Source organism: Cherax quadricarinatus, chromosome 7 (assembly GCF_038502225.1).
Source record: "Cherax quadricarinatus isolate ZL_2023a chromosome 7, ASM3850222v1, whole genome shotgun sequence".
Lineage (NCBI taxonomy): Eukaryota > Metazoa > Arthropoda > Malacostraca > Decapoda > Parastacidae > Cherax > Cherax quadricarinatus.
The window spans coordinates 64,585,059-64,645,058 of NC_091298.1; the positions used below are offsets into that span (position 1 = coordinate 64,585,059).

Sequence of the window (60,000 nt, forward strand, 5' to 3'; positions counted from 1 at the left end):
GTGGTGAGGAGAGTGTGGGGTGAGGAGAGTGTGGGGTGAGGGGAGTGTGGGGTGAAGAGAGTGTGTGGTGAAGAGAGTGTGTGGTGAGGAGAGTGTGGGGTGAGGAGAGTGTGGGGTGAGGGGAGTGTGGGGTGAAGAGAGTGTGTGGTGAAGAGAGTGTGGGGTGAAGAGAGTGTGTGGTGAGTAGAGTGTGGGGTGAGGAGAGTGTGGGGTGAGGGGAGTGTGGGGTGAAGAGAGTGTGTGGTGAAGAGAGTGTGTGGTGAAGAGAGTGTGTGGTGAGGAGAGTGTGGGGTGAGGAGAGTGTGGGGTGAGGGGAGTGTGGGGTGAAGAGAGTGTGTGGTGAAGAGAGTGTGTGGTGAGGAGAGTGTGTGGTGAGGAGAGTGTGGGGTGAGGAGAGTGTGGGGTGAGGGGAGTGTGTGGTGAGGAGAGTGTGGGGTGAGGAGAGTGTGGGGTGAGGAGAGTGTGGGGTGAGGAGAGTGTGTGGTGAGGAGAGTGTGTGGTGAGGAGAGTGTGTGGTGAGGAGAGTGTGTGGTGAGGAGAGTGTGTGGTGAGGAGAGTGTGTGGTGAGGAGAGTGTGTGGTGAGGAGAGTGTGTGGTGAGGAGAGTGTGTGGTGAGGAGAGTGTGTGGTGAGGAGAGTGTGTGGTGAGGAGAGTGTGTGGTGAGGAGAGTGTGTGGTGAGGAGAGTGTGTGGTGAGGAGAGTGTGTGGTGAGGAGAGTGTGTGGTGAGGAGAGTGTGTGGTGAGGAGAGTGTGTGGTGAGGAGAGTGTGTGGTGAGGAGAGTGTGTGGTGAGGAGAGTGTGTGGTGAGGAGAGTGTGGGGTGAGGAGAGTGTGGTGAGGAGAGTGTGTGGTGAGGAGAGTGTGTGGTGAGGAGAGTGTGTGGTGAGGAGAGTGTGTGGTGAGGAGAGTGTGTGGTGAGGAGAGTGTGTGGTGAGGAGAGTGTGTGGTGAGGAGAGTGTGTGGTGAGGAGAGTGTGTGGTGAGGAGAGTGTGTGGTGAGGAGAGTGTGTGGTGAGGAGAGTGTGTGGTGAGGAGAGTGTGTGGTGAGGAGAGTGTGTGGTGAGGAGAGTGTGTGGTGAGGAGAGTGTGTGGTGAGGAGAGTGTGTGGTGAGGAGAGTGTGTGGTGAGGAGAGTGTGTGGTGAGGAGAGTGTGTGGTGAGGAGAGTGTGTGGTGAGGAGAGTGTGTGGTGAGGAGAGTGTGTGGTGAGGAGAGTGTGTGGTGAGGAGAGTGTGTGGTGAGGAGAGTGTGTGGTGAGGAGAGTGTGTGGTGAGGAGAGTGTGTGGTGAGGAGAGTGTGTGGTGAGGAGAGTGTGTGGTGAGGAGAGTGTGTGGTGAGGAGAGTGTGTGGTGAGGAGAGTGTGTGGTGAGGAGAGTGTGTGGTGAGGAGAGTGTGTGGTGAGGAGAGTGTGTGGTGAGGAGAGTGTGTGGTGAGGAGAGTGTGTGGTGAGGAGAGTGTGTGGTGAGGAGAGTGTGTGGTGAGGAGAGTGTGTGGTGAGGAGAGTGTGTGGTGAGGAGAGTGTGTGGTGAGGAGAGTGTGTGGTGAGGAGAGTGTGTGGTGAGGAGAGTGAGAGTGTGTGGTGAGGAGAGTGTGTGGTGAGGAGAGTGTGTGGTGAGGAGAGTGTGTGGTGAGGAGAGTGTGTGGTGAGGAGAGTGTGTGGTGAGGAGAGTGTGTGGTGAGGAGAGTGTGTGGTGAGGAGAGTGTGTGGTGAGGAGAGTGTGTGGTGAGGAGAGTGTGTGGTGAGGAGAGTGTGTGGTGAGGAGAGTGTGTGGTGAGGAGAGTGTGTGGTGAGGAGAGTGTGTGGTGAGGAGAGTGTGTGGTGAGGAGAGTGTGTGGTGAGGAGAGTGTGTGGTCTGCAGAGTGAGGAGAGTGTGGTGAGGAGAGTGTGTGGTGAGGAGAGTGTGTGGTGTGGAGTGTGTGTGGTGTGGTGAGTGTGTGGTGTGGTGTGTGTGGTGAGGAGAGTGTGTGGTGAGGAGAGTGTGTGGTGAGGAGAGTGTGTGGTGAGGAGAGTGTGTGGTGAGGAGAGTGTGTGGTGAGGAGAGTGTGTGGTGAGGAGAGTGTGTGGTGAGGAGAGTGTGTGGTGAGGAGAGTGTGTGGTGAGGAGAGTGTGTGGTGAGGAGAGTGTGTGGTGAGGAGAGTGTGTGGTGAGGAGAGTGTGTGGTGAGGAGAGTGTGTGGTGAGGAGAGTGTGTGGTGAGGAGAGTGTGTGGTGAGGAGAGTGTGTGGTGAGGAGTGTGTGGTGAGGAGAGTGTGTGGTGAGGAGAGTGTGTGGTGAGGAGAGTGTGTGGTGAGGAGAGTGTGTGGTGAGGAGAGTGTGTGGTGAGGAGAGTGTGTGGTGAGGAGAGTGTGTGGTGAGGAGAGTGTGTGGTGAGGAGAGTGTGTGGTGAGGAGAGTGTGTGGTGAGGAGAGTGTGTGGTGAGGAGAGTGTGTGGTGAGGAGAGTGTGTGGTGAGGAGAGTGTGTGGTGAGGAGAGTGTGTGGTGAGGAGAGTGTGTGGTGAGGAGAGTGTGTGGTGAGGAGAGTGTGTGGTGAGGAGAGTGTGTGGTGAGGAGAGTGTGTGGTGAGGAGAGTGTGTGGTGAGGAGAGTGTGTGGTGAGGAGAGTGTGTGGTGAGGAGAGTGTGTGGTGAGGAGAGTGTGTGGTGAGGAGAGTGTGTGGTGAGGAGAGTGTGTGGTGAGGAGAGTGTGTGGTGAGGAGAGTGTGTGGTGAGGAGAGTGTGTGGTGAGGAGAGTGTGTGGTGAGGAGAGTGTGTGGTGAGGAGAGTGTGTGGTGAGGAGAGTGTGTGGTGAGGAGAGTGTGTGGTGAGGAGAGTGTGTGGTGAGGAGAGTGTGTGGTGAGGAGAGTGTGTGGTGAGGAGAGTGTGTGGTGAGGAGAGTGTGTGGTGAGGAGAGTGTGTGGTGAGGAGAGTGTGTGGTGAGGAGAGTGTGTGGTGAGGAGAGTGTGTGGTGAGGAGAGTGTGTGGTGAGGAGAGTGTGTGGTGAGGAGAGTGTGTGGTGAGGAGAGTGTGTGGTGAGGAGAGTGTGTGGTGAGGAGAGTGTGTGGTGAGGAGAGTGTGTGGTGAGGAGAGTGTGTGGTGAGGAGAGTGTGTGGTGAGGAGAGTGTGTGGTGAGGAGAGTGTGTGGTGAGGAGAGTGTGTGGTGAGGAGGAGAGTGTGTGGTGAGGAGAGTGTGTGGTGAGGAGAGTGTGTGGTGAGGAGAGTGTGTGGTGAGGAGAGTGTGTGGTGAGGAGAGTGTGTGGTGAGGAGAGTGTGTGGTGAGGAGAGTGTGTGGTGAGGAGAGTGTGTGGTGAGGAGAGTGTGTGGTGAGGAGAGTGTGTGGTGAGGAGAGTGTGTGGTGAGGAGAGTGTGTGGTGAGGAGAGTGTGTGGTGAGGTGAGTGTGTGGTGAGGTGAGTGTGTGGTGAGGAGAGTGTGTGGTGAGGAGAGTGTGTGGTGAGGAGAGTGTGTGGTGAGGAGAGTGTGTGGTGAGGAGAGTGTGTGGTGAGGAGAGTGTGTGGTGAGGAGAGTGTGTGGTGAGGAGAGTGTGTGGTGAGGAGAGTGTGTGGTGAGGAGAGTGTGTGGTGAGGAGAGTGTGTGGTGAGGAGAGTGTGTGGTGAGGAGAGTGTGTGGTGAGGAGAGTGTGTGGTGAGGAGAGTGTGAGGTGAGGAGAGTGTGTGGTGAGGAGAGTGAGAGTGTGTGGTGAGGATCGTGTGTGGTGAGGAGAGTGTGTGGTGAGGAGAGTGTGTGGTGAGGAGAGTGTGTGGTGAGGAGAGTGTGTGGTGAGGAGAGTGTGTGGTGAGGAGAGTGTGTGGTGAGGAGAGTGTGTGGTGAGGAGAGTGTGTGGTGAGGAGAGTGTGTGGTGAGGAGAGTGTGTGGTGAGGAGAGTGTGTGGTGAGGAGAGTGTGTGGTGAGGAGAGTGTGTGGTGAGGAGAGTGTGTGAGTGTGTGGTGAGGAGAGTGTGTGGTGAGGAGAGTGTGTGGTGAGGAGAGTGTGTGGTGAGGAGAGTGTGTGGTGAGGAGAGTGTGTGGTGAGGAGAGTGTGTGGTGAGGAGAGTGTGTGGTGAGGAGAGTGTGTGGTGAGGAGAGTGTGTGGTGAGGAGAGTGTGTGGTGAGGAGAGTGTGTGGTGAGGAGAGTGTGTGGTGAGGAGAGTGTGTGGTGAGGAGAGTGTGTGGTGAGGAGAGTGTGTGGTGAGGAGAGTGTGTGGTGAGGAGAGTGTGTGGTGAGGAGAGTGTGTGGTGAGGAGAGTGTGTGGTGAGGAGAGTGTGTGGTGAGGAGAGTGTGTGGTGAGGAGAGTGTGTGGTGAGGAGTGTGTGGTGAGGAGAGTGTGTGGTGAGGAGAGTGTGTGGTGAGGAGAGTGTGTGGTGAGGAGAGTGTGTGGTGAGGAGAGTGTGTGGTGAGGAGAGTGTGTGGTGAGGAGAGTGTGTGGTGAGGAGAGTGTGTGGTGAGGAGAGTGTGTGGTGAGGAGAGTGTGTGGTGAGGAGAGTGTGTGGTGAGGAGAGTGTGTGGTGAGGAGAGTGTGTGGTGAGGAGAGTGTGTGGTGAGGAGAGTGTGTGGTGAGGAGAGTGTGTGGTGAGGAGAGTGTGTGGTGAGGAGAGTGTGTGGTGAGGAGAGTGTGTGGTGAGGAGAGTGTGTGGTGAGGAGAGTGTGTGGTGAGGAGAGTGTGTGGTGAGGAGAGTGTGTGGTGAGGAGAGTGTGTGGTGAGGAGAGTGTGTGGTGAGGAGAGTGTGTGGTGAGGAGAGTGTGTGGTGAGGAGAGTGTGTGTGAGGAGAGTGAGGAGAGTGTGGGTGAGGAGAGTGTGTGTGAGGAGAGTGTGTGGTGAGGAGAGTGTGTGGTGAGGAGAGTGTGTGGTGAGGAGAGTGTGTGGTGAGGAGAGTGTGTGGTGAGGAGAGTGTGTGGTGAGGAGAGTGTGTGGTGCGGAGAGTGGTGAGGAGAGTGTGTGGTGAGGAGAGTGTGTGGTGAGGAGAGTGTGTGGTGAGGAGAGTGTGTGGTGAGGAGAGTGTGGGGTGAGGAGAGTGTGTGGTGAGGAGAGTGTGTGGTGAGGAGAGTGTGTGGTGAGGAGAGTGTGTGGTGAGGAGAGTGTGTGGTGAGGAGAGTGTGTGGTGAGGAGAGTGTGTGGTGAGGAGAGTGTGTGGTGAGGAGAGTGTGGGGTGAGGAGAGTGTGTGGTGAGGAGAGTGTGTGGTGAGGAGAGTGTGTGGTGAGGAGAGTGTGTGGTGAGGAGAGTGTGTGGTGAGGAGAGTGTGTGGTGAGGAGAGTGTGTGGTGAGGAGAGTGTGTGGTGAGGAGAGTGTGTGGTGAGGAGAGTGTGTGGTGAGGAGAGTGTGTGGTGAGGAGAGTGTGTGGTGAGGAGAGTGTGTGGTGAGGAGAGTGTGTGGTGAGGAGAGTGTATGGTGAGGAGAGTGTGTGGTGAGGAGAGTGTGTGGTGAGGAGAGTGTGTGGTGAGGAGAGTGTGGGGTGGGGAAGGACAGTGTAGAGTTGTTAAGTAAACAACGTGACACAGTAAACAACGTGACACAGTAAACAACATGACACAGTAAACAACGTGACACAGTAAACAACGTGACACAGTAAACAACGTGACACAGTAAACAACGTGACACAGTAAACAACGTGACACAGTAAACAACGTGACACAGTAAACAACGTGACACAGTAAACAACATGACACAGTAAACAACGTGACACAGTAAACAACGTGACACAGTAAACAACGTGACACAGTAAACAACATGACACAGTAAACAACGTGACACAGTAAACAACGTGACACAGTAAACAACATGACACAGTAAACAACGTGACACAGTAAACAACGTGACACAGTAAACAACGTGACACAGTAAACAACGTGACACAGTAAACAACATGACACAGTAAACAACGTGACACAGTAAACAACGTGACACAGTAAACAACGTGACACAGTAAACAACGTGACACAGTAAACAACGTGACACAGTAAACAACGTGACACAGTAAACAACGTGACACAGTAAACAACGTGACACAGTAAACAACATGACACAGTAAACAACGTGACACAGTAAACAACGTGACACAGTAAACAACGTGACACAGTAAACAACGTGACACAGTAAACAACGTGACACAGTAAACAACGTGCCACAGTAAACAACGTGACACAGCAAACAACGTGACACAGTAAACAACGTGACACAGTAAACAACGTGACACAGTAAACAACGTGCCACAGTAAACAACGTGACACAGCAAACAACGTGACACAGTAAACAACATGACACAGTAAACAACGTGACACAGTAAACAACGTGACACAGTAAACAACGTGCCACAGTAAACAACGTGACACAGCAAACAACGTGACACAGGCGGCAACGATATACTCTACAGAACATGACAAATCACTTTGAAACTCCACTAACTAATAAACGAAAAAAAACTATCACAAAAATAAAAACCCCTGAATGAGTCACCAACAAATCTATCCAGGATGATGACTCGCGTTCCCGTGACTATCCCCACCACAAGCAGCTAAAGTCGTGCCTTTGCTAGAGAACAACCAGCTTACCACTGAATTGCCTTATCCTTCACGTCACAGGATACACACTTAGAGGTGTATATCTCTCAGTGTATATACCCTGAGAGGTGTATGCCTCTCAGTGTATATATGCCTGAGTTTAATCCCTCTTTTAGGAATGAAAGTATCTGGTCTGGTGGTGTAAAGGTTACCGCGAAGCCTTAATGACTCTCGTGTAGTCGATAGGCTTAAAACTCCATTAAAAAACAATCATCCATCATGCTTTAAATATATAGCGGCACTCGACAACCCCTGTCCATCAGAAGCTATATAAACAGCAGCCCCAGCGGGCGGTGCCGCAGAGCAGCGGTAGACGCCAGGACGAGTGTGTCACCAAGCTGTCACTTCAAAAGGTATGTAAAAAAAAAATAGAAACCGCAAGTGGTCTTCATTTTTTGACGGGTAAGCCAGTGAGGAGGTCTCAGTCACATGACCAAAAGCTCCAGTTTAACGGGTTATCACATAACTAAGACCAGTGTTAGGAAAGATATTTTTTTAACGGCCACGAGTACCACCAATACCAGAGTTTATAATATACATATAAATAACAGAAGTGATGTTATATATGAGGGGAAAAATGGACGCGGTGCTGTTTTTGGCTGACAAAAAAAAATCTACTATACAGAAATACATCGACATAGAAGATAACCACATACATACATGTGCCTAAATCATCACCTTGTCTACACTATATACAAAACTCAAAAATAAAGTCGAAAATCGTAACCATATAGCTACTCAATGTCTTTTTTTTTATTGAGACACCAATCTGGTCTTGCAAACTTGTGAACTGACATCATAGATTTATTTATCTGATAGATTACGCCCTATAAATGTGAAATAAAAATCTGTGAGCCAATCTTTCATTGATGGATACATTAGGTCAGGTTACGTTACGTTACGTTAGGTCACTTTACGTTATAATTGTCATATAAATAATACTAAAATGATGAATATATAATAATTCTCTCTCTCTCTCTCTCTCTCTCTCTCTCTCTCTCTCTCTCTCTCTCTCTCTCTCTCTCTCTCTCTCTCTCTCAATAATCCTCAATGACTAGCCAGTTTTAAAATTGCCAGTCACAAACACACGCAAATTACTTGTGAAAATATACAAAGGTAATCCTAAACATCCAACGTAATCCCGAGCATCCAAAGTAATCTCCCCCGAGCGTCATCGTTGCCATGGTAACATCTCACACGATCAGAGGAATCCCATTTTTCTTCTCCGGCTGATTCTTGTTTGTTTATCTTTGAGTTACGGTGGTAGACACGTGTAGCGTCACTCTCCTGGTCACTGCTGAGGTGGAGGTGATGAGTTACGGTGGTAGACACGTGTAACGTCACTCTCCTGGTCACTGCTGAGGTGGAGGTGATGAGTTACGGTGGTAGACACGTGTAGCGTCACTCTCCTGGTCACTGCTGAGGTGGAGATCATGACTAGAATGATGCTGGGGGAGGGGGTGGGGGGGGAAAATCATCAGGCAAGGTGGTGATAGTGGTTAGAAGGGTTGTAACAGGAGTAGTGAGGGATGGTGGTGATAGTGGTGACGGGTAGTAGTGATAGTAGTGGTGGTGACAGTGGTGGTGAAAGTGGTGGTGACAGTGGTGGTGACAGTGGTGGTGACAGTGGTGGTGACAGTGGTGGTGACAGTGGTGGTGACAGCTTTCACAAGCTTTACTTCATTATCGCCTAAACCTTTCGCCTGCCCAGCAGGCTTTTTCTCTGGAACACAGGTGAATATAACACTGAAGGCAGCAGAAGAAGTAATTTGTAGGTGGTCAGTCCCTCAGCCTGGATACTAGTTGGTCAGTCCCTCAGCCTGGATACTAGGTGGTCAGTCCCTCAGCCTGGATACTAGTTGGTCAGTCCCTCAGCCTGGATACTAGGTGGTCAGTCCCTCAGCCTGGATACTAGTTGGTCAGTCCCTCAGCCTGGATACTAGGTGGTCAGTCCCTCAGCCTGGATACTAGGTGGTCAGTCCTCAGCCTGGATACTAGGTGGTCAGTCCCTCAGCCTGGATACTAGGTGGTCAGTCCCTCAGCCTGGATACTAGGTGGTCAGTCCCTCAGCCTGGATACTAGGTGGTCAGTCCCTCAGCCTGGATACTAGGTGGTCAGTCTCTCAGCCTGGATACTAGGTGGTCAGTCCCTCAGCCTGGATACTAGGTGGTCAGTCCCTCAGCCTAGATACTAGGTGATCAGTCCCTCAGCCTAGTCAGGAAGTGGTCAGTCCCTCACGGTGTTAAGTACCGACCCTTGCAAACACATGTAGGTAAGTACACACACACACACACACACACACACACACACACACACACACACACACACACACACCATCTCTAACCGTCTTTAATAATTTTTTCCCCTCAGCCACGAAGAGAATGGCACCCAAGGAATCTTTCGACGGCACCAGTGCCACACCGGCCTTCCTGGCCCGGGTGATGGCACTCCCGGCCTTCAACGAAGCACTGACCTTAGCCAGCCAGGTCTACGACTCCACCAAGGTCAGCCTTAAACTTGCAAGGTCCTCGACCCTTATTCAAGCGTTCTCACAACTTAGTTTTGTGTTATTATACCTTATTTTTCTTACAAATTTCACAATTTTCCCCTCACAACTTTCACAATTTTCCCCTCACAACTTTCACAATTTTCCCCTCACAACTTTCACAGTTTTCCCCTCACAACTTTCACAGTTTTCCCCTCACAACTTTCACAGTTTTTCTCCACAACTTTTCCCTCCTACACTTTCACAATTTTCCCCTCTACAATTTCTCACAATTTTCCCTCACAACTTTCACAACTTTTCCCCTCACAACTCTCTAAAGCTTCCCTCACAACTTTCTCTTTTCTCACATTTCCGCTTTACTCATTTCTTTCACAATTTCCCCTCACACTTTCCCTGTTTCAATTTTCCTCAACTTTCTACACCTTTTCCTCACAACTTTCTCAATCCCCCTGACTTTCCCCTCACACTTCTGCACTTTCTCACAACTTTCTCATTTTCCCCTCACAATTTCTCACAATTTTCCCCTCACAACTCTCCCCACAATTTCTCATCACAACTTTCTCAACTTCCCTCACAACTTTCACAATTTTCCCCTCACAACTTTCACAATTTTCCCCTCACAACTTTCACAATTTTCCCCTCACAACTTTCACAATTTTCCCCTCACAACTTTCACAATTTTCCCCTCACAACTTTCACAATTTTCCCCTCACAACTTTCACAATTTTCCCAGTCCATCCTTCTAGCCTCCCTTAACCTTACTCTCCCCATAACAACCCACCAATATGACTATCCAACCTATCCTCCCCTCCTATCCGCAGAGGAACGAGTTGATGGGGGCGGCTATCCTAGCCTCAGAGGCTAGCATAAGGGTAGCAGCCACGGGAGCTATCCCTCTAGCCGCCCCTATCCTGGAGAGAGTGGGCGGCTGGGAGAAAGTGGATGAGTGGGCGTGTCGTGGGCTAGACAGCGTCGAGAGGGTCGCCCCTATCATCAAACAACCCACTCAAGAGGTGGGTTATTACTGCCTATTTATTTTTGACACTAGGGGGCTATTAACGTTCAGTTTTGAACGTTTTCTGGGTTTGGGCTGTTTAGTTGTTGCCAGACGTACGAGTTAAATGTTTTTTCCGGCTCTGGGCTGTTTCCTTGTTGCCAGACGTACAAGAGATGTGTCTTAATTACGTGGTTGGTAGTTAAATATACGTTTTATATATATACACTGAGAGATATAACACATCAATGTGTGTCACTGATATCTAGGTATTAATATTATTATTATTATTATTATTATTATTGTTATTATTTATTATTGCTATTGTTTCGTACGTCTGGCAGATCGTCAAAACAACACGTCAAAGGGTTCTTGGTGCCGTGGCTGGTGACCACGTTATTGTACCGGACACTCTCAATGAGGCCATCATTGCCAGAGCCAACAGTGTGGTGAGTATTATTATTATTGCCATTATTATTATTATTATTATTATTATTATTATTATTATTATTATTATTATTATTATTATTATTATTATTATTGCTATTATTATCATTATTATTATTAGACGTCCCCGTTTTTTTCCTTCCTCCAGACTTTCGTTTATAACTTGAGAATGGCTCTTCCGTTCGGATTCAAACTTTTAATACTGGTTTACCATAATAAGAGGACGTCTGGTGGTGCTCCTGGCACGTGTGGTTGCCCTCTGCTCAGTGTTACACAACCCGTTCCTGAAAATTTGATTCGATACCTTGAGAAAGCCTCTTCAGACCGGCTTCAAATTAGAAAAAAAGTATATTTTTAATTAGAAGAAGATTAGAACTGCCTCTGGCAAGACAGTGATGGACTGAAAGATGATGTATGTGTTTTTTCTTCTTTTTGGGTCACCCTTCTTCAGTAATTCGTGACTGAGGTTTCTTACAGACATGTTACTCATAATTTGTGGGTCCTAATTTGTCTATATAATTATATAGTTGAAAATGGTGTTCCGCAGCTCGACTGGTAGTGCACTCAGCTCACACACTGAGGTCCGTGGTTCGATCCCCTGTACGGGTGGAAACATTACGACGTGTTTCTCTAAGACACCTGCTGTCCAGTAAGTAGGTACCTGGATGTTAGTCACATTATACCTGCTGTCCCTGTTCACCTAGTAGTAAGTAGGTACCTGGGTGTTAGTGGACTGGTGTGGGTCGCATCCTGGGACAAAACTGACCTAATTTGCGGGAAATACTCAGCATAAAAAGGGTCTTTCTATATAGTAGTATGTCACTGATGTCAACTATGGTCTGTATAAGTTGTATCATGTATTTGTAGAAATAAAGATTATTATTATTATTATTATTATTATTATTATTATTATTATTTTTATTATTATTATTATTATTATTATTATTATTATTATTATTATTATTATTATTATTATAAGTCGGAATCTGTGAAATCCGAGCCATAACTTATAAATGCTTCTTGGGATCGAACTCAAACTTTCATCACTGGTGTGTTTTGTTGACCACAAGATTCACGTGATGTCGATTTCTATTCAGTAGCTCAAGAACGCCTCTTCTGATCGGATTGAAATTTTTAGTGCTGATGAGCACTTGGAAATGTTCGATTCTCTGTGGTAACTAAAAAATGCTTCTTGTGCTCGGCTTCAAACTATGAACAAAAGTTGGACTATCAAAATATAAAGTTAGACAAATTTTTTTTAAAACATTTGTGATTAAAATATATAATTATATATACACATACGTATATATATGCACACATACACATGGATACATACTCAAATTTCTATGAACATTACAAGCTCCTGATGATGTGTTGATTACAACACGAAAGGCCCAGAGATATCATTCAACTCCTCCATTGTTGTTTTGTATATATATATATATATATATATATATATATATATATATATATATATATATATATATATATATATATATATATATATATATATATATATATGTTTGTGTGTGTGTGTTTGCACAGGTGGAGGCGCTGACGGAGAGAATGGGCGTGCGGGCGGTTACAGAAGGGATGGAGAGGGTTCTTGACACCGCCCACGCCCTCGTCAACACCCACCTTCCTCCCCTCCAGGGTGATCAGCAACACTCAGGTAACTAACACAGGTGAGGTGAAACATCTGGCCTCTTTATACCCATCAGCTCACACTCCAACAGCACTTCAAATCACCGCCAAACCCATCGTCTACGCTCACTCATTTTGGGCATTCGAAGTACTCCCGTTGGGACTTAGTGCCTAAGGTTTGTTTCTCATATCTATATGTGCTTGTACTGCTCACACATGTCTACTGGTTCCTCAATCCAATATCTCTCAAAACTTCCCTCATACTCTCTTTTTAGGCCTCTATGGGACGACCCTAGGCCTCCTTCCGTGCATCAAAGATTCACATAACCTTCTGGTCCACTTTTCTTTGTTCCCATCAGCACCCATACACCACCCATACACCAACTATACATCACTCAGATCCTCGTCACTATCTAAACCAGAGTCTCCCTTCCCATCACCACCCTCACTTTATTTTTGAGTTATCCTACGTTAGTTGGCTGGTTAATTGGGTTTAAATCCAATCGACTGCACGAGGGTGCATGTCGCTGGTACATCATCCCTCAAGAATTCTATTAATTAAATACTCAGTGTATATACACCGAGAGACATACGCCTTCCTGACTATATAACCTTGTTATCCCAAGTTAAATCTACATAATTTACATAATTATCGTGGGAATAAGTTAAAATATATATATATGTCTACGCAGACTTGGCTGGCGCTGGAGTGACAGGAAGGTCGATGATCCTCGTACGTAAGATTGGGCATCGACTCTACAGCAGGGTCTTCAGGACGCTGCAACCAGGTCTCCCTTACCACCCAGATGCTGTTATAACTTTGAATATGATGGTAGGTCTCAGTCTTGCATATTTTTGTCTTGTCTGGGTTTAACTTTGAAGCACAATGAAATGGTTGAGTTATCCCTTAGATATGGTATGCGTGCCGTTTTCTGTTAGAGCTTTGAGTTTGTTTTCTGTGTCTTTTGATGGGTAGCTAAGCTATTTCTCCCGGTGGATCAGACGGTCGCTGTGACCTTGTCGTCTTCAATACATTTAACTTTAACATGCATCACTTGTTAAAGATATTGTCTTCAGGATAACCACAGTGGTTAGCTAGCAGTGATTCTAACAATGGTTATAATCATAACCATGATTTTTAAGGGGGTGGAGCCAGTAATAGGCTCAAGGACACCAATTGTGAAAATTTGTGTGGACTGCCTCCAAGTGAGTCGCCTACCCTAGCAAACTCTGTTGACACCGAGCTCTGAGGTCGGTACCTCAGCCTCACAAGTGGCTTATAGGACAGATTTTCACAAATGATTGTTGTTACAAGAAAACCTCGCCTGCATGCATGTATAAAGGACTAACATACTTGGTGTTGCAGCATATATCCTGATCTTCACTTCTCTAAGCTTAGCCTTAGCCCCTTTGGACTTCCCCTCAGAAACCACGTGCAACCGGGAGCCTTAATTCCTGCAATATTCAATCGTAATTAGTGTCCTGCCTGCACCTCAGAAATTCCTATATCCAAGAGGGTATGTATCCCCTAGTATAACTATGCAGACTCAGACACTAGCTTCCAGATTGCTCTGAGACACTGGTACTTACTGGGCATGCACCGCCTGTTGCAACCGGGCCCACAGTAAACTCACTCACTCACAATCTCCCAAGACACTGGCCAGAAATCTACGAGATAAAGGTGGAGGTCTTGTCTTACTGTATGGGCCTGACGGAGGAGGTCATCTACGGTACATCGAGGTGCCTCTACCAGATTTCCCCAGGTCTCAGATGTGAAGACACGTGGGGGGCGCCGTCTGCTGATCACGGCACGTGTTGTCCAGGTGGTGTCTGTCTTAAGCAAGACGCTATTCTGTCTTTGTGACCCGCGCCTCGTCATTCAAGCTAGGGCTGCCAGTTCTCCCTAGCTAACTTATCCTAATGTTTGCCTACATTTTCGGCCTATTACTACCTATGTTAAGGTCTTAGGTCTACATTATTATTATCTACAGTTGCCTTAGTAACATAATATTAATATACTAACAGTAAAACTACCTACTCCTTCCCTGAAGAATAAATCTATAAATTAAATACATGCCTACCAAGAATCCATCGCCGACCAGAGAGAATGCTTTCATGTTTGGGTGGGGTATAAGGGCCATCCAGCTCAGCCGTCCCGTACGGCCATGCTGGATCTGTCCTGTGGAACTTTAGGGACCAAATAAATTTCCACACCAATCAAATCAAATCAAATCAAATCAAGTTTATTCTCTATAAGGGTTACAATGTGGGGTTTACAGGATTTGGATATTGTGTGGTTTACATGTTATAAAATAGTAATTACAGAGGGGGGCCACTAGGACACCTAGCATGGCTAGGCATTTCGGGCAGACTTAGATTAATTCTTAACACTAAATCCTTACAGATTATGGTATTAAGGCTAAGTGACTACATCATAATTTGTGAGTTTAGCAATGTGAATGCGTTTGTTTTAGCACAATACAAAGTGTCTATATTGGAGTATCATAGGCAAACTTATGACTAGTTAGGATTCATTATTTTAAGATTAAGATTAGTATTTCTGTGTTTATAGTCAGTGGGTGAGTGAGTGTAATTGTGAACCATCAGGTGGTTATCATGTAGTTAGTTGTCGGGGTGTATCAGGGAGATAATATGTTTTCTAACTGTAGTTTTGAAAGTGATGAGTGTGTCTGCAGTTCTAGAGTTTTCAGGTAGTGTGTTCCAGATTATAGTTCCTTTGAAATACATTGAATTTTTATAAAGGTTTAGTCGGACACGGGAAATGTCATAGAGATGTTTGTGTCTGGTGTTATGCCTGTGGGTTCTGTCACAACTATCAAGAAAGCGTTTTAGGTCAAGGTTAATATTGGAATTTAAGGTCCTGCAGATATAGACTGCACAGTAGTAAGTGTGGATGTTCTGAACAGGGAGTAAGTTTAGATCTATGAAGAGTGGGGGGGGGGGGGTGTTGGCAGGGATGGATTTAGATTTAGTGATTATTCATACTGCGGCTTTTTGTTGGGTTATTATTGGCTTTAGGTGTGTTGCTGCAGTTGAACCCCAAGCACAGATAGCATAGGTGAGGTATGGATATATAAGTGAATGGTATAGTGTGAGAAGGGCAGTTTGCGGCATGTAGTATGGTATCTTGGAGAGGATCCCCACCGTTTTGGATACTTTTTTTGTTATGTGTTGGATATGGGTGCTGAAATTTAGGTTGTTGTCGAGGTATAGGCCAAGGAATTTGCCCTCATTATGTCTGGCAATTAGAGTGTTGTCGATCTTAATGTTAAGTTGCGCAACACCTGCTCTGCTACCAAACATAATATAGTAGGTTTTGTCAGTGTTAAGTGTAACTTTATTGGCTGTCATCCAAGTCGATATTTTGAGCAGCTCCTCGTTAACAATGGTGTTGAGGGTGGCAAGATTAGGGTGGGAGATGACATAAGTCGTGTCGTCAGCAAAGAGAATGGGTTTCAGGTGTTGGGATATGTTTGGAAGATCATTGATGTAAATGAGGAAGAGCAGGGGTCCAAGGACACTTCCCTGCGGAACTCCAATATCAAGTGGCCGTATTGATGAGGCTGTGTCTTTAATGGTGACATACTGATACCTATTAGAAAGGTAGGATTTGAAATATGCAAGCGCATGGCCTCTTATACCATAGTGGTCAAGTTTGTGGAGTAGGATGCCGTGGTCTACTGTGTCAAACGCTTTTCTTAGGTCAATAAAAATTCCTAGCGGATATTCCTTATTTTCCAATGGAAATAAGTCACTTTGTCTGACTTTGTGGGGGGGGGGTTATCCTAGGTAATATACACATATGTTACTATGTATGATAATTGTACTTATGTGTACCTGTGACTATATATACTTACAGGTAGATTTTGGGCGAGTGACGTTGATGAATTCTTACAAGGAACTGGTGCGAGAGTCCAGACCTGGCGAGGAGGTGGGCCTGGCCATGGACCTGACTCGTAAGTCAGCCAGGCTCACGCTGGATACCTTTACACGACTCAACGCTCTGCTCAAGGACATCTCCCTCAGGAAACTCCTGCAGGATGCATCTGCCAACTTTCCCACGGACACTCAAACACTTGTGGAGAGAGTAAGGAGTGTGTATACATATATCCTCACCCGTTTGACACCTGCCATCCAGGCGTCTGTTGACAGATTGAGGAGTGTGTATACAGATGTCCTCACCCGTTTGACACCTGCCATCCAGGCGTCTGTTGACAGGCTGAGGAGTATGTATACAGATGCTATTGCCGGTTTGACACCTCTCTTGCAGACGTCTATTGACAGAGTGAGGAGTGTGTCTCGGGATACCTTCGACCGCCTCTTTCCCATCATCCAGGCATCAGCCGAGAGACTGAGAATTGCTTACACTGATACAGTCTCCCGTCTCCCGCCCGAGGTTCAAGCACCGATAGAGAGACTAGTCAGTACCTTGAAGAATGCCATCCAGAGGATTCCCCCTACCATAGAGGCATCAGTGAACAGTGTGAGTGGCATGTATGTAGCAGTCGTTGCACGCATCACTCCCATAATACAAGAAACTCTCAAAACCACCGGGGAAATTGCTATGGATCCAGTCACACGTTTGCCACCCGCCCTCCAGCAATTACAGCTGATCATCAGAACTACGACTTCTGACGCTGTTGCACGACTAGGCCCCATGATCCAGGCGGGTTTCGACGCCTTCAGGAGGTCCCTCAATGAGGAGAGGGCCAGAGAGATAGCAGCGGTGATTCTTGACTATGGAAAGTATGTGTTTGAGGAGGCCAGATTGTGGAGCAAGGTGGCGCTAGTGCTGGTCCAACTCACCCCAACCATCGCTATCAGGATCTCCCAGACTACAAGGGTCAGTACAAACACCAAGAATCTACCCCTCTTACCTTCTAATCTCCCCCTTGTGTTGTTGACGAGTCATTGGTTTAACTTGGTGACCCCGACACTCTTCTAATTTCTACACCCCGAATTCTTTGCATAATATTCACACCACACATGGCTCTCAAACTTGACATCACCTCCTCCTCGTTGCAACGACTGATACTGCCACTCTAGTTCTGTTATAATCAAAATAGTAATAATCTTTATTTCTACAAGTACATGTACAAGGTATACAGATCATAGCTGACATCAGTGACATACTACTAGATAGAAACCCCCTTATTATACACAGCATTTCGGGCACTTGGCCTACCTTCATGTACCAATGCCTACAACACATACTTAAGTGCTCTCTATGTGAATCTAAGAGACAAACAGATCACTATTTTGCCTTCCCATAATCCTTATCCTCTTCCATTGCCTCATAACTCACCAAAATCACTTCTTAAGCCTAGAAAACTCACCGTTAATATGTCTGAGACAAAAAACACAAACATGTTGGTAGACAAATGTTTTTTTTAATACACATTTTTTAATACACATTTTTAATACACATTTTTAATACACATTTACTAAAAACTATTATATATTGAAAATTGTGATGTATCGGAGTAAGATGCGCGAACTGGTAATCTATCATTTTGTATTTCATACAGTAATGTATTTTGCAGATCAAGAGGGAGTAATATGAAGGATCAGATCACTCCTGGGGACTCACGTTCTCACCACTTTCATAAGAGGAAGAGTATAATAAAGTCACAATACCATGATTGGAACACTGCAGAAAGAACTTGCACATTTCGGTTCTGACGTTTCGGTCTGACCTGGACCATAAACTGGTCACACGTGTGTCTAGTTAATGGTAAAAGACGGGCCGAAACGTTGTGGTAAGCTGTATTCTCTTATGTGCAGGTGTTAGTGTATATTATTTTATGACTCACAAAATCGTAATGACACGATTGTAAACAAACTACGGAACGGGTGGGAGTTGAACCCACGGCGAGTGAATCTTGGAACTCCAGGCCGGTTCGTTAACCACGAGAGAGTGGGATAGATACCTAAAGTCAGTACCGGATCAGCCGAGTTGTGGTTCGTACTTTGGACTATGTGCGGCCAGCAGTAACAGCCTGGTTGGTCAGGCCCTGATCCACCAGGAGGCCTGGTCGTGGACCGGGGCCGCGGTGGCGTTGATCACCGGAATGCCCTCCAGGTAGACTAGGCTTACGCAGTGACCTGGAGTCTTACGATTCAACTGCCACGGCTCCAAATGCCACCCGTTCCCTGGTTTATACAATTTTATTTATTGTGTTAACGAGGCCTGGTCTCAGACCGAGCCGCAGGGGCGCTGACCCCCTGAAAGCCTCTCCAGGTACACTCCAGGTAAGTATATCAAGGTATCTTTCCCAGATAGCATGTAGACTCCCTCCTCCCTTCCTACAAACACACTTCCCCCTCTTCCACACTTTTATGGCCAGGTGATGGCAGATACATGAGCACTAAGCTACCAACCCTTTCACAGGTATTTGCAGCAGAGTGGCTGAGGAGAGTCATCACCTCACTAGAGGTGAGTACGAAGCCGCCACCTCATCTCTACAGAAAAGGCTTCGTCCCTGTCAAAGTGACAATGATGGCTCACAGGGACGCACTCTAGCGCCTCAAAGAGGGCAGCAAAGAGCAGGTGGAGAGAGAAAAGAATAGAGTGTTAACATGAACCAGAAAAAATGACAAGACATGAAAGAGTACACAGAGGAAGAAATAATGAAAGGTGCACAAAATAAGTAACAATAATATAAGGAAAAAGATAAAAATACGGAGTGTAAGAGAGGAGAAATGAGATAAATAACCAAGCTTAAATTACACACACACACACACACACACACACACACACACACACACACACACACACACACACACACACACACACACACACACACACACACATATATATATATATATATATATATATATATATATATATATATATATATATATATATATATATATATATATATATATATATATATATATATATATATATATATGACCCATGCATGTTTAGCGCATGTTATTGAATTTACTACTAATCTGCATATATCAGTTCTATATATCTGCATTAGTATATGTATATATTTTAATTTTTAAAGTTCCAGGGTATATACACTGAGTGGTGTTTAACTCTGTATATACCCTAAGTTTGTATTAATCTGCAGCTTCTGTCTTCTATGGCTCTTGTGTGGCAGATAGTCTTCAAACCTAATAGAATAATTAAAAATATATACTCGTGTATGTTGTTTTGATTTACTCACCTCAGTAGAAATATTCGTGTAAATTTGGTAAACTAATTTACACTCCTGAGTATATACGATTGTAAATTAGGGTTTAATTCATTGAGTATATTCAGTAATCGCGAACAAGTAGTTCAAGATACAAAAACAACCATGGAGGAGTTAAATGATAGCTCTAGGCCTTTCATGTTGCATTTAACAAGTCTTCAGGAGCTTGCAATGTTGAAGAAATGAGTTGGAAGCAAGAACATCGTCATGGACTGGCCTAGAACCTCTGTACTGACGAACCTTAACGTCAATGTTGACAGTATAGTTGTAACCAGCGAGGTTCACACTAGGTTCAATTAATTGTGAAAGGGATTGTAAATTGTGACGTTCAAATAGAACCTGGAGAACGAGACGCATTCAGGTTCAGTTCAAGGAAGGGGAGGATAGCTCTCATTCCTTGAATCAAGAGCCCTACACCGGCATCAAGGCATCCCATTTAAATGAACCAACATGGGAAGGGCGGGGAAGAGGAGGGGTAGGGGAGGGAAGAGGTAGGGAAGTAAGGTAGGGGAGAAGAGAGGTAGGGGAGAGTAAGGTAGGGAAGAAGAGAGGTAGGGGAGAGTAAAGTAGGGGAGAAGAGAGGTAGGGGAGAGTAAAGTAGGGGAGAGGAAAGGTAGGGGAGAGTAAAGTAGGGGAAAGGGTAGGTAGGGGAGAAGAATGATAGAGGTAATTTCCACTTACACACTAAAGTTGGCGAACACTTATTTTGACACTTACAAAAATACACTTCACCCGTCAAGTGGCCTTTGTTATCCCTCCCCGCTAACGAGCAGTACCCTACAACAAGCCTCGTAACACCGTAGTCACCCCTGCTATTCCATTAGCCTCAACAACGTCGTTATTACCACTAATTACCGCCACCGAGCAGTGCTGGGTAGCCTAATTACCCTGACTAATCACAATTACCCATAATTATAAAATCGTCAGTCTGGAAAGATAAGCAATAAATGCACGAAGCATAGATCAAATTTATATACCGTATTTCGCGGCTTATAAGACGCATTTTCCCCATAAAATTCTCCAAAAAACGAGCCTGCGCCCTATAAACTGAAGGTCAGTGACGGGAGCTATAAATTTGGGGTGTGTGGTGGGCTGTACCTCTCACAGTTACGTCCGATACCGACCCATTGCAACCAAAACAAGTCCAATGATTCAAAATTACAGTAGATTAATAACGTTTTGAGACAAACTATTAATGATGGATGGATAATGTACTGGAATATTGACAGAAAACGAAATTCCTCCCTAAGTAACACAAGGAGCAAGTCACAATGTAGCGTTATTAATGGCGCTTTGCAATAATGCTAGGGTATATTACGCTATCGTTAGCACATGCTGGGTATTTTCTCTTTATTATTGGGTACTGGTAATCATATTTACCGTATTTTATCGTATTTATAGTGTCAAATATTGCCAAGGAAATACGGTGGGCCAACAACAGCTGAAGCAGGCATTTTTACTTACACGGTCAGTGAGAAAGCTGCATCAGTGTGCACTCTGGGAGCCTGACTATATAGTTGTGCACACAGCAGTGTGCACTCTGGGAGCCTCACTGTATAGTTGTGCACACAGCATTGTGCACTCTGGGAGCCTGACTATATAATTGTGCACACAGTAGTGTGCACTCTGGGAGCCTGACTATATAGTTGTGCACACAGCAGTGTCCACTCTGGGAGCCTGACTATATAGTTGTGCACACAGCAGTGTGCACTCTGGGAGCCTGACTATATAATTGTGCACACAGCAGTGTGCACTCTGGGAGCCTCACTGCATAGTTGTGCACACAGCATTGTGCACTCTGGGAGCCTCACTATATAGTTGTGCACACAGCAGTGTGCACTCTGGGAGCCTCACTATACAGAGTTGTGCACACAGCAGTGTACACTCTGGGAGCCTGACTATATAGTTATGCACACAACAGTGTGCACTCTGGGAGCCTGACTATATAGTTGTGCACACAGCAGTGTGCACTCTGGGATCCTCACTATATAGTTGTGCACACAGCAGTGTGCACTCTGGGAGCCTCAGTGTATAGTTGTGCACACAGCATTGTGCACTCTGGGAGCCTCACTATATAGTTGTGCACACAGCAGTGTGCACTCTGGGAGCCTCACTATACAGAGTTGTGCACACAGCGGTATGCACTCTGGGAGCCTCACTATACAGAGTTGTGCACACAGCAGTATGCACTCTGGGAGCCTCACTATACAGAGTTGTGCACACAGCGGTATGCACTCTGGGAGCCTCACTATAGAGTTGTGCACACAGCAGTATGCACTCTGGGAGCCTCACTATCCAGAGTTGTGCACACAGCAGTAACTCAGCCACCAGGGACTGTTTCAACACTTCCGACTGAGAGATTATCAGGGTGTTGAGGTGAGCACTAGGCCTATCCTGTTTTAACCTACCCAGAAATCAAAAGTAACCTTATTTATGCATGCAAAAATCACCATAGATTATAACCCAATACAACCCTGTTAAAGCCGATATAACCCTGTTAAAGCCGATATATTATTATTATAATCAAAAAGAAGCGCTAAGCCACAATAAAGCCGATATAACCCTGTTAAAGCCGATATAACCCAGCATAACCTAAAGCCAGTATAACGCAGGAGAGCCTAGTTTGACCCAATATAAGTTAGGTTAACCCAGGATAAGTTAGGTTAACCCAGGATAAGTTAGGTTAACCCAGGATAAGCCAGGTTAACCCAGGATAAGCCAGGTTAACCTACTTTGACCCAGAATAATTGTCACAATTATCCTACGCATTGGAGAACAATCCCAACAGAATAAACCCAGACAGTTATATCCTAGCGGTGTTTAAAATAAAAGAGAATGAATAAGAAAGGCATAAAACGAAAAAAAAACGATATACAATAGGCCCAAAGAGAGAGAGAGAGGAAACATCCTCCCATGACCATTACCAGATGTCAACTGATGTAAACACTGGAGAGTGGTGCCACCTGTCGGCGACTCCCTCAAGTAGTGGTACCAGTCCTACCACGGCTCAGTGTTTACTCAGAGATGAGGGGAGGTAGACGTATCTTCTCTCCTAATTATTTTTTAATAAAATTTGTATATATTTTTAAAGACTAAGGTTTATAAGAATAAATTAAAATGAAATAAAATATCTGTGTTGTATATTTGAAATTATCCTGATAGTTATTCTATACATCAGTCAAAAGTTACATTAATAAATTTCCCAATCATCCAGAATATAACAATTATACCTAGTATACCAAGCATATATTTACTCCTAATATGCTCTTCTCCCCCCCCGGGTTTCCCTCCTCCCCTTCCCTTTCTTCCCTTCCCAAAGGGGAGGGTATCTCTTGATGCTAGTACGGGGTTTTGGTCCAAGGTATTGGAGCTAAGCTCCCTTTCGAATCAAATCTCACTTCAAGTTATGGAGGTATCTAATCAAGTTACAGAGGTATCTAATCAAGTTACAGAGGTATCTAATCAAGTTACAGAGGTATCTAATAAAGTTACAGAGTTATTTAAGCAAGTTACAGAGGTATCTAATAAAGTTACAGAGTTATTTAAGCAAGTTACAGAGGTATCTAATCAAGTTACAGAGTTATCTAAGAAAGTTACAGAGGTATCTAATAAAGTTACAGAGTTATTTAAGCAAGTTACAGAGGTATCTAATCAAGTTACAGAGTTATCTAAGAAAGTTACAGAGGTATCTAATCAAGTTACAGAGTTATTTAAGCAAGTTACAGAGGTATCTAATCAAGTTACAGAGTTATATAAGCAAGTTACAGAGGTATCTAATCAAGTTACAGAGTTATATAAGCAAGTTACAGAGGTATCTAAGCAAGTTACAGAGTTGAAGATTGAGACACTTATGCAGCATATGGAAATCTTTATTCAGGAAACGTTTCGCCACACAGTGGCTTCATCAGTCCAATACAAAGAGGAAGGCGTAAGGAGAGGAGGAGAATGAGGTAATCAGTCCCTCAACCTGGAGTCGACTCCAGGTTGAGGGACTGATTACCTCATTCTCCTCCTCTCCTTACGCCTTCCTCTTTGTATTGGACTGATGAAGCCACTGTGTGGCGAAACGTTTCCTGAATAAAGATTTCCATATGCTGCATAAGTGTCTCAATCTTCAACTTGTCGGTTTTTCAAACCATTCATCACAAGTTACAGAGTTATCTAAGCAAGTTACAGAGGTATCTAATCAAGTTACAGAGGTATCTAATCAAGTTACAGAGTTATCTAAGAAAGTTACAGAGGTATCTAATCAAGTTACAGAGTTATCTAAGCAAGTTACAGAGGTATCTAAGCAAGTTACAGAGGTATCTAAGCAAGTTACAGATGTGTCTAAGCAAGTTACAGAGGTATCTAAGCAAGTTACAGATGTGTCTAAGCAAGTTACAGAGGTACCTAATCAAGTTACAGAGGTATCTAAGCAAGTTACAGAGGTATCTAAGCAAGTTACAGAGGTATCTAAGCAAGTTACAGATGTGTCTAAGCAAGTTACAGAGGTATCTAAGCAAGTTACAGAGGTACCTAAGCAAGTTACAGATGTGTTTAAGCAAGTTACAGAGGTATCTAAGCAAGTTACAGAGTTATCTAATCAAGTTACAGAGGTATCTAATCAAGTTACAGAGTTATCTAATCAAGTTACAGAGGTATCTAAGCAAGTTACAGATGTGTCTAAGCAAGTTACAGAGGTATCTAAGCAAGTTACATAGATATCTAAGCAAGTTACAGAGGTATCTAAGAAAGTTACAGAGGTATCTAAGAAAGTTACAGATGTGTCTAAGCAAATTTAAGAGCTATCTAAGCAAGTTACAGAAGTATCTAATCAAGTTACAAAGGTATCCAAGCAAGTTATGGAGTATCTAAGCAAGTTGCAGAGACATCTAAGCAAGTTACAGATGTGTCTAAGCAAGTTACAGAGGTAACTAAGCAAGTTACAGAGGTATCTAACCAAGTTACAGAGGTATCTAATCAAGTTACAGAGATATCTAATCAAGTTTCAGAGGTATCTAAGAAAATTACAGATGTGTCTAAGCAAATTTAAGAGCTATCTAAGCAAGTTACAGAGGTATCTAATCAAGTTACAGAGGTATCTAATCAAGTTACAGAGATATCTAATCAAGTTAAAGAGGTATCTAAGTAAGTTGCAGATGTAACTAATCAAGTTACAGAGGTATCTAAGAAAGTTACAGATGTGTCTAAGCAAATTTAAGAGCTATCTAAGCAAGTTACAGAAGTATCTAATCAAGTTACAAAGGTATCCAAGCAAGTTATGGAGTATCTAAGCAAGTTGCAGAGACATCTAAGCAAGTTACAGACGTATCTAAGCAAGTTGCAGAGGCATCTAAGCAAGTTACAAAGGTATCTAAGCAAGTTGCAGAGGTATCTAAGCAAGTTACAAAGGTATCTAACCAAGTTACAGAGGTATCTAAGCAAGTTGCAGAGGCATCTAAGCAAGTTACAGAGGTATCTAAGCAAGTAACAGAAGTATCTAAGCAAGTTGCAGAAGTATCTAAGCAAGTTACAGAGGTATCTAAGCAAGTTACTGAGGTATCTAAGCAAGTTGCAGAGGTATCTAAGCAAGTTGCAGAGGTATCTAAGCAAGTTACAGAGGTATCTAAGCAAGTTACAGAGGTATCTAAGCAAGTTGCAGAGGCATCTAACCAAGTTACAGAGGTATCTAAGCAAGTTACAGAGGTATTTAAGCAAGTTACAGAGGTATCTAAGCAAGTTACAGAGGTATCTAAGCAAGTAACAGAGGTATCTAATCAAGTTACAGAGGTATCTAATCAAGTTACAGAGGTATCTAATCAAGTCACAGAGGTATCTAATCAAGTTACAGAGATATCTAATCAAGTTACAGAGGTATCTAAGTAAGTTGCAGGTGTAACTAATCAAGTTACAGAGGTATCTAATCAAGTTATGGAGTTATCTAATCAAGTTAAAGAGATATCCAAGCAAGTTATGGAGTATCTAAGCAAGTTGCAGAGACATCTAAGCAAGTTACAGAGGTATCTAAGCAAGTTGCAGAGGTATCTAATCAAGTTACAGAGGTATCTAATCAAGTTACAGAGGTATCTAATCAAGTTACAGAGGTATCTAATCAAGTTACAGAGGTATCTAATCAAGTTACAGAGGTATCTAATCAAGTCACAGAGGTATCTAATCAAGTTACAGAGATATCTAATCAAGTTACGGAGGTATCTAAGTAAGTTGCAGATGTAACTAATCAAGTTACAGAGGTATCTAATCAAGTTATGGAGTTATCTAATCAAGTTACAGAGGTATCCAAGCAAGTTATGGAGTATCTAAGCAAGTTGCAGAGACATCTAAGCAAGTTTCAGAGGTATCTAAGCAAGTTGCAGAGGTATCTAAGCAAGTTACAGAGGTATCTAAGCAAGTTGCAGAGGTATCTAAGCATGTTGCAGAGACATCTAAGCAAGTTATAGAGGTATCTAAGCAAGTTGCAGAGGCATCTAAGCAAGTTACAGAGGTATCTAAGCAAGTAACAGAGGTATCTAAGCAAGTTGCAGAGGTATCTAAGCAAGTTTCAGAGGTATCTAAGCAAGTTACAGAGGTATCTAAGCAAGTTGCAGAGGTATCTAAGCACGTTGCAGAGGTATCTAAGCAAGTTACAGAGGTATCTAAGCAAGTTACAGAGGTATCTAAGCAAGTTGCAGAGGCATCTAAGCAAGTTACAGAGGCATCTAAGCAAGTTACAGAGGTATCTAAGCAAGTTCCAGAGGTATCTGAGGAAGTTACAGAGGTATCTAAGCAAGTTACAGAGGTATCTAAGCAAGTTACAGATGTGTCTAAGCAAGTTACAGAGGTATTTAAGCAAGTTACAGATGTGTCTAAGCAAGTTACAGAGGTATCTAAGCAAGCTACAGAGGTATCTAAGCAAGTTACAGAGGTATCTAAGCAAGTTACAGAGGTATCTAAGCAAGTTACAGAGGTATCTAAGAAAGTTACAGAGGTATCTAAGAAAGTTACAGATATGTCTAAGCAAATTACAGAGGTATCTAAGCAAGTTACAGAGGTATCTAAGCAAGTTACATAGGTATCTAAGCAAGTTACAGAGGTATCTAAGAAAGTTACAGAGGTATCTAAGAAAGTTACAGAGGTATCTAAGCAAGCTACAGAGGTATCTAAGCAAGTTACATAGGTATCTAAGCAAGTTACAGAGGTATCTAAGAAAGTTACAGAGGTATCTAAGAAAGTTACAGATGTGTCTAAGCAAATTACAGAGGTATCTAAGCAAATTACAGAGGTATCTAAGCAAGTTACAGAGGTATCTAAGCAAGTTACAGAGGTATCTAAGCAAGTTACAGAGGTATCTAAGCAAGTTACAGAGGTGTCTAAGCAAGTTACAGAGGTATTTAAGCAAGTTACAAAGGCTATAACCTATATACAATAGCCAGGTTGTGGGACCACCAGGCCTCCCCCTGGTTGATCACCCGTTAACAGATACATAACAGACGTGAGGGAACACGGCGACCGTTGGCTTACCGTTGGTGAAGACAATGCTCTGAGAGATCCTGTTATCTCCCAACAGTCTCCCTTACGTCTTTCCTTCTTACGTCTCTCCCTTCCATCTCTCCGTCATCTCTGTCCTGCCGCAGAGCAGCTGGGGGAGGGAGGTCCAGCAGGTGGTGCCAGCTGGTTCTCTGTTGGAAGCCTACTGTTACTCTCACGCTGGGAGAGGCACTACCAGGAAAAGAAATATAAGAGAGGAAGGGAGAGAGAGAGAGGCAGGGAGGAAGGGAAGGGAAGGGAGGAAGGAAAGGGAAGGGAAGGGATGAAGGGAAGGGAAGAAGGGAAGGGAAGAAGGGAAGGGAGGAAGGGAAGGGAAGAAGGGAAGGGAGGAAGGGAAGGGAGGAAGGGAAGGGAGGAAGGGAAGGGAGGAAGGGAATGGAAGGGAGGAAGGGAAGGGAAGAAGGGAAGGGAGGAAGGGAAGGGAAGGGAGGAAGGGAAGGGAAGAAGGGAAGGGAGGAAGGGAAGGGAAGAAGGGAAGGGAGGAAGGGAAGGGGAAGGGGAGAAGGAAAGGGAAGGGAAGGGAGGAAGGCAAGGGAAGAAGGGAAGGGAGGAAGGGAAGGGAAGGGAAGGGAAGAAGGAAAGGGAAGGGAGGAAGGGAAGGGAGGAAGGGAAGGGAGGAAGGGAAGGGAAGGGAAGGGAAGAAGGAAAGGGAAGGGAGGAAGGGAAGGGAGGAAGGGAAGGGAGGAAGGGAAGGGAGGAAGGGAAGGGAGGAAGGGAAGGGAGGAAGGGAAGGGAAGGGAAGAAGGAAAGGGAAGGGAGGAAGGGAAGGGAGGAAGGGAAGGGAGGAAGGGAAGGGAGGAAGGGAAGGGAGGAAGGGAAGGGAAGGGAAGAAGGAAAGGGAAGGGAGGAAGGGAAGGGAGGAAGGGAAGGGAGGAAGGGAAGGGAGGAAGGGAAGGGAAACAGAGAACAGAAACTCAAGATAATTAATGTAAGAAAGTTTTGAAATATCTTAATAAGATGTTAAATCTATTTAACACAGACTCCCGTTATTTAAATGTAAAAAGTGTAAAAAAAAGTGTAAACAAAGCCACAAAAAATGTAAAAAATGTAAAAAATGGGAAAAATGAAAAGGTATAAAAAGGCAAAAAGTTGCAAAAAGTGTAAAAAAAATATTTTTAAGGAGTAAAACAATATTTTTAAAGTGTAAAAAAATATTTATAAAAGTGTAAAAAAATATTTATAAAAGTGTAAAAAAAATATTTATAAAAGTGTAAAAAAAATATTTATAAAAGTGTAAAAAAAAATATTTATAAAAGTGTAAAAAAATATTTATAAAAGTGTAAAAAAAATATTTATAAAAGTGTAAAAAAAATATTTATAAAAGTGTAAAAAAAAATATTTATAAAAGTGTAAAAAAAATATTTATAAAAGTGTAAAAAAATATTTATAAGTGTAAAAAAAATATTTATAACAGTGTAAAAAAATATTTATAAGTGTAAAAATATAAAAAAGCTGTAAACAAGAGCAAAAAAAAAAGCTGAAAGTGTAAACAACTTGGTGGGTGAGGGAGGCGGCTGGTGTAAACAAGTCGCTTATTTACATTTACCGTGAACTCATTTACAGAGGTAAAATTGTGTAAATTTTTTTGTTTGTTAGATAAAACCACATCAAAGAAGGGAAGGGGAGGGGGATAGGGGGGAGGGGGGAGGGGGGAGGGGGGAGGGGGGAGGGGGAGGTAGATGGAGAGGGGAGATGGTGAAGGTAGATGGAGAGGGGAGGTGGTGAAGGTAGATGGAGAGGGGAGATAGTGAAGGTAGATGGAGAGGGGAGATAGTGAAGGTAGATGGAGAAGGGAGATGGTGAAGGTAGATGGAGAGGGGAGATGGTGAAGGTAGATGGAGAGGGGAGATAGTGAAGGTAGATGGAGAAGGGAGATGGTGAAGGTAGATGGAGAGGGGAGATGGTGAAGGTAGATGGAGAGGGGAGATAGTGAAGGTAGATGGAGAGGGGAGATGGTGAAGGTAGATGGAGAGGGGAGATGGTGAAGGTAGATGGAGAGGGGAGATGGTGAAGGTAGATGGAGAAGGGAGATGGTGAAGGTAGATGGAGAAGGGAGATGGTGAAGGTAGATGGAGAGGGGAGATGGTGAAGGTAGATGGAGAGGGGAGATGGTGAAGGTAGATGGAGAGGGGAGATGGTGAAGGTAGATGGAGAGGGGAGATGGTGAAGGTAGATGGAGAGGGGAGATGGTGAAGGTAGATGGAGAGGGGAGATGGTGAAGGTAGATGGAGAGGGGAGATGGTGAAGGTAGATGGAGAAGGGAGATGGTGAAGGTAGATGGAGAAGGGAGATGGTGAAGGTAGATGGAGAGGGGAGATGGTGAAGGTAGATGGAGAGGGGAGATGGTGAAGGTAGATGGAGAGGGGAGATGGTGAAGGTAGATGGAGAGGGGAGATGGTGAAGGTAGATGGAGAGGGGAGATGGTGAAGGTAGATGGAGAAGGGAGATGGTGAAGGTAGATGGAGAAGGGAGATGGTGAAGGTAGATGGAGAGGGGAGATAGTGAAGGTAGATGGAGAGGGGAGATGGTGAAGGTAGATGGAGAGGGGAGATGGTGAAGGTAGATGGAGAGGGGAGATGGTGAAGGTAGATGGAGAGGGGAGATGGTGAAGGTAGATGGAGAGGGGAGATAGTGAAGGTAGATGGAGAAGGGAGATGGTGAAGGTAGATGGAGAGGGGAGATGGTGAAGGTAGATGGAGAGGGGAGATGGTGAAGGTAGATGGAGAGGGGAGATGGTGAAGGCAGATGGAGAGGGGAGATGGTGAAGGTAGATGGAGAGGGGAGATAGTGAAGGTAGATGGAGAAGGGAGATGGTGAAGGTAGATGGAGAGGGGAGATGGTGAAGGTAGATGGAGAGGGGAGATGGTGAAGGTAGATGGAGAGGGGAGATGGTGAAGGTAGATGGAGAGGGGAGATGGTGAAGGTAGATGGAGAGGGGAGATGGTGAAGGTAGATGGAGAAGGGAGATGGTGAAGGTAGATGGAGAAGGGAGATGGTGAAGGTAGATGGAGAGGGGAGATAGTGAAGGTAGATGGAGAAGGGAGATGGTGAAGGTAGATGGAGAGGGGAGATGGTGAAGGTAGATGGAGAGGGGAGATGGTGAAGGTAGATGGAGAGGGGAGATGGTGAAGGTAGATGGAGAGGGGAGATGGTGAATGTAGATGGAGAGGGGAGATGGTGAAGGTAGATGGAGAGGGGAGATAGTGAAGGTAGATGGAGAAGGGAGATGGTGAAGGTAGATGGAGAGGGGAGATGGTGAAGGTAGATGGAGAGGGGAGATAGTGAAGGTAGATGGAGAAGGGAGATGGTGAAGGTAGATGGAGAGGGGAGATAGTGAAGGTAGATGGAGAAGGGAGATGGTGAAGGTAGATGGAGAGGGGAGATAGTGAAGGTAGATGGAGAGGGGAGATAGTGAAGGTAGATGGAGAGGGGAGATGGTGAAGATAGATGGAGAGGGGAGATGGTGAAGGTAGATGGAGAAGGGAGATGGTGAAGGTAGATGGAGAGGGGAGATGGTGAATGTAGATGGAGAGGGGAGATGGTGAAGGTAGATGGAGAGGGGAGATAGTGAAGGTAGATTGAGAGGGGAGATGGTGAAGGTAGATGGAGAGGGGAGATGGTGAAGGTAGATGGAGAGGGGAGATAGTGAAGGTAGATGGAGAGGGGAGATAGTGAAGGTAGATTGAGAGGGGAGATGGTGAAGATAGATGGAGAGGGGAGATGGTGAAGGTAGATGGAGAAGGGAGATGGTGAAGGTAGATGGAGAGGGGAGATGGTGAATGTAGATGGAGAGGGGAGATGGTGAAGGTAGATGGAGAGGGGAGATAGTGAAGGTAGATGGAGAGGGGAGATGGTGAAGGTAGATGGAGAGGGGAGATGGTGAAGGTAGATCAAGAGGGGAGATAGTGAAGGTAGATGGAGAGGGGAGATGGTGAAGGTAGATGGAGAGGGGAGATGGTGAAGGTAGATCAAGAGGGGAGATAGTGAAGGTAGATGGAGAGGGGAGATAGTGATGATAGATGGAAAGGGATGATGGTGGAGGTAGATGGAGAGGGAAGATGGTGAAGGTAGATGGAGAGGGGAGTTAGTGAAGATAGATGGAGAGGGGAGATGGTGAAGGTAGATGGAGAGGGGAGACAGTGAAGGTAGATGGAGAGGGGAGATGGTGAAGGTAAATGGAGAGGAGAGATGAGGAAGGGAAATGGGGAAGGGTGAGATAGGGAGTATAGATGGGGAGGGGAGATGAGGTTAATTGATAGTCTCCCCACCTATAATTATCCATAATTAACCTCAGCAAGGTCACTGATGCTGATTAGAGAGAGAGAGAGAGAGAGAGAGAGAGAGAGAGAGAGAGAGAGAGAGAGAGAGAGAGAGAGAGAGAGAGAGAGAGAGAGAGAGAGAGAGAGACATAGACCGACATTTCTTTAGCTCACCAACAGTACAGTACTTATGTACCTACTTACCCACTTACGTACCTACTTACCCACTTACGCATCTAATTACCTACTAATGTACCTACTTACTTACCCACTTACGTACCTACTTACTTACCTTCTTACCCATTTACATACCTACTTACCCAATTACGTACCTACGTACCCCCCATACGTACCTAGTTATCCACTTACCTATGTACCTACTTACCCACTTACGTACCTACTTACCCAATTACATACCTACTTACCCACTTACTAACGTACCTACTTACTTATCCACTTACGTACCTACTTACCTACTTACCCACTTACGTCCCTACTTTCCCACTTACGTACCTACTTAGCTAGTTACCCACTTACGTACTTAGGTACCTACTTACTTACCTACTTACCCACGTACGCATCTGCATACGTACCTACCTACTTACGTACCTACTAACTTACCTACTTACTCACTTCTCTACTTACGTACATACTAACTTACCCACTTACTCACTTATCTACTTACATACCTACTAACTTACCTACTTACTTATCTACTTACGTACCTACTAACTTACCCACTTACTTATCTACTTACATACCTACTAACTTACCTACCTACTAACTTACCTACCTACTAACTTACCTACTTACTCACTCACCTACTTACCTACCTACTAACTTACCTACCTACACACTCACCTACTTACCTACCTACTAACTTACCCACTTACTCACTTATCTACTTACATACCTACTAACTTACGTACTTACTCACTTATGTACTTACGTACCTACTTACTGGCTCAGCAGCTGAGAAAACAGACATGAGTAGTGCTTGAGTGAGACTCTGATGGGCTGAAGAAGAGAGTAACAGTGAGGAGGAGGTTATCTGATGGGCGACGGAGAGTAACGAGGGGTTGTACCTTGCCAGACAGATCTCGGACTTAATCTGATGGGCGAGATAAAGTAACGAGTGGTTGTACCTTGCCAGACAGATCTCGGACTTAATCTGATGGGCGAGGGAGAGTAACGAGGGGTTGTACCTTGCCAGACAGATTTCGGACTTAATCTGATGGGCGAGAGAAAGTAACGAGTGGTTGTACCTTGCCAGACAGATCTCGGACTTAATCTGATGGGCGAGGGAGAGTAACGAGTGGTTGTACCTTGCCAGACAGATCTCGGACTTAATCTGATGGGCGAGATAAAGTAACGAGTGGTTGTACCTTGCCAGACAGATCTCGGACTTAATCTGATGGGCGAGGGAGAGTAACGAGGGGTTGTACCTTGCCAGACAGATTTCGGACTTAATCTGATGGGCGAGATAAAGTAACGAGTGGTTGTACCTTGCCAGACAGATCTCGGACTTAATCTGATGGGCGAGGGAGAGTAACGAGTGGTTGTACCTTGCCAGACAGATCTCGGACTTAATCTGATGGGTGAGATAAAGTAACGAGTGGTTGTACCTTGCCAGACAGATCTCGGACTTAATCTGATGGGCGAGGGAGAGTAACGAGGGGTTGTACCTTGCCAGACAGATTTCGGACTTAATCTGATGGGCGAGAGAAAGTAACGAGTGGTTGTACCTTGCCAGACAGATCTCGGACTTAATCTGATGGGCGAGGGAGAGTAACGAGGGGTTGTACCTTGCCAGACAGATCTCGGACTTAATCTGATGGGCGAGAGAAAGTAACGAGTGGTTGTACCTTGCCAGACAGATCTCGGACTTAATCTGATGGGCGAGAGAAAGTATCGAGTGGTTGTACCTTGCCAGACAGATCTCGGACTTAATCTGATGGGCGAGGGAGAGTAACGAGGGGTTGTACCTTGCCAGACAGATCTCGGACTTAATCTGATGGGCGAGAGAAAGTATCGAGTGGTTGTACCTTGCCAGACAGATCTCGGACTTAATCTGATGGGCGAGAGAGAGTAACGAGGGGTTGTACCTTGCCAGACAGATCTCGGACTTAATCTGATGGGCGAGAGAAAGTAACGAGTGGTTGTACCTTGCCAGACAGATCTCGGACTTAATCTGATGGGCGAGGGAGAGTAACGAGGGGTTGTACCTTGCCAGACAGATCTCGGACTTAATCTGATGGGCGAGAGAAAGTAACGAGTGGTTGTACCTTGCCAGACAGATCTCGGACTTAATCTGATGGGCGAGGGAGAGTAACGAGGGGTTGTACCTTGCCAGACAGATTTCGGACTTAATCTGATGGGCGAGAGAAAGTAACGAGTGGTTGTACCTTGCCAGACAGATCTCGGACTTAATCTGATGGGCGAGGGAGAGTAACGAGGGGTTGTACCTTGCCAGACAGATTTCGGACTTAATCTGATGGGCGAGAGAAAGTAACGAGTGGTTGTACCTTGCCAGACAGATCTCGGACTTCATCTGATGGGCGAGAGAAAGTAACGAGTGGTTGTACCTTGCCAGACAGATCTCGGACTTAATCTGATGGGCGAGGGAGAGTAACGAGGGGTTGTACCTTGCCAGACAGATCTCGGACTTAATCTGATGGGCGAGATAAAGTAACGAGTGGTTGTACCTTGCCAGACAGATCTCGGACTTAATCTGATGGGCGAGAGAAAGTATCGAGTGGTTGTACCTTGCCAGACAGATCTCGGACTTAATCTGATGGGCGAGGGAGAGTAACGAGGGGTTGTACCTTGCCAGACAGATCCCAGATTGTTGATCAGAGTGGCTTTGTTGGGTTTCCTGGGTTACTAACACTCAGATGTAGTATACATTAAGCTATAAATAATAATAATAATAATAATAATAATAATAATAATAATAATAATAATAATAATAAAAATAATAATAATAATAATTATTATTATTATTATTATTAGTATTATTGTTATTGCTTTTATAATTACGTTAATATAAGTATTATTATTAATATTATTATTATTATTATTATTATTATTATTATTATTATTATTATTATTATTATTATTATTATTATTATTGTTATTGGTTTTATAATTATGTTAATATAAGTATTATTATTAATAATCTCGTTATGTAATCTCGTTACCCACCCGGGGCCAGGAGCTGTGTATCGACCCCTGCAACCGAATATAGGTGAGTACTCACACATGAACACGTAGCGGCGGGGCCAGGAAAAGGCTTCTCACACAAGCCATTTTTCCCGTATCCGGGACAAACAGAAAGGGAGCCTCATCCCTGAACCCTTGGGAACGCCTTCTTCCCTTTGCTGGTCCTCCTCAACTCACCATCCCTTAAACCCCTTTTCCATCCTCTTCCTATCCGCCTCCATTCCTTTGTTTACATCCTTCCATCCCTTCCCCTGCAGTACACCACTGATGTGACACAAGGTCGTGGAGGCTGGTCGTCTATCTACGACTCAGGGAGTAGTTACTGGTCGTTGTAGGATGGTTGTTACCTCACTAACGAGGTTTGGGGGGGTTGGGGTAGGTAGGGGGTAGTCTCAAACAAGGAGAGGGAGAGAGAGGGCACTGAGTGGGGTGTCGACCCTAGCACTACTGGAAAGATGGTCTGTGGGTACAGTAAATCTTCTGTTCCACTTTTATTCCTCTTCCTACCTAGCTACCACCTCTTACACCAGCCCACACACACAAACACACAAGCCAGGGCCAAGAGCTGTGAATCGACCACATATAGGTGAGGTACGCAGGTACGATAAGACTTTTGGAGCAGGGAGAGAGTGGACCTAGTAGCGACCAGCGAAGAGACGGGGCCAGGAGCTGTGAATCGATACCTGCAATCACATATAGGTGAGTACACACACACGCACACAGCTTTAAGAAGCGGTATGATAAAGCTCATGGAACAAGGAGAGGGTGACATAGAATCGACCAATGAAGGGGGCAGTGCCAGGAGCTGTGAATCGACCCCTGTAACCACAATTAGGTGAGTACACACATGGCTGCATGCCGTGTGTAACAGTACACGCCATCAACATCAACCAACACACTTATGAATGGACATCAGCAAATGCGAGGGTAAACATATACCAAACACGGCCAGTGGCAACATTGTGGCAAGGAACAGGAGGGGGAGAAGGAAGAGGGAAGGGGGAGGAGAGAGAGGGGAGCAGAGGGGATGCTTGGAAAGGTGAGGGAAATCAAAGAGAGATATTTGGAGAATAGACACCATAGAGCAGAAGCTGTTGGTCTTCAGAAAACAAAAAGGAGAAGAGTTGATGACACTGTCATCAGTGTGACTAATGGACAGTGTCATCAATGGCCAGACTGAAGTGTCATCAATGGCCAGGATGGACAGTGTTATCAGTGCCCAGATTGAAGTGCCATCAATGGCCAGGATGAACAGTGCCATCAATGGCCAGAATGGACAGTGTTATCAACACTCGTAGATTATACAAACAAACGCACACGCCTCGTAGCAGCGGCCGACACCATCGAGCAGAACAAGAGGAGCTACTCGCTAGCAGAGAGAGAGAGAGAGAGAGAGAGAGAGAGAGACTACTACTAATTAAACTGACGGTATTTACGAGGAACGACAGGCACACAGACAGCAGGGTGAGAACACACACACACACACACACACACGCAGTGTACGGCGTGTGCTACACGAGCCTCTGGTTACTGCCAAAGAAAGGAGAGGAAGGGGTAGGGGAAGTGGTAGGGGAAGAGGTAGAGGAAGGGGTGGGGGAAGAGGAAAGAGGAAGGGGGGTCCTCACAATTTTTTTAAATGAACCTAAATAATAATAATAATAATAATAATAATAATAATAATAATAATAATAAAATTATTATTATTATTATTATTACATCGAGAAAGGTATCCCTGTATCCCATTATTAGCAGGGTGTTGAGGCATAGCCCCTGGCCCTGCTTCTGAGAGAGTGACAGAGAGAGAGAGAGAGAGAGAGAGAGAGAGAGAGAGAGAGAGAGAGAGAGAGAGAGAGAGAGAGAGAGAGAGAGAGAGAGAGAGAGAGAGAGAGAGAGTGGCAGAGAGGCACCTCAGGGATCACTTAACAAGATGCTGGCGAGTGTCTATGAGAGAGAGAGAGAAGAGGTGCCAGCAACAGTGCCTGACCTTGTGGGGTGCCTGAGAGAGCCACTCATGCTCCTCCACACACTGCCACTCTCCCCCCCCCTAAAAATCCCGGGGAAAAATATATATATTCACAGAAAGGAACTTTGAGAGAGACAAAAATCTCAAATACCCGAAAAAAAGTCCATATGAAGGTGTTCGCAACTGACCTAACTTAACGTAACTTGAAGTTGCGTAATGTTGTGTCGTTATGCTCTGATAACTTGACTTAGGGTTAACTAAGGCTAAGATAACTTAATATAACCTGGTTTAATTTATCCCGAATTAATCTAGCTTGGTTCAACTTATCCTAAGTTAACTTAGTCCAATTTGATCTAATTTATCCTAACTTTATTTAATCTAACTTGACCTAACTTATCCTAAGCTTAATCTAACTTGACCTAACCTAACTTATCCTAAACTTAATCTAACTTGACCTAACTTATCCTAAGCTTAATCTAACTTGACCTAACTTATCCTAAACTTAATCTAACTTGACCTAACTTATCCTAACTTTAATCTAACTTGTCCTAACCTAACCTAACCTGACCTAACTTATCCTAACCTAACTTATTATAACCTAACTTATCCTAACCTAACTTATCCTAACCTAAACTAACTTACAGCAAGAAAACCCCTAACGTTCCTTATCTATCTATCTATCTATATCTAGCTATATATCTATCTACCTATATAGATAACAGGTTACAGTAAGGCAGGGGTACAGTCAGGATGGGTACAAAGGGTACAGTCAGACAGAGGTACAGTCAAGAGGGGTACAATCAGGATGGGTACAAGGGGTACAATCAGACAGAGGTACAGTCAAGAGGGGTACAGTCAGGATGGGTACAAGGGGTACAGTCAGACAGAGGTACAGTCAAGAGGGGTACAATCAGGATGGGTACAAGTGGTACAGTCAGACAGAGGTACAGTCAAGAGGGGTACAATCAGGATGGGTACAAGGGGTACAGTCAGACAGAGGTACAGTCAAGAGGGGTACAATCAGGATGGGTACAAGGGGTACAGTCAGACAGAGGTACAGTCAAGAGGGGTACAATCAGGATGGGTACAAGGGGTACAGTCAGACAGAGGTACAGTCAAGAGGGGTACAATCAGGATGGGTACAAGGGGTACAGTCAGACAGAGGTACAGTCAAGAGGGGTACAATCAGGATGGGTACAAGGGGTACAGTCAGACAGAGGTACAGTCAAGAGGGGCACAATCAGGATGGGTACAAGGGGTACAGTCAGACAGAGGTACAGTCAAGAGGGGTACAATCAGGATGGGTACAAGGGGTACAGTCAGACAGAGGTACAGTCAAGAGGAGTACAATCAGGATGGGTACAAGGGGTACAGTCAGACAGAGGTACAGTCAAGAGGGGTACAATCAGGATGGGTACAAGGGGTACAGTCAGACAGAGGTACAGTCAAGAGGGGCACAATCAGGATGGGTACAAGGGGTACAGTCAGACAGAGGTACAGTCAAGAGGGGTACAATCAGGATGGGTACAAGGGGTACAGTCAGGCAGAGGTACAGTCAAGAGGGGTACAATCAGGATGGGTACAATGGGTACAGTCAGACAGAGGTACAGTCAGACAGAGGTACAGTCAGACAGAGGTACAGTCAGACAGAGGTACAGTCAGACAGAGGTACAGTCAGACAGAGGTACAGTCAGACAGAGGTACAGTCAAGAGGGGTACAGTCAGGATGGGTACAAGGGGTACAGTCAGACAGAGGTACAGTCAAGAGGGGTACAGTCAGGATGGGTACAAGGGGTACAGTCAGACAGAGGTACAGTCAAGAGGGGTACAGTCAGGATGGGTACAAGTGGTACAGTCAGACAGGTACAGTCAGACAGGTACAGTCAGACAGGTACAGTCAGAGGTACAGGGACACACACTCCCTAATCCGCCTTAAACAATGATAATCTATTAAAAAATCCCGACCAAATAATTAATTCCCATGAGGGAGGCACCGTTAGGGTGGTCCCAACTCTATACACCTCTCACGCCCATCCACACCCACTCACCCACACCCACGCCCACCCACTCTCACCTCAACATCAACAAATAAAATAGTTAACCCTCGACTTCAGTAAGTATGGGTCTTGAATGGGAGACTCAAACAATTTTTTTTAATTATCACTTCTCAAAAAGATTAAAATTAATTCATTTAAAATCAATTTCAAATTCTCTACTATCAATATACAAATATTATTTTACATTTAATTCATTTAAAAAGTAATTAATTTACTTAAAATTGTAAGTGTATTTACATAAATTTCTTCAATATTGACAAGAGCACTTCTAACCTCCCAAGAGGCCCATTACTATTGATTTTTTTTTCTTTATTTATTTTTTTTTTTTTTATTTTTTTTTATTTTTTTTTTATTTTTTTTTATTTTTTTTTTATTTTTTTTTTTATTTTTTTTTTTTATTTATTTTTTATTTTTTTTATCGGATCGATACCATGCCTAACCCTTCTAGGGTAGGGTAGGTGCCTGAGCCCGAGCCTATAGCTCATAAGACTGTCATTCCCATTTGCCCCCTTGGGGCGGGGATGGCAGACCAGAGAGGCCTAGCTTGTGGCTAGGCCTGGGGACAGTTGGTCCCAAAGATGAGGAGGTCCTTGTACCTCCTCCCATGGGAGACTTAGGTCTCAGACACTCCCTAAAGAGGGAGCCAAGGCCGGGCCACCACTTGGAAAAGGCCCGGGCCGGGAGAATACCAGCTAATCTTTAACTAACTAACTAATTTTTTTTATCAGCCGTTTCCCACCGAGGGAGGGTGACCCGAGAAAGAAGAAATACTTTCATCATGATTCACTCCATCACTGTCTTGCAGAGACGTGCTGACACTACAATGATAAAACTGAATCACTTGCTAAAGGCAACTGCTCAAGAAGAAATTTCTGGCTTAATTATTAGCGATAATACAGTATCAAAAATTATATACGCTAATGGATCTAAAAAGGAGTCTACTAGCAGGGCTACATCTGTTGTTGCTACCTCCAGCAGGAGTCTACTAGCAGGGCTACATCTGTTGTTGCTACCTCCAGCAGGAGTCTACATGCAGGGCTACATCTGTTGTTGCTACCTCCAGCAGGAGTCTACATGCAGGGCTACATCTGTTGTTGCTACCTCCAGCAGGAGTCTACTAGCAGGGCTACATCTGTTGTTGCTACCTCCAGCAGGAGTCTACTAGCAGGGCTACATCTGTTGTTGCTACCTCCAGCAGGAGTCTACTAGCAGGGCTACATCTGTTGTTGCTACCTCCAGCAGGAGTCTACTAGCAAGGCTACATCTGTTGTTGCTACCTCCAGCAGGAGTCTACATGCAGGGCTACATCTGTTGTTGCTACCTCCAGCAGGAGTCTACTAGCAGGGCTACATCTGTTGTTGCTACCTCCAGCAGGAGTCTACTAGCAGGGCTACATCTGTTGTTGCTACCTCCAGCAGGAGTCTACATGCAGGGCTACATCTGTTGTTGCTACCTCCAGCAGGAGCCTACTAGCAGGGCTACATCTGTTGTTGCTACCTCCAGCAGGAGTCTACTAGCAGGGCTACATCTGTTGTTGCTACCTCCAGCAGGAGTCTACTAGCAGGGATACATCTGTTACTGTTGCTATCTCCAGCAGGAGTCTACTAGCAGTGCTACATCTGTTACTGTTGCTATCTCCAGCAGGAGTCTACTAGCAGGGCTACATCTGTTACTGTTGCTACCTCCAGCAGGAGTCTACTAGCAGGGCTACATCCGTTACTGTTGCTACCTCCAGCAGGAGTCTACTAGCAGTGCTACATCTGTTACTGTTGCTATCTCCAGCAGGAGTCTACTAGCAGGGCTACATCTGTTACTGTTGCTACCTCCAGCAGGAGTCTACTAGCAGGGCTACATCCGTTACTGTTGCTACCTCCAGCAGGAGTCTACTAGCAGTGCTACATCCGTTACTGTTGCTACCTCCAGCAGGAGTCTACTAGCAGGGCAACATCTGTTACTGTTGCTACCTCCAGCAGGAGTCTACTAGCACGGCTACATCTGTTACTGTTGCTACCTCCAGCAGGAGTCAACTAGCAGTGCTACATCTGTTACTGTTGCTATCTCCAGCAGGAGTCTACTAGCAGGGCTACATCTGTTACTGTTGCTACCTCCAGCAGGAGTCTACTAGCAGGGCTACATCCGTTACTGTTGCTACCTCCAGCAGGAGTCTACTAGCAGGGCTACATCCGTTACTGTTGCTACCTCCAGCAGGAGTCTACTAGCAGGGCTACATCTGTTACTGTTGCTACCTCCAGCAGGAGTCTACTAGCAGGGTTACATCCGTTACTGTTGCTACCTCCAGCAGGAGTCTATTAGCAGGGCTACATCCGTTACTGTTGCTACCTCCAGCAGGAGTCTACTAGCAGTGCTACATCCGTTACTGTTGCTACCTCCAGCAGGAGTCTACTAGCAGGGCTACATCCGTTACTGTTGCTACCTCCAGCAAGAGTCTACTAGCAGGGCTACATCTGTTACTGTTGCTACCTCCAGCAGGAGTCTACTAGCAGGGCTACATCCGTTACTGTTGCTACCTCCAGCAGGAGTCTACTAGCAGGGTTACATCCGTTACTGTTGCTACCTCCAGCAGGAGTCTACTAGCAGGGCTACATCTGTTACTGTTGCTACCTCCAGCAGGAGTCTACTAGCAGGGCTACATCTGTTACTGTTGCTACCTCCAGCAGGAGTTTACTAGCAGGGCTACATCTGTTGTTGTTGCTACCTCCAGCAGGAGCCTACTAGCAGGGCTACATCCATTACTGTTGCTACCTCCAGTAGGAGTCTACTAGCAGTGCTACATCCGTTACTGTTGCTATCTCCAGCAGGAGTCTACTAGCAGGGCTACATCTGTTGTTGTTGCTACCTCCAGCAGTAGCCTACTAGTAGGGCTACATCCATTACTGTTGCTACCTCCAGTAGGAGTCTACTAGCAGTGCTACATCCGTTACTGTTGCTATCTCCAGCAGGAGTCTACTAGCAGGGCTACATCTGTTACTGTTGTTACCTCCAGCAGGAGTCTACTAGCAGGGCTACATCCATTACTGTTGCTACCTCCAGTAGGAGTCTACTAGCAATGCTACATCCGTTACTGTTGCTACCTCCAGCAGGAGTCTACTAGCAGTGCTACATCCGTTACTGTTGCTATCTCCAGCAGGAGTCTACTAGCAGTGCTACATCCGTTACTGTTGCTATCTCCAGCAGGAGTCTACTAGCAGTGCTACATCCGTTACTGTTGCTACCTCCAGCAGGAGTCTACTAGCAGTGCTACATCCGTTACTGTTGCTACCTCCAGCAGGAGTTTACTAGCAGGGCTACATCTGTTGTTGTTGCTACCTCCAGCAGGAGCCTACTAGCAGGGCTACATCCATTACTGTTGCTACCTCCAGTAGGAGTCTACTAGCAGTGCTACATCCGTTACTGTTGCTACCTCCAGCAGGAGTCTACTAGCAGGGTTACATCCGTTACTGTTGCTACCTCCAGCAGGAGTCTACTAGCAGGGCTACATCTGTTACTGTTGCTACCTCCAGCAGGAGTCTACTAGCAGGGCTACATCTGTTACTGTTGCTACCTCCAGCAGGAGTTTACTAGCAGGGCTACATCTGTTGTTGTTGCTACCTCCAGCAGGAGCCTACTAGCAGGGCTACATCCATTACTGTTGCTACCTCCAGTAGGAGTCTACTAGCAGTGCTACATCCGTTACTGTTGCTATCTCCAGCAGGAGTCTACTAGCAGGGCTACATCTGTTACTGTTGTTACCTCCAGCAGGAGTCTACTAGCAGGGCTACATCCATTACTGTTGCTACCTCCAGTAGGAGTCTACTAGCAATGCTACATCCGTTACTGTTGCTACCTCCAGCAGGAGTCTACTAGCAGTGCTACATCCGTTACTGTTGCTATCTCCAGCAGGAGTCTACTAGCAGTGCTACATCCGTTACTGTTGCTATCTCCAGCAGGAGTCTACTAGCAGTGCTACATCCGTTACTGTTGCTACCTCCAGCAGGAGTCTACTAGCAGTGCTACATCCGTTACTGTTGCTACATCCAGCAGGAGTCTACTAGCAGTGCTACATCCGTTACTTTTGCTACCTCCAGCAGGAGTCTACTAGCAGTGCTACATCCGTTACTGTTGCTATCTCCAGCAGGAGTCTACTAGCAGGGCTACATCTGTTACTGTTGCTACCTCCAGCAGGAGTCTACTAGCAGGGCTACATCCATTACTGTTGCTACCTCCAGCAGGAGTCTACTAGCAGTGCTACATTCGTTACTGTTGCTACCTCCAGCAGGAGTCTACTAGCAGGGCTACATCCGTTACTGTTGCTATCTCCAGCAGGAGTCTACTAGCAGAGCTACATCCGTTACTGTTGCTACCTCCAGCAGGAGTTTACTAGCAGGGCTACATCTGTTGTTGTTGCTACCTCCAGCAGGAGCCTACTAGCAGGGCTACATCCATTACTGTTGCTACCTCCAGTAGGAGTCTACTAGCAGTGCTACATCCGTTACTGTTGCTATCTCCAGCAGGAGTCTACTAGCAGGGCTACATCTGTTGCTGTTGCTACCTCCAGCAGGAGCCTACTAGCAGGGCTACATCCATTACTGTTGCTACCTCCAGTAGGAGTCTACTAGCAGTGCTACATCCGTTACTGTTGCTATCTCCAGCAGGAGTCTACTAGCAGGGCTACATCTGTTACTGTTGTTACCTCCAGCAGGAGTCTACTAGCAGGGCTACATCCATTACTGTTGCTACCTCCAGTAGGAGTCTACTAGCAGTGCTACATCCGTTACTGTTGCTACCTCCAGCAGGAGTCTACTAGCAGTGCTACATCCGTTAATGTTGCTATCTCCAGCAGGAGTCTACAAGCAGTGCTACATCCGTTACTGTTGCTATCTCCAGCAGGAGTCTACTAGCAGTGCTACATCCGTTACTGTTGCTATCTCCAGCAGGAGTCTACTAGCAGTGCTACATCCGTTACTGTTGCTACCTCCAGCAGGAGTCTACTAGCAGTGCTACATCCGTTACTGTTGCTACCTCCAGCAGGAGTCTACTAGCAGTGCTACATCCGTTACTGTTGCTACCTCCAGCAGGAGTCTACTAGCAGGGCTACATCTGTTACTGTTGCTACCTCCAGCAGGAGTCTACTAGCAGGGCTACATCCATTACTGTTGCTACCTCCAGCAGGAGTCTACTAGCAGTGTTACATCCGTTACTGTTGCTACCTCCAGCAGGAGTCTACTAGCAGGGCTACATCCATTACTGTTGCTATCTCCAGCAGGAGTCTACTAGCAGAGCTACATCCGTTACTGTTGCAACCTCCAGCAGGAGTTTACTAGCAGGGCTACATCTGTTGTTGTTGCTGCCTCCAGCAGGAGTCTACTAGCAGGGCTACATTCGTTACTGTTGCTACCTCCAGCAGGAGTCTACTAGCAGGGCTACATCCGTTGCTGTTGCTACCTCCAGCAGGAGTCTACTAGCAGGGCTACATCTGTTGTTGTTGCTACCTCCAGCAGGAGTCTACTAGCAGGGCTACATCCGTTACTGTTGCTACCTCCAGCAGGAGTCTACTAGCAGGGCTACATCCGTTACTGTTGCTATCTCCAGCAGGAGTCTACTAGCAGTGCTACATCCGTTACTGTTGCTATCTCCAGCAGGAGTCTACTAGCAGGGCTACATCCGTTACTGTTGCTACCTCCAGCAGGAGTCTACTAGCAGTGCTACATCCGTTACTGTTGCTATCTCCAGCAGGAGTCTACTAGCAGGGCTACATCCATTACTGTTGCTACCTCCAGTAGGAGTCTACTAGCAGTGCTACATCCGTTACTGTTGCTATCTCCAGCAGGAGTCTACTAGCAGGGCTACATCCGTTACTGTTGCTACCTCCAGCAGGAGTTTACTAGCAGGGCTACATCTGTTGTTGTTGCTACCTCCAGCAGGAGCCTACTAGCAGGGCTACATCCATTACTGTTGCTACCTCCAGTAGGAGTCTACTAGCAGTGCTACATCCGTTACTGTTGCTATCTCCAGCAGGAGTCTACTAGCAGGGCTACATCTGTTGTTGTTGCTACCTCCAGCAGGAGCCTACTAGCAGGGCTACATCCATTACTGTTGCTACCTCCAGTAGGAGTCTACTAGCAGTGCTACATCCGTTACTGTTGCTATCTCCAGCAGGAGTCTACTAGCAGGGCTACATCTGTTACTGTTGTTACCTCCAGCAGGAGTCTACTAGCAGGGCTACATCCATTACTGTTGCTACCTCCAGTAGGAGTCTACTAGCAGTGCTACATCCGTTACTGTTGCTACCTCCAGCAGGAGTCTACTAGCAGTGCTACATCCGTTACTGTTGCTATCTCCAGCAGGAGTCTACTAGCAGTGCTACATCTGTTACTGTTGCTATCTCCAGCAGGAGTCTACTAGCAGTGCTACATCCGTTACTGTTGCTACCTCCAGCAGGAGTCTACTAGCAGTGCTACATCCGTTACTGTTGCTACCTCCAGCGGGAGTCTACTAGCAGTGCTACATCCGTTACTGTTGCTACCTCCAGCAGGAGTCTACTAGCAGTGCTACATCCGTTACTGTTGCTATCTTCAGCAGGAGTCTACTAGCAGGGCTACATCTGTTACTGTTGCTACCTCCAGCAGGAGTCTACTAGCAGGGCTACATCTGTTGTTGTTGCTACCTCCAGCAGGAGTCTACTAGCAGTGCTATATCCGTTACTGTTGCTACCTCCAGCAGGAGTCTACTAGCAGGGCTACATCCGTTACTGTTGCTATCTCCAGCAGGAGTCTACTAGCAGAGCTACATCCGTTACTGTTGCTACCTCCAGCAGGAGTTTACTAGCAGGGCTACATCTGTTGTTGTTGCTGCCTCCAGCAGGAGTCTACTAGCAGGGCTACATTCGTTACTGTTGTTACCTCCAGCAGGAGTCTACTAGCAGGGCTACATCCGTTGCTGTTGCTACCTCCAGCAGGAGTCTACTAGCAGGGCTACATCTGTTGTTGTTGCTACCTCCAGCAGGAGCCTACTAGCAGGGCTACATCCATTACTGTTGCTACCTCCAGTAGGAGTCTACTAGCAGTGCTACATCCGTTACTGTTGCTATCTCCAGCAGGAGTCTACTAGCAGGGCTACATCCGTTACTGTTGCTACCTCCAGCAGGAGTTTACTAGCAGGGCTACATCTGTTGTTGTTGCTACCTCCAGCAGGAGCCTACTAGCAGGGCTACATCCATTACTGTTGCTACCTCCAGTAGGAGTCTACTAGCAGTGCTACATCCGTTACTGTTGCTATCTCCAGCAGGAGTCTACTAGCAGGGCTACATCTGTTGTTGTTGCTACCTCCAGCAGGAGCCTACTAGCAGGGCTACATCCATTACTGTTGCTACCTCCAGTAGGAGTCTACTAGCAGTGCTACATCCGTTACTGTTGCTATCTCCAGCAGGAGTCTACTAGCAGGGCTACATCTGTTACTGTTGTTACCTCCAGCAGGAGTCTACTAGCAGGGCTACATCCATTACTGTTGCTACCTCCAGTAGGAGTGTACTAGCAGTGCTACATCCGTTACTGTTGCTACCTCCAGCAGGAGTCTACTAGCAGTGCTACATCCGTTACTGTTGCTATCTCCAGCAGGAGTCTACTAGCAGTGCTACATCTGTTACTGTTGCTATCTCCAGCAGGAGTCTACTAGCAGTGCTACATCCGTTACTGTTGCTACCTCCAGCAGGAGTCTACTAGCAGTGCTACATCCGTTACTGTTGCTACCTCCAGCGGGAGTCTACTAGCAGTGCTACATCCGTTACTGTTGCTACCTCCAGCAGGAGTCTACTAGCAGTGCTACATCCGTTACTGTTGCTATCTTCAGCAGGAGTCTACTAGCAGGGCTACATCTGTTACTGTTGCTACCTCCAGCAGGAGTCTACTAGCAGGGCTACATCTGTTGTTGTTGCTACCTCCAGCAGGAGTCTACTAGCAGTGCTATATCCGTTACTGTTGCTACCTCCAGCAGGAGTCTACTAGCAGGGCTACATCCGTTACTGTTGCTATCTCCAGCAGGAGTCTACTAGCAGAGCTACATCCGTTACTGTTGCTACCTCCAGCAGGAGTTTACTAGCAGGGCTACATCTGTTGTTGTTGCTGCCTCCAGCAGGAGTCTACTAGCAGGGCTACATTCGTTACTGTTGTTACCTCCAGCAGGAGTCTACTAGCAGGGCTACATCCGTTGCTGTTGCTACCTCCAGCAGGAGTCTACTAGCAGGGCTACATCTGTTGTTGTTGCTACCTCCAGCAGGAGTCTACTAGCAGGGCTACATCCGTTACTGTTGCTACCTCCAGCAGGAGTCTACTAGCAGGGCTACATCCGTTACTGTTGCTATCTCCAGCAGGAGTCTACTAGCAGTGCTACATCCGTTACTGTTGCTATCTCCAGCAGGAGTCTACTAGCAGTGCTACATCCGTTACTGTTGCTATCTCCAGCAGGAGTCTACTAGCAGGGCTACATCCATTACTGTTGCTACCTCCAGTAGGAGTCTACTAGCAGTGCTACATCCGTTACTGTTGCTATCTCCAGCAGGAGTCTACTAGCAGGGCTACATCCGTTACTGTTGCTACCTCCAGCAGGAGTCTACTAGCAGGGCTACATCTGTTACTGTTGCTACCTCCAGCAGGAGTCTACTAGCAGGGCTACATCCGTTACTGTTGCTACCTCCAGCAGGAGTCTACTAGCAGGGCTACATCCGTTACTGTTGCTACCTCCAGCAGGAGTCTACTAGCAGGGCTACATCCGTTACTCTTGTTACCTCCAGCAGAATACTACTAGCAGGGCTACATCCGTTACTCTTGTTACCTCCAGCAGAATACTACTAGCAGTCCTACACCTACTATTGTTGCTACCTCCCTATATATAACCTATAACAACCACGCTTACTTAGTCATAAGAATTAATACCTCGACCTCTATACTGCAAACTGAATCATTTGCCATGCTACTAGCACTACCAGCTCATGGCACTGAGCCTGACTGATTACCACTGATTCCGTGGCATCACTGAAGATTTTTGACTCACATAATGACTAACAGTATGCTCGTAGAAGCCAAATTCTATCCCATGCTTAAGTAATCTTAAATGATACTACACACACACACACACACACACACACACACACACACACACACATACAGTATGTATTTGCCTAAGGATAATCAAAACATCTGGGCGGTCACGGGGCTAGCAGTGGTCGAAACATCTGAGTAACCACGGGGTTACAAACTGACAGCTTTGGTGTCAAAGGTAAACACTGCCACGTGCTTCTGAATGTAAACAAAGTCACGTTCTTCTGAATGTAAACAAAGTCACGTGCTTCTGAATGTAAACAAAGTCACGTGCTTCTGAATGTAAACAAAGTCACGTGCTTCTGAATGTAAACAAAGTCACGTGCTTCTGAATGTAAACAAAGTCACGTGCTTCTGAATGTAAACAAAGTCACGTGCTTCTGAATGTAAACAAAGTCACGTGCTTCTGAATGTAAGCACAGTCTTCGGATGCCACACACAAGACGGGTGTCACACGTAAGACGGGTGTCACACACAAGACGGGTGTCACACACAAGACGGGTGCAACACACAAGACGGGTGCAACACACAAGACGGGTGTCACACACAAGACGGGTGCAACACACAAGACGGGTGCAACACACAAGACAGGTGCAACACACAAGACGGGTGCCACACACAAGACGGGTGCAACACACAAGACGGGTGCCACACACAAGACGGGTGCCACACACAAGACGGGTGTCACACACAAGACGGGTGCAACACACAAGACGGGTGCAACACACAAGACGGGTGCAACACAAGACGGGTGCAACACACAAGACGGGTGTCACACACAAGACGGGTGCAACACACAAGACGGGTGCAACACACAAGACGGGTGCAACACACAAGACGGGTGCCACACACAAGACTGGTGCAACACACAAGACGGGTGCCACACACAAGACGGGTGCCACACACAAGACGGGTGTCACACACAAGACGGGTGCAACACACAAGACGAGTGCAACACACAAGACGGGTGCAAAACACAAGACGGGTGCAACACACAAGACGGGTGCAACACACAAGACGGGTGTCACACACATGACGGGTGCAACACACAAGACGGGTGCAACACACAAGACGGGTGCAACACACAAGACGGGTGCCACACACAAGACGGGTGCAACACACAAGACGGGTGCCACACACAAGACGGGTGTCACACACAAGACGGGTGCAACACACAAGACGGGTGCAACACACAAGACGGGTGCCACACACAAGACGGGTGCCACACACAAGACGGGTGTCACACACAAGACGGGTGCCACACACAAGACGGGTGTCACACACAAGACGGGTGTCACACACAAGACGGGTGCCACACACAAGACGGGTGTCACACACAAGACGGGTGCCACACACAAGACGGGTGTCACACACAAGACGGGTGTCACACACAAGACGGGTGCCACACACAAGACGGGTGCCACACACAAGACGGGTGTCACACACAAGACGGGTGCCACACACAAGACGGGTGTCACACACAAGACGGGTGTCACACACAAGACGGGTGCAACACACAAGACGGGTGCTACACACAAGACGGGTGCCACACACAAGACGGGTGCCACACACAAGACGGGTGCCACACACAAGACGGGACGGGTGTCACACACAAGACGGGTGCCACACACAAGATGGGTGCCACACACAAGACGGGTGTCACACACAAGACGGGTGTCACACACAAGACGGGTGCAACACACAAGACGGGTGTCACACACAAGACGGGTGCAACACACAAGAAGGGTGCAACACACAAGACGGGTGCAACATACAAGATGGGTGTCACACACAAGAAGGGTGCAACACATAAGACGGGTGCAACACACAAGACGGATGTCACACACAAGACGGGTGCAACACACAAGACGGGTGCAAAACACAAGACGGGTGCAACACACAAGACGGGTGCCACACACAAGACGGGTCCCACACATAAGACGGGTGCTACACATAAGACGGGTGCCACACATAAGACGGGTGCAACACACAAGACGGGTGCCACACATAAGACGGGTACCACACACAAGACGGGTGTCACACATAAGACGGGTGTTACACACAAGACGGGTGTTACACATAAGACGGGTGCCACACACAAGACGGGTGACACACATAAGACGGGTGCCACACACAAGACGGGTGCAACACACAAGACGGGTTCTACACACAAGACGGGTGCCACACACAAGACGGGTGTCACACATAAGACGGGTGTCACACATAAGACGGGTGCCACACATAAGACGGGTGCCACACACAAGACGGGTGCAACACACAAGAAGGGTGCCACACACATGACGGGTGCAACACACAAGACGGGTGCCACACACAAGACGGGTGCCACACACAAGACGGGTGCCACACACAAGACGGGTGTCACACATAAGGCGGGTGTCACACATAAGACGGGTGCCACACATAAGACGGGTGTCACACACAAGACGGGTGTCACACACAAGACGGGTGTCACACACAAGACGGGTGCCACACACAAGACGGGTGTCACACACAAGACGGGTGTCACACATAAGACGGGTGTCACACACAAGTCGGGTGTCACACATAAGACGGGTGCCACACACAAGACGGGTGCAACACACAAGACGGGTGTCACACATAAGACGGGTGTCACACACAAGACGGGTGCCACACACAAGACGGGTGCAACACACAAGACGGGTGTCACACATAAGACGGGTGTCACACACAAGACGGGTGCCACACACAAGACGGGTGCAACACACAAGACGGGTGCAACACACAAGACGGGTGTCACAAATAAGACGGGTGTCACACACAAGACGGGTGTCACACACAAGACGGGTGCCACACACAAGACGGGTGTCACACACAAGACGGGTGCAACACACAAGACGGGTGTCACACACAAGACGGGTGCAACACACAAGACGGGTGTCACACATAAGACGGGTGTCACACACAAGACGGGTGCCACACACAAGACGGGTGCAACACACAAGACGGGTGTCACACATAAGTCGGGTGTCACACACAAGACGGGTGTCACACATAAGACGGGTGCAAAACACAAGACGGGTGTCACACATAAGACGGGTGTCACACACAAGACGGGTGTCACACACAAGACGGGTGCAACACACAAGACGGGTGCAACACACAAGACGGGTGTCACACACAAGACGGGTGTCACACACAAGACGGGTGTCACACACAAGACGGGTGCCACACACAAGACGGGTGTCACACACAAGACGGGTGTCACACATAAGACGGGTGCAACATACAAGACGGGTGTCACACACAAGACGGGTGCAACACACAAGACGGGTGCCACACACAAGACGGGTGTCACACACAAGACGGGTGCCACACACAAGACGGGTGTCACACACAAGACGGGTGCCACACACAAGACGGGTGTCACACATAAGACGGGTGCCACACACAAGACGGGTGTCACACACAAGACGGGTGCCACACACAAGACGGGTGTCACACATAAGACGGGTGTCACAAACAAGACGGGTGCCACACATAAAACGGGTGTCACACACAAGACGGGTGCAACACACAAGACGGGTGCAACAAACAAGACGGGTGTCACCCACAAGACGGTTGTCACAGACAAGACGGGTGTCACACATAAGACGGGTGCCACACACAAGACGGGTGTCACACACAAGACGGGTGCCACACACAAGACGGGTGTCACACACAAGACGGGTGCCACACACAAGACGGGTGTCACACATAAGACGGGTGTCACACACAAGACGGGTGTCACACATAAGACAGGTGCAACACACAAGACGGGTGTCACACATAAGACGGGTGTCACACACAAGACGGGTGTCACACACAAGACGGGTGCAACACACACGACGGGTGCAACACACAAGACGGGTGTCACACATAAGACGGGTGTCACACACAAGACGGGTGCCACACACAAGACGGGTGCCACACACAAGACGGGTGTCACACACAAGACGGGTGTCACACATAAGACGGGTGCAACACACAAGACGGGTGTCACACACAAGACGGGTGCAACACACAAGACGGGTGCCACACACAAGACGGGTGTCACACACAAGACGGGTGCCACACACAAGACGGGTGTCACACATAAAAAGGGTGTCACACATAAGACGGGTGTCACACACAAGACGGGTGCAACACACAAGACGGGTGCAACACACAAGACGGGTGTCACACACAAGACGGGTGTCACACACAAGACGGGTGTCACACATAAGACGGGTGCCACACACAAGACGGGTGTCACACACAAGACGGGTGCCACACACAAGACGGGTGTCACACATAAGACGGGTGCCACACACAAGACGGGTGCCACACACAAGACGGGTGCAACACACAAGACGGGTGCCACACACAAGACGGGTGCCACACATAAGACGGGTGCAACACACAAGACGGGTGCCACACACAAGACGGGTGCAACACACAAGACGGGTGCAACACACAAGACGGGTGCAACACACAAGACGGGTGCAACACATAAGACGGGTGCCACACATAAGACGGGTGTAACACACAAGACGGGTGCAACACATAAGACGGGTGCAACACACGAGACGGGTGCAACACACAAGACGGGTGCAACACACAAGACGGGTGCAACACACAAGACGGGTGCAACACACAAGACGGGTGCAACACACAAGACGGGTGCCACACATAAGACGGGTGTCACACACAAGACGGGTGTCACACATAAGACGGGTGCAACACACAAGACGGGTGTCACACACAAGACGGGTGCAACACACAAGACGGGTGCCACACACAAGACGGGTGTCACACACAAGACGGGTGCCACACACAAGACGGGTGTCACACACAAGACGGGTGCCACACACAAGACGGGTGTCACACATAAGACGGGTGTCACACATAAGACGGGTGTCACACACAAGACGGGTGCAACACACAAGACGGGTGTCACACATAAGACGGGTGTCACACACAAGACGGGTGTCACACATAAAACGGGTGTCACACACAAGACGGGTGCAACACACAAGACGGGTGCAACAAACAAGACGGGTGTCACACACAAGACGGGTGTCACAGACAAGACGGGTGTCACACATAAGACGGGTGCCACACACAAGACGGGTGTCACACACAATACGGGTGCCACACACAAGACGGGTGTCACACACAAGACGGGTGCCACATACAAGACGGGTGTCACACACAAGACGGGTGTCACACATAAGACGGGTGTCACACACAAGACGGGTGTCACACATAAGACAGGTGCAACACACAAGACGGGTGTCACACATAAGACGGGTGTCACACACAAGACGGGTGTCACACACAAGACGGGTGCAACACACAAGACGGGTGCAACACACAAGACGGGTGTCACACATAAGACGGGTGTCACACACAAGACGGGTGCCACACACAAGACGGGTGCCACACACAAGACGGGTGTCACACACAAGACGGGTGTCACACATAAGACGGGTGCAACACACAAGACGGGTGTCACACACAAGACGGGTGCAACACACAAGACGGGTGCCACACACAAGACGGGTGTCACACACAAGACGGGTGCCACACACAAGACGGGTGTCACACATAAAACGGGTGTCACACATAAGACGGGTGTCACACACAAGACGGGTGCAACACACAAGACGGGTGCAACACACAAGACGGGTGTCACACACAAGACGGGTGTCACACACAAGACGGGTGTCACACATAAGACGGGTGCCACACACAACACGGGTGTCACACACAAGACGGGTGCCACACACAAGACGGGTGTCACACATAAGACGGGTGCCACACACAAGACGGGTGCCACACACAAGACGGGTGCAACACACAAGACGGGTGCCACACACAAGACGGGTGCCACACATAAGACGGGTGCAACACACAAGACGGGTGCCACACACAAGACGGGTGCAACACACAAGACGGGTGCAACACACAAGACGGGTGCAACACACAAGACGGGTGCAACACATAAGACGGGTGCCACACATAAGACGGGTGTAACACACAAGACGGGTGCAACACATAAGACGGGTGCAACACATAAGACGGGTGCAACACACAAGACGGGTGCAACACACAAGACGGGTGCCACACACAAGACGGGTGCAACACACAAGACGGGTGCAACACACAAGACGGGTGCAACACATAAGACGGGTGCAACACACAAGACGGGTGCAACACATAAGACGGGTGCCACACATAAGACGGGTGCCACACATAAGACGGGTGCCACACATAAGACGGGTGCCACACATAAGACGGGTGCCACACATAAGACGGGTGCCACACATAAGACGGGTGCCACACATAAGACTGGTGCCACACATAAAACGGGCGCCACACATAAGACGGGTGCCACACATAAGACGGGTGCAACACACAAGACGGGTGTCACACATAAGACGGGTGTCACACACAAGACGGGTGCAACACACAAGACGGGTGTCACACTTAAGACGGGTGCAACACACAAGACGGGTGCCACACATAAGACGGGTGGAACACACAAGACGGGTGCAACACACAAGACAGGTGCAACACACAAGACGGGTGCCACAAATAAGACGGGTGCAACACACAAGACGGGTGCAACACACAAGACGGGTGCAACACACAAGACGGGTGTCACACACAAGACGGGTGCCACACGTAAGACCGGTGCCACACACAAGACGGGTGCCACACGCAAGACGGGTGTCACACTCAAGACGGGTGCCACACGCAAGACGGGTGTCACACACAAGACGGGTGCCACATGTAAGACCGGTGCCACACACAAGACGGGTGGCACACGCAAGACGGGTGCCACACACAAGACGGGTGCAACACACAAGACGGGTGCCACACGTAAGACGGGTGCCACACACAAGACGGGTGCCACACATAAGACGGATGCCACACACAAGACGGGTGCCACACACAAGACAGGTGCGACACACAAGACGGGTGCCACACGCAAGACGGGTGCCACACGCAAGACAGGTGTCCCACGACAAGTGTGACCATGGCGTAATAGCGCACAAAATGCGCGCTAAAGGAATAACAGGAAAAGTCGGTCGATGGATCTATAATTTCCTCACTAACAGAACACAGAGAGTAGTCGTCAACAGAGTAAAGTCCGAGGCAGCTACGGTGAAAAGCTCTGTTCCACAAGGCACAGTACTAGCTCCCATCTTGTTCCTCATCCTCATATCCGACATAGACAAGGATGTCAGCCACAGCACCGTGTCTTCCTTTGCAGATGACACCCGAATCTGCATGACAGTGTCTTCCATTGCAGACACTGCAAGGCTCCAGGCGGACATCAACCAAATCTTTCAGTGGGCTGCAGAAAACAATATGAAGTTCAACGATGAGAAATTTCAATTACTCAGATATGGTAAACATGAGGAAATTAAATCTTCATCAGAGTACAAAACAAATTCTGGCCACGAAATAGAGCGAAACACCAACGTCAAAGACCTGGGAGTGATTATGTCGGAGGATCTCACCTTCAAGGACCATAACATTGTATCAATCGCATCTGCTAGAAAAATGACAGGATGGATAATGAGAACCTTCAAAACTAGGGAGGCCAAGCCCATGATGACACTCTTCAGGTCACTTGTTCTATCTAGGCTGGAATATTGCTGCACTCTAACAGCACCTTTCAAGGCAGGTGAAATTGCCGACCTAGAAAATGTACAGAGAACTTTCACGGCGCGCATAACGGAGATAAAACACCTCAATTACTGGGAGCGCTTGAGGTTTCTAAACCTGTATTCCCTGGAACGCAGGAGGGAGAGATACATGATTATATACACCTGGAAAATCCTAGAGGGACTAGTACCGAACTTGCACACGAAAATCACTCATTACGAAAGCAAAAGACTTGGCAGACGATGCACCATCCCCCCAATGAAAAGCAGGGGTGTCACTAGCACGTTAAGAGACCATACAATAAGTGTCAGGGGCCCGAGACTGTTCAACTGCCTCCCAGCACACATAAGGGGGATTACCAACAGACCCCTGGCAGTCTTCAAGCTGGCACTGGACAAGCACCTAAAGTCAGTTCCTGATCAGCCGGGCTGTGGCTCGTACGTTGGTTTGCGTGCAGCCAGCAGCAACAGCCTGGTTGATCAGGCGCTGATCCACCAGGAGGCCTGGTCACAGACCGGGCCGCGGGGGCGTTGACCCCCGAAACTCTCTCCAGGTAAACTCCAGGTAAACACACAAGACTGGTGCCACACATATGACGGGTGCCACACACAAGACGGATGCCACACATAAGACGGGTGCCACACACAAGATGGTTGCCACACGTAAGACGGGTGTCACACGTAAGACTGGCGCCACACACAAGACGACAGATGTCACACACACACACGTGGTGCCATCACGAATCTTCAGCTCGGTGGCCACGTTGTCTAGAGGCGAGGCGAACAATGCCACGTGTTGACAATGAAAACAGTGCCACGTGTTGTTGTAGAGAAGGGAGTCTAGCAGTGCGAAGGGGGTGAGAAGCCATCACGGTGCCAGACAGAGGGCCAGCATAGTAGCAAGGAGCCACACATAATGGAATACAGTCTGTCTAATTGAACCTAAACCTGATTTATTCTAATTGAATCTAAACCCGATTTATTCTAACTGAACCTAAGCTTGATTCTGACTGCCTACACAAAATTTAACATTTGTTAAGCGTGATATATTGACGGGAGTAGGGAAGAGGACGTGTGACCTTGTGTGACCTCGTGTGACCTTATGTGACCTCGTGTGACTTTGTGTGACCTCGTGTGACCTTCTGTGGCCTCGCGTAGTGAGACTGTTATAGTTACGCTTGTGTAGTGTGTATGGTGAGTTTATTATAGTTACCCTTGTGTAGTGTGTATAGTGAGATTATAGGTACCCTTGTGTAGTGTGTATGGTGAGATTATTATAGTTACCCTTGTGTAGTGTGTATAGTGAGATTATTATAGTTACCCTTGTGTAGTGTGTATGGTGAGATTGTTATTGTTACCCTTGTGTAGTGTGTATAGTGAGATTATTATAGTTACCCTTGTGTAGTGTGTATAGTGAGATTATTATAGTTACCCTTGTGTAGTGTGTATAGTGAGATTATTATAGTTACCCTTGTGTAGTGTGTATAGTGAGATTATTATAGTTACCCTTGTGTAGTGTGTATAGTGAGATTATTATTGTTACCCTTGTGCAGTGTGTATAGTGAGATTATTATAGTTACCCTTGTGTAGTGTGTATAGTGAGATTATTATAGTTACCCTTGTGTAGTGTGTATAGTGAGATTATTATAGTTACCCTTGTGTAGTGTGTATAGTGAGATTATTATAGTTACCCTTGTGTAGTGTGTATAGTGAGATTATTATAGTTACCCTTGTGTACCATACCCCCGGCCGGGATTGAACCCGCGGTCATAGAGTCTCATTTGCAATCATGTCATTACGATTTCTTGAGTCATGTTACCCTTGTGTAGTGTGTATAGTGAGATTATTATTGTTACCCTTGTGCAGTGTGTATAGTGAGATATTATAGTTACCCTTGTGTAGTGTGTATAGTGAGATATTATAGTTACCCTTGTGTAGTGTGTATAGTGAGATTATTATTGTTACCCTTGTGTAGTGTGTATAGTGAGATTATTATAGTTACCCTTGTGTAGTGTGTATAGTGAGATTATTATAGTTACCCTTGTGTAGTGTGTATAGTGAGATTATTATAGTTACCCTTGTGTAGTGTGTATAGTGAGATTATTATAGTTACCCTTGTGTAGTGTGTATAGTGAGATTATTATAGTTACCCTTGTGTAGTGTGTATAGTGAGATATTATAGTTACCCTTGTGTAGTGTGTATAGTGAGATTATTATAGTTACCCTTGTGTAGTGTGTATAGTGAGATTATTATAGTTACCCTTGTGTAGTGTGTATAGTGAGATTATTATAGTTACCCTTGTGTAGTGTGTATAGTGAGATTATTATAGTTACCCTTGTGTAGTATGTATAGTGAGATTATTATAGTTACCCTTGTGTAGTGTGTATGGTGAGTTTATTATAGTTACCCTTGTGTAGTGTGTATATTGAGATTATTATAGTTACCCTTGTGTAGTGTGTATAGTGAGATTATTATAGTTACCCTTGTGTAGTGTGTATAGTGAGATTATTATAGTTACCCTTGTGTAGTGTGTATAGTGAGATTATTATAGTTACCCTTGTGTAGTGTGTATGGTGAGTTTATTATAGTTACCCTTGTGTAGTGTGTATAGTGAGATTATTATAGTTATCCTTGTGTAGTGCATAGAAAGTTTATTATAGTTTATCCTGGTCAAGTTTTTATTAACATGTTTGTTATAGTTTCCCCTTCATTCGTGTTTATTTTTTTGTGTGAAAACTTATTTTTTAAAATAAAATAGTCTCCCCCCCTCTTCCCTCACTTTGTCCTTCCTTCCTTCATTTCCTTTTCATTCCTTCCTTCATTTCTATCTCCTTTTCCTTCATTTCCTTTTCATTCCTTCCTTCATTTCTATCTCCTTTTCCTTCATTTCCTTTTCTTTCTTTCATTTCCTTTGACTTCATTCATTTATTTTTTCTTCCTCTCTTTTTTTCATTTCTTTTTTCGTTTCATTCCTGCCTTCCTTCTCATCTTCCTTCCTTTCTTTCTTCTTTCCATCCACCATTTCTTCCGTCTTCCCTCCCCTCTTCTCTCCTACTCTCCCCCCTTCCCTCATTTACAAGCCACTTCCTCAAATTTGTGTTTATATATTCTGAAGGTGACCCTTAATGACCCTTTAAGTTGACCCTTAATGACCCTTAAGTTGACCTTTAATGACCCTAATTCAAGACTTTGTTTTCCCCTCAGTGCGTCACTGCGTACGACATTGCCTGAGGTCAACTAGGATGCGTACGAAGCAGTGAGAGAGAGAGAGAGAGAGAGAGAGAGAGAGAGAGAGAGAGAGAGAGAGAGAGAGAGAGAGAGAGAGAGAGAGAGAGAGAGAGAGAGAGAGAGAGAGAGAGAGAAAAGAAAAGCCAGCTTCTATACCACAAGACGGGCAGCCAGCAGCAACTTCACTCTGGCTGTACCCTTCTCCAGAACATCACTCCATCTGAGATCATACATACCCAGGATGACTCGAGTATGGAACACATTCGTACAGCATAATGATGTCAGCGAGATAACGTCAGTTGATCAAATGAAAATGCTGGCCCACAGATGGCTCCAACTTCATCCTGTTCCCTACTTGTATGTCTCATAACAATAAAAATCCTTTCAAATGAGCTGATGTAGGTAACAGCTCTTAGCTTGCCAATAAAGTTAGGAATTCTTAACCTGTAAATAGCTTGTCAATAAAGCTAGGGATCCTTAACCTTGTTAAACCCTGTGTAAAGAGAGAGAGAGAGAGAGAGAGAGAGAGAGAGCCACAGGGCACTGTCCTTGGTCCCCTTCTGTATCTTAGATATCTTAGTCACTTCAGTAAGTTGAAAATCAATATATATATATATATATATATATATATATATATATATATATATATATATATATATATATATATATATATATATATATATATATATATATATATATATATATATACATACATACATATATAACAGTACTGCACTAGCCAAGGACTCAAACCCATGCTGCTTTGGCCAGCATGAGGCAGGCCAAAGCAGCATGGGTTCGAGTCCTTGGCTAGTGCACTGTTGTTATTGATCAATACCACTCGTTCGTGGTCACAATTATATCTATCTATCTATCTATCTACCTATCTATCTATGTATCTATCTCTCTCTCTCTCTCTGTCTCTCTCTCTCTCTCTCTCTCTCTCTCTCTCTCTCTCTCTCTATATAAATATATATATATATATATATATATATATATATATATATATATATATATATATATATATATATATATATATATTATACTGCCTCTATCCTCACATGAGTGGGTGTGAGTTAAACCTGACTTCCTTAGGTTGGGCCAGTGGGTCTGATGGTGTGTTGTTTCCTTCTTAAGTAGATGTAACTTGGACCTGACCCAGTAGGTGACTGGGACTTAGCTAGCACGGGCCAGTAAGCCTGCTGCAGTGTTCCTTCTTTCGCCCTTATCAGTGTCAATGCTGAGAACGTCAGTATATCTACGCGGATGTTACCAAACTTAAACTCGCTATGGGAGGGCAGCCAGAATATTGATTTGAATACAGTGATAAACTGAGGTTGGGTCGTAATGAGGGATTGAAAGCGGGGGTGGTACAGTGTTGGGCCTGCTACATGCATGGACCACGGTTCGAACCCCCTGTCCATTCGTCTGCTTATTCATACTGGTGAATGATACAAGAAGAAGGTGACTTCTTAAGAAGCACAACTTGATAATAAATTAAGATTCAACGCACAAACTAAGAAAACATCGAAGGAGGTGGACATGTTGTCTAAGATCTTTTTCTCACCTTTCTGTACACAGATAACACAGACATTGAAGAAAAAAAACTACTACTACTGCTACTACTACTACTA

At 46.3% G+C, this 60,000-nt stretch overlaps 1 protein-coding gene across 1 annotated transcript; it reads left to right on the forward strand.

Moving 5' to 3' along the window:
- The first annotated feature begins 6,736 nt into the window (after positions 1-6,736).
- On the forward strand, positions 6,737-18,901 carry LOC128686719 (uncharacterized). The gene is made up of 8 exons (XM_070082634.1): positions 6,737-6,877; positions 8,895-9,028; positions 9,852-10,043; positions 10,369-10,473; positions 12,017-12,143; positions 12,808-12,947; positions 15,996-16,979; positions 18,528-18,901. Exons 2-8 carry the CDS (start codon positions 8,906-8,908, stop codon positions 18,657-18,659), a joined length of 1,803 nt encoding a protein of 600 aa, XP_069938735.1. The 5' UTR covers positions 6,737-6,877; positions 8,895-8,905; the 3' UTR covers positions 18,660-18,901.
- The last annotated feature ends 41,099 nt before the right edge of the window (positions 18,902-60,000 follow it).

Excerpts from the sequence above, each read along its gene's own strand:
- LOC128686719 (XM_070082634.1), top strand. The coding sequence starts at position 8,906 with ATGGCACCCAAGGAATCTTTCGACGGCACCAGTGCCACACCGGCCTTC. Across the intron at positions 10,474-12,016 it reads TTGCCAGAGCCAACAGTGTG|GTGGAGGCGCTGACGGAGAG; the intron begins GTGAGTATTATT and ends GTGTTTGCACAG. Across the intron at positions 12,948-15,995 it reads TTATAACTTTGAATATGATG|GTAGATTTTGGGCGAGTGAC; the intron begins GTAGGTCTCAGT and ends ATATACTTACAG.